We start from the raw sequence: 72,089 nt of genomic DNA on the forward strand, positions 1-72,089 counted from the left end.
TATGCAAATTAAACTTCATGGGCCTGCTTTTTGCCCTGAACACCTGCTTTTCCTTTACACTGAAGCTTTTATCTCAATTTTTTAAATGGTTTTGTTTGCAACACTTAAAAATACTGTAATGTTTGGTATTTAGTCAAAGATTTGAAAAGTTTATAATCTATTCTTAAATTCATATCAGTCAATTTAACTCTTTTTTTTTCATCCTAATTTTTATTCATCACGATCAGTTTTTAGCCTTTCACTTTGACCACAAGGTGTCAGTGTGGACACACAGATGATCGTCAGGATCCTCAGAGATGAACGAGGGGGAAAATCCCATCAAGTCTTTGTGGAAATGTAAATAAAAAAGATTCATACTTATAAGTTTTATTGTTTTAATATCGACAAAGACACACACTGCTTTTAAAAGCTCTTGTACACCTTTATATTTACGTTTATCTCTTTATAATCACTCAGATGGAAAGAATAAACAGTTGAACGGTGAAATAATACAAAGAATAAAGAAAAATGGAAAGTTTTATAGCCTGAAGAATAAGAGATGAAAATGATTGACTTCTTAATATCTCTAATATTTTTCTTCTTTATTTATTTCTTGTTCTTTGGAGCATTCTGTGTTTAAAAGTTTCAGCACTAACTCAAATGATATTTTGTCTATAATAATAATAATAATAATAATAATAATAATAATAATAATAATAATAATAATACTTAAAAATGCAAAGAAGCTGCTGTGTGATGACTAAAAATTGCATAAAAATATAAATAAACTAAATTGATACTTTATGAAACTTATTTACATTAATAATAATAATAATAATTATAATAAAGTTTGTATTTGTGTTACTCCTGTATTTATGAAAAATAAAGGGAAAAAAAGTATTGATGTGAAGGAAAAATATTTCTAATTTAAAAACAATTAGGTAAAAATGACACATTTCTCAATTTCAGCTAAATGTGATGATTTATACCTATTCAACAGTTGACGTTTTTTCAGTCTCCAGCAATGAAAGTAAAAATATTTTTTATACACCGGTCAGATATAACACTCTGACCACTGACTGGTGAAGTGAATAAGACTGAGTATCTCCTCATCATGGCCCCTGTTAGTGGGTGGGATATATTAGGCAGCAGGTGAACATTTTGTCCTCAAAGTTGATGTTAGAAGCAGGAAAAATGGACAAGCGTAAGGATTTGAGTGAGTTTGACCAAAAGGTCCAAATTGTGATGGCTAGACCACTGGATCAGAGCATCTCCAAAACTGCAGCTTTCCCGGTCTGCAGTGGTCAGTATCTATCAAAAGTGGTCCAAGGAAGGAACAGTGGTGAACCGGTGACAGGGTCATGGGCGGTCAAGGCTCATTGATGCACGTGGGGAGAGAAGGCTGGACCGTGTGATCCGATCCAGACAAGCTACTGTTGCTCAAACTGCTGAAGAAGTTAATGCTGGTTCTGATAGAAAGGGGTCAGAATACACAGTGCAGGACGAGTCAGGGTAGCAAAAGGTGGACCAACACAATATTAGGCAGGTGGTCATAATGTCATAATGTTATGCCTGGTCAGTGTGTGTATATTTGTGTTACACTGCATCTGAAATCGCTTCACTACACAGTTCACTGGTGTTTTAGCGTCTGAACTGTGTTTATAAAGGAGAAGAAGAAAGCATGGGAATCATTTCCTCCGAACCGTTTGATCGATCCCGGTGATAGTTTCTAATAAATCAAGGGTTTTTCCATCGGGATAAACAGAACCGATCGTAAATAAAAACTTCTGAGGTAAATGTCTTACACATAATACCTTCTGGTGTGGACTTTCTTTCTTTCTTTCTTTCTGTCTGTCTGTCTGTCTGTCTGTCTGTCTGTCTGTCTGTCTTTCTCCTGAATGGTCATTGGTCACCACTCTGGACGGCTAATCTGGAGGTGGATTGAATCAAATTTGACCTTCTTGAGCTTTTTTTTTCTACATGGAAAAAGAAATTGTTTTGATTTGAAATCTGTCCTCTCTCACACACACACACACACACACCTCAAACAAGCTGTAAAGCAAAACTTAATAGATTTAGAAATAATGAAACATTTTCACATCCAGAATCTTCAGTACTCTCTGTTTTATACTCATTCTGTCTTAAAGTTTTTTTTATTCTTCTTTTTTAATGACTGAAAAAAACCCCAACAAAAAAGTTACATGCCCCAGTCACGTGGAAACGTGTATACGTCACGTGGGAAGTGTGTGTTATTTTAATTCACAGCATTAATTCAGGTTTAGAAAAATTATATAAGACTTTATGCTTCTGAATTTTTTACGATGGAAGCCTCAGGATTGTGAAGCAGAGCAATATCGGTTTACACCTCGGTGTGTGTGTGTGTGTGTGTGTGTGTGTGTGTGTGTGTGTGTGTGTGAAGTATGAAGCGAAGGCCACAGAGAGTTTACACTACAGTCATGAGCTGAGGATTCGGTTCCTGCTCCAGGATCAGGGAGGGAACGGTGTGAGAGAGTTGAAATAATCATGTGTCTGAAATCATTTCTTGGTATTTTCCACTTCTTGAAAACTTCACTGACTCATTTTAAGAAAGTATTTCCACCCAGAGAGAGAGAGAGAGAGAGAGAGAGAGAGAGAGAGTGTTCCTTATTTCCTTATTTACAGAAGCAGGGTGCAAAAGTTTGCGCACTCTCAGAACCTTAACCTTACAACCTCACAGAACTTTTAGAACCTTATAAAGTAAATCATTTACAGCACAAAACTATTTAAACTGTGATAGATTTAACAGATATAAATTATTATTATTTTATTATTATTATTATTATTATTATTTTATAATAGTTTATTATTTTCCTATAAAAGCACCAATCCACGCCTCCTTCACAGAGAATAACAGAAACAGAAGCCACACCTCCTTCACTGAGAATAACAGAAACAGAAGCCACGCCTCCTTCACTGAGAATAACAGACACAGAGGCCACGCCTTCTGCACAAGTCACACCTCTGTCACTGAAAATAACTGACACTGAGGCCACGCCTTCTTCACAAGCCATGGCTCCTTCACTGAGAACAACAGACACAGAGGCCACGCCTTCTGCACAAGTTACACCTCTGTCACTGAAAATAACAGACATTGAGGCCACGCCTTCTTCACAAGCCATGCCTCCTTCAATGAGAATAACAGACACAGGGGCCACACCTTCTTCACAAGCCATGCCTGTTTCACTGAGAATAACAGACATGGAAGCCACGCCTTCTACACTGAAACTAACAGATACAGAGGCCACATCTCCTTCACAAGCCACACCTCCTACACTGAGAATAACAGATTGTGTTTGTTTTTGTGTGTTGGTGTGTTATTGTGGTAGTGTGTTAGTGTGTTATTATGTTTGTGTGTTGGAGTTTTTGTATGTTAGTGTGTATGTGTGTTTTAGTGTGTTTGTGTTATTGTGTGTGTTTGTCTGTTGTTGTGTGTTTGTGTGTTATTGTGTGTGTTTTTGTGTTTGTGTGTTATTGTGTGTGTTTGTCTGTTATTGTGTGTTTGTGTGTTGTGTTAGTGTGTTGGTATGTTTATGTGTTTGTATGGTAGTGTGTGTGTTGGTCTGTTAGTGTGTGTTGGTCTGTTAGTGTTTTATTGTGTTAAAACTGCTTCCTGTTCTGTTCATGCTTGGTGAGGTCATGTGACCGAAGCTCCTTTGGGACTCGGGGGTCATTTGATATAGGGCTCAGTGACTGATTTGGGGGCAGGATGTCAGCGTATTTACCCCTTAGTCCAACTCCAACATAATCAAAAAACAAATCTAAATTCCAATCGTTTCTTTATCATCAAATCTGTCTGATGTCAATAGTAAAGTGATTTATTTGTTTTTTTTTTCCTTTTTGTTGTGCTGTCTCGCAGCTCGCGGTGTAATAATAGCTGCTATTGATTTGCAGGTTTTGTAAAATTCATGACACGTGGTAGCGTAGGAGAAGAGCTCCAAGTCACAAGACACACAGATTCTGTTTTTCCCGTGGACTTCAATTCACTGTTACACTACACTGTGCTACACTACACTACACTGTGCTACACTACACTACACTGTGCTACACTACACTACACTGTGCTACACTACACTGTGCTACACTACACTGTGCTACACTACACTACACTGTGCTACACTACACTACACTGTGCTACACTACACTGTGCTACACTACACTACACTGTGCTACACTACACTACACTGTGCTACACTACACTGTGCTCGCTCGCCACGCTGTAACGCGCCTGCTGCGCAGTGTACGCACGCTGCAGCAGTGTACGCTGCTGCCTGCATTGCTGCACTCGCAGTAGCCTGCTCGCCTGCGCGGTGCTGCGCTCTGCAGTAGCACGCTGCGCTGCTGTGCCTGCTGCGCGCTGCGCTGGTGCTCCTGCGCTGTTAACACGCTGCGCTCACGCTGTTGGCTACCTGCCTGCGTGGCTACGCTACGCTGCATGTTAACTGCACTGCGCTTGTGTGCACCACGCTGCGCTGTGAAAGCTGCACTGCGCTGCATGTTGCTCTGCTGCACTCTATGTGGCTGCGCTACGCAATGCTGCACTCACGCCACATGGTGGCATGCTGCAGCGGTGGCTGCACTGTTCACGCTCACCGCAGTGCTCACGCTGCAGCAGTAATACGCTGCGCATTGGCTGCTGGTGGCACCATGCGCTACATGTGTCTAACCCGCTCTGCGCAGTGGCTCACCTCCACACTTTCTGCCTGGTCTACGCTCGCGCTGTGGCGCACGCTCCACTTCTGCGCGGTGAACCGCGCTGCATACGCTGTTCAACCGCGCTGCAGCTGGTGAACCGCGCTGCGCTGCATGGTAACCACGCTGCATGGTGGCTGCCTGCGCTGCAGCAGTGAACTGCGTTCACCTTTCTGCTGGTGGCTCTGCACTTCTTGCCAGTTAGCGCGCTGCGCTCGCAGCGGTGTACGTTCGCATGCATGTGGCTCACGCTGCGCCAGTGATACGCTCACGCTGCAGCATGGTCAAGCCGCCTCGCATGTCTTATGCGTTGCTCTTGCAGTGGCTGCGGATTGCGCTCACGAAAGCATTAATACGCTGCTTCGCTGCAGCATGCGCTGCACGCTGCAGCGTGAGCCGTTGCGCTGCAGCAGTGCGCTCACCCACTTCTGCGTGCTGCGCTCGCTGCGCGTGCTCTGCAGCTCTGCGTTGTGATGCCGCTCTTGGCGCACCACGCTCACCTCGCAGCGTTGACACTCACGCTCGCGCATTTGTAAACCTGCTTTCACGCCGCTGGTGCGCTGCGCGCTACGCAGCCAGTGAGCCGCCACACGGATAGCTGCGCTGTGCCGCGCTGCTGCATGTGCATACGCTGCGCTGATTGATACGCTCCGCCAGCGATGGCTGCGCTCACGCTGCATGTTAATGCGCTGCGCTGTGACGCTGCAGCTGCTGCGCGCGTGTTCCGCTCACCTTGTGAATACGCTACGCTGCGCATGTGCGCTCACTCTGCGCAGTGTACATTCAGCAAACGGTGTTTGCATGCAGCTGTTAACCGCACTCTGCTCGTTCTGCGCGCCTTGTTGGCAAAGTATACGCTGTGCGCGCCGCTGCAGCGGTGCCGCTGCGCGGTGCGCAGCGTCAATACGCGTCTCATTCAGCTCAGCGAACAACCACGAAATTCGCTCCGCAGCGGTAATACGCTCTGCTCTGCGTGCTGCGCTGCACGCAAGTTGTAGAAATTTCAGCCAGCGGTGAACTACGCCTCACATTCGCTGCGCTGTGTGCAGGTGCGCTGCAGCGGTGGCTGCGCTGCTTGCTCGCTGGTGTCCTGAGTCGCGCTGCGACTGCGAATTCCTGCATGTGGTCTGATTCAGCCAGCGGTGGCGCACTGCCTGCGCTGGTGGCTGCGCTGCGCTGCGGCGTTGAGCCATGCGCTGCGCTGCGCTGCGCTGCATGCGCCTGCGCGTTGAAGCTGCGCTGCGCTGTTGGCCTGCGCTGCGCGTGCCGCGCTGCGCTCCCAGCGTGACTGCGCTGCGCGATGCCGCTGCGCTGCAGCGTCGGCTGCGCTGCGCTGCCCAGCGTTGATGCGCTGCGCGGTGCTGCGCTGCGTAACCACGCTGCGCTGTGGCACCGCGCTGCGCGATGACACGCTGCAGCAGTTGTTTGCGCTCGCTGTCTGCGCTGCTGTGACACGCTCACGCTACACGCGCTGGTTGTACGCTGCGCTGCGCGGTGTACGCTGCATGTGTTTGCGCTCGCTCTGCTGATGGCTGCACTCACGCTGCGTGTGCGCTCGCGATGCGCTGCGCCTTCTGCTGGTCAATACGCCGCTCACTCTGCGCTGTTTCACGATACGCTCTGCGGTGACAACCGCATGCACGCTTATTGTACCTTTCTGCGGGTTAAGTACGCTGCGCCACGTTTGGTAATACGCTGTGCAGCTGATGGCCTGCTCCATGGTGGCATACGCTCACGCTCACGCGTGACCACGCTGCGCAGATAACCGCATACGCTGCAGCGGCATGCACTCGCCGACGGTGCGCTGCAGCAGTATTGCAGCACTGCATGACAACGCATCGACCTGCTGTGAGCCTTCACGCTCCGCGACAAGCCACGCTCGCAGCATTAGCCGCTGCAGCAGTCAGCTCACGCCTGCTCTGAGCAGCCTGCCGCATGTGTGCAGCTGCATCAGTGGTGAGCCACGCTGCTGTGTGCTCGCAGCTGGCAGCGTTGACACCCGCTGCGCTTCACGCTGGTTAATACCTCACGCTCAGCGTGGCTCACGCTCGCTGCTGCTGATGGCCTGCGCCTCACCGCTGTGCGCCGCGAATTCTAGCTGCAGCTGTGAAACCGCGCTCACCCAGCGTGCGCTGCGCTCTGCTGCGCCGTGGCGCCACGCTCATGTGCGCTGCGCTCTGCGCTGCATGTGAAATACGCTGCAGCTGCGTGAGCCGCGCTCTGCTGCGCGTCAATACGCTGCGCTGCGTGCGCTCGCGCCACATGCTGGCTCGCCCTTCCGCTGTGTTTGCGCTACCGCTGAGTGGCTGCGCTCTGCTGCAGCTGTGGCTGCGCTCTGCGCAATGGATTCTGCTCCATGTCAATACGCTCACGCTCTGCAGTGGCTCTGCTTCACCTTGGTCTTCCCCTGCGCGGTTACGCTCGCTGTGGCTCTGCTACCATGCGCTGTGTTTCCACACTCTGCTGGTGCTTTTGCCACTTCGCTACGTCTTCTGCTGCATGGTGGCTGCTGCACCGCTGCTATGAGTGCTGCACTCACTCAGCTGTTAGCTCACCAAACCATGCACTGCATGTAACCGCTACACAGCGTGTTACTGCGTTGCGCGCACGCTCACGCTCACATGTGGCTACGCTCACGCTGTCGTTGCATGCAGCATTAACCTATCGCTACGCTGTGTAACCTGCATACGCTCCAGTGCTGCGCTGCAGCCAGTGCGTTGCGCTACATGGTGCGTACTGCAGCGCCGCTGTGTACGCTGCAGCAGCAGCAGTTAACCATGCACGCTGCGCGTTGGCTGCGCTCATGGTCAACCTTGCTCTGCCGGTGCTAGCCTGCGCTGCGCCGGTGGCTGCCGCTCTGCTCTGTGCTGGCCTGCGCTGCATGGCTGCGCTGCAGCGGTGGCTGCACTCTGCTGCAGCGATGCACTCGCAGTGACCACTCACGCTCACGCGGTGAACCACGCTCGCATTGCTGCGCTCTGCTGCGCTCGTTGCGCTCTGCTCTGCTCAGTGTAACCGCGCTCACGCTGCACTGTTGCTCACTGCGCTGTGGCTGCACTTCCCACAGCAGTGTACGCCTCACGCTGCAGCAGTGCTGCGCTCACCGCTGGTGCTGCGCTGCACTCTGCGGTGGCTGCTCACGCTCTGTGTTCGGCTGCGCTCTGCTGGTGTGCGCTCACGCTACGCTGTGCTGCTGCTGCCAGCCCCATGCGCTCAGTTGGCTGCATTCGCTGCGCTGGTCGCGCTGCACTCTGCACGCGGTGCGCTGCGCTGCCGCTGCGCGGTAACGCGCTGCGCTGTGGCTGCATTCGCTACGCTGTTCTTCCGCTCTGCTGTTCTTTCACGCTACATGGTGCTCACGCCGCTCTACGCTCACATGTGCTGTTCACTTCGCGCGTTAACACGCTGCGCTGCTGGTGCGCTCACTACATGGTGTCTGCGATTGCTGCATGTGCTGCGAAATTCGCAAGCGTGCTGCAAGCTCGCGCTCGCCAGGTATGCGCTCACGCTGCATGGTGCTTTTCACTGCTGCGTGTGCACTCACCTGCATATTATGGCTCTGAAATTCACTCCCATGTGGTCTGCAGTACTCTGCTGATTAACACGCTGCGCTCTGCCATTAATACGCTGCATGGTGCCCTTCCGCTGCAGCAGTAGCTGCACTCACGCACCATGGTGCCGCGCTCCTGCTGTTAACCCATTCCAGCCCATGTCCCTGGTTCGCTGCAGCAATTAACCGCGCTGCATGGCTACGCTGCGCGTGTGCACTCACGCTGCAGCAGTGTACGCTCACGCAGCCTGCGCTCACGCTCGCGGTGCTGCGCTGCGGCTGACGCGCCACTGCGCAGTGCGCTGCGCGTCAGCTGCATGATGCTGCGAGAATTCCGCTGCGCTGGTCAGCCACGCTGCGCAGTGGCGCCGCATGCGCTTATTGGCACGCTGCAGCCACGCTGCGCTGAACCACGCTGCATGGTGGCTGCGCTGCGCTCATGATTAACTGCGCTGCGCTGTGGCTGCGCTGCATGGTGGCCGCTTTCACGCTCACGCTGGTGGCTGCGCGCTGCGCTGCGCTGCGCGTGCGCTGCGCTGCGCTGGCTGCGCTCACGCTGCAGCGGTGCTGCGCTCGCTGCATGGTGTTTCACGCTGCGCTCGACGGTGTGCACTGCGCTGGTGGCTCACGCTGCGCTCTGCGGTTAACCGCTGCGCTGCACGTTGATGGCTGCGCTGCGCGTGCTGCGCTGCGCTGCGCTGGCTGCGCTCACGCTGCAACTGGTCTTTGCGGCTGCGCTGATTCAGCCCATGCGCAACGTGTTACGCTGCCGTTGTGTACTGCTGCATGGCGTATTAACCGCGCTGCATGGTGCTTCATGCGACTGCGTGATGTCGCTCGCGCTGCGGTGGCACGCTGCGCGTTGAGCAAATGCGCGTGATCTGCGCTCTGCTGCGGGCGATACGCTCGCGCTGTGCGCTCACGCTGCATGCTGCGCCTGCTGCAGCTGCTGGCATACCTCAGCTGCGCGTTATTGCAGCTGCGCTCATGTGCCGCTCACGCTGCAGCATTAACCTGCGCTCTGCGTCAGCTGCAGCAGCCCAGCGGTCAAACACGCGCTGCAGTGTGAGCTGCGCCTGCACGCTGTGAGCCGCTCCATGGTGACCTGCTCACGCTCATGTTGTACCATGCAGCTGCGTGTGCGCTCTGCGCTCTGCGCTGCGCTGCGCTGCATGCAGCAAGTTAACCAGCTGCGTATTGCCAGGCTTCACTGCATGTGCTCAAATTCAGCCATGTGCCGCGCACTGCAGCAGTGGCGCCTGCGCAGTGAGCCGCTCCTGCTGCTGCTGTCTTCCACGCTTCGCTTGTTAACCCACTCTGCTCTTGCTGTGCTGCGCTCTGCTGGTGTGCACTCTGCTCCCAGCAGTCTTTCTGCTCACCTGCATGTCTTTCACCATGTGCTGCAGAGCTCACTTTCCCGCTGTGCTGAAATTCAGCTGCGCAGTGTCTTGCTCTGTGTGCTCTGCTCTGCTGTGGTTCTTGCTTTCACTGCAGCTGTTCTGTTACTGCTGCAGCATTAATACATGCGCTCTGCTCAAGTGCTGCGCTGGCCATGTGCGCTGCGCTGCGCTATTATGGCCACGTCATAGCGATGGCTGCGTTCAGCTGCGCTGTGCTACGCCGCGCAGCTGGTGCTGCGCTGCGCTGCAGCGCTGCGTTCAACTGCACTCTGCGCTGTCGGCAGCGGTGCGCTGCGCTGCCTTGCGTTGCGCTACGCTCACGCATGCTATGGTGCTGCGCTGCAGCTGCGGTGTACGCTGCGCTGCGCTTTACGCTGCGCTGCGGTGTTCTGCGCTGCGCCTGGTGCGCGCGCTGCGCAGCGGTGCACGCTGCTCACGCTGCGCACGCTTGTGCTGCTGCGCTGCGCTGCGCTTATTGGCACGCTGCATGATTGGCAAATGCGCTGCAGCAACACGCTGCGCTGCAGCAAGTGAACTGCGCTGCGCTGCACTGCCTGACGTTGCGCACGCTCGCATTAACCTACGCTGCGCTGCGCTGCGCTGCGTTGGCTGCGCTGCGCGCCACGCTGCGTTGCGCTGCGCTGCAGTACGCTGCGCTGCGCTGCGCTCACGCTGCAGCAACCCAGCTGCAGCACGCGGTGGCTGCATGCTGCGGTGCGCTGTTTCCCGCTCCGCTGCGCTGGTGGCTGCGCTGCGCTGCGGTTGTTGACCGCTCGCATAGCGCCAGTGCTGCGCTGCAGCGTGTACATCATTTGCGCTGGTGGCTGCGCTCGCCATGTCTTCACCTTTCGCGTGGCTGCGCTGCGCGCAGTGGCGCCACTGCGCTGCGGCGCAACACGCTGCAGCGTGGCTTGCGCTGCACTGCGCGTTGCCCTGCGCGTGCTGCGCTGCAGCGTTGACACGCTGCGCTGCGCTGTGGCTGCGCTGCGCTGCGCTGTTGCTGCACGCTGCGCTGCGCTGCGATGGCTGCGCTGCGCTGTTTCACCTTCCGCTGCGCTGTGGCTGCGCTGCGCGCCGTTGCGTGCGCTGCGCTGCGCTGGTCTTTGCGCTACGCTGGTGCTGCCTGCGCTGCAGCATGTTACACGCTGCAGCGTGGCTCTGCGCTGCACTGCGTGGCTGCTGCAGCAGTTAACTGCGCTGCAGCAATTGCACGCTGCAGCAGTGGTTAGCTCGCGGTGGCGCTACGCTGCGCTCACGCTGTGGCTGCGCTCGCATGGTGCTCTGCCTTGGTGAAGCCTACGCTGGTGACCACGCCACCTCTGTATTGGCTCTGCTGCATGTGAACCTCCTGCTGCGCTCGGTGCTTCGCGCTCACGCGTTAATACTCGCTCGCTGTGAACCAGCTCTGCTGCAGCGTTAACCGCATACGCTGAACCAGCTCACGCATGTGGCACCGCTGCATGGTGAGCCGCTGCGCTGCGCTGTGCGCTGCGTTCACGCTGCGCTGGTGTACGCTGCGCCAGTGCGCTGCGCTGCGCTCACGCTGCAGCTGGTGAGTGCGCTGCAGCTGCAGCGGTGCGCTGCGCTGCAGCGCTGCGCTGCGCTCTGCGCTCCTGCTGTGGCTCCTCTGCTGGTGAGCTGCTGCGGTGCTCACGCAAGTCTTCTGCTGGTGCTCTAGCCAGTGCTGCACTTTCGCGCTGCAGCGTGCTGCACGCTGCAGCAGTGCTGCGTTCTGCTTCACCTGGTGCTCTGCTGCGCGTGGCCCTCACGCTGCATGGTCAGCCGCTGCGCTTGTTAACCACGCTCAGCGCAGTAACCTGCACTCACGCTGCTGCTGTGGCCTGCTGCACCTCTGCTGTTAACCTGCACTCACGCTGTTAACACGCTGCAAATGCGCTGCGGTGCTGCGCAGTGGCTGCGCTGCACTGCGCCAGTGTCGCTCTGCCAGTGGCTGCTTGCTCACGCTGCGCCATTTCACTGCTCAGCTTGTGACCACCCTGCGCTGTGCTGCTGAAATTCAACACGCAGTGGCACACGCTGCAGCGGTGTACGCTGCGCTGCGCTGTGCGCTCATACATGATTAACAGCCATACGCCGTGCGCTGCACTCACAGCGTTAATACGCTACGCTGCGTACTGCTGCCGCGCTGCATAGTGTGCATTCGCTGCGCTTGGTGCTGCGCTGCGCTGCGCGTGTACGCTGCATGCGTTCAACCGGATCAGCTGCGCGTGCGCTGCGAATTCATGCCGCGGTGCGCTGCCTGAGAATTCGCTGCGCGTTACAGCAAGCCGCAGCGGTGATGCGCTGCATGGTGTAGAATTTCATGCAGCGGTGTGCCTTTCAGAAATTCGCTGCGCGTTAACCAGCATTCGCTGCGCGACACTGCGCTGCGCGGTGGCCCAGTGCATAAGATACTGCGCTTCGCTGCTGCCATCAGTGGTCAGATTCATGCAGCGTGCGCTGCGCTCGCTGCGCTGCGCTGCGCTGCATGCACTGCGCAGCAGTGGCTGCGCTGCGCTGCGCTTGGTGAGCTGCGCTCTGCTGCGCTGCGCTGGCTGCGCTGCAGCTGCAGTGAGCACGCTGCAGCCAGTAATACGCTGCGCTGCAGCGGTGATGCGCTGCAGCGGCGCACGCTGCGCCATGGTGCGCTGCGCTGCACGCTGCGCTGTGACCTGCGCTCGCCATGGTAACCGCTCTGCTGTTAACCGCTCTGCAGCTCGCGCTGGTGCGCTGCGCTACGCGTGCGCTGCACTGCGCTTGGTGTGCGCTGCATGTGCGTTGCGCTGCAGCCAGTGGCTCGCTCACGCTGCATGTGGCTACGCTACACTGCGCAGTAACCACGCTACACTGGTGAACACGCTGCGCTACGCGGTTAACCATACGCACCATGTGCTCTGCACGCTTCACTATGGTTAACCGCGCTACGCCACACTGATCAATACGCTACGCCACGCCATTGGCCTGCGCTCGCCCTATGGTGGCTACACGCTACGCTGTGTACGCTACACGCTACTGCGGTTGAGCACGCTCTGCTACGTTCAGTTAAGCCGCAGCAGCTGTTGTTACGCTGCAGCTGGTCTTCACCTACGCCACGCCAGTGGCGCTCGCATGCGCTGTGCTGCGCTCACGCTACAGCAGTGGCGCACGCTGCGCTGGTTGTGTTTCCGCTGCGCTGCGCGCGCTGGTGTGGCCTGCGCTGCGCTGGTGTGCCATCACGAACCTGCGATGACCGCTGCGCTGCGCCGGTGCCGCGCTGCAGCGCGTGCTCACCCACTCATGGTAGCTACGCTCTGCTGCGCTGCGCAGCGCGCAGCTCGCAGCCAGTGAGCACGCTGCGCCGCATGGTGGCTGCCTCCTGCCGACAAGCCGCGCTTTCACGCTGGTGCCTGCTCACGCTGCGCCAGTGGCTGCGCTCTGCTCAGCATGTTGGCGCTGCACTCTGCTGCGCGCTGCGCTGCTTTCACTGCATGTGCTCTGCCGCTCTGCTGGTGTGCACGCCTGCTGCGCGGTGCGCTGCGCTGCGCTGCATGGCGCTGCGCTGCGCAGTGCTCCCACTGCACCTGCATGTGGCTCTGCTGCATGTGCTGCCTGCGCTCTGCCTGGTCGCTCACGCTGCACGCTGGTGCTCACTGCAGCATTGCGCTGCATACGCCCAGTGTTCTGCTGCAGCAGTGGCTCGCTCTATGCGCTCAGTCAACCACGCTGCGCATGTCTGCGCTCACGCGCAGTGCAACACCACGCTCTTGCTCACCATGTTCTCACATGGTCTTCTGCATGCGCAGTGTTTACTGCTCGGCATTGAACGCGCTGCTGCAAGCAGTGGCAGCTCGCAGCGTTAATGCGCTGCAAATAAGCGGTAAATATGCGCTGGTTAACCTGCTGCTGCAGCGTGAGTGCGCTGCAGCAGCGCTGCGCATGCGCTACGCCGGTGAGCCGCCTGCATGTTGATACGCTACTGGCAGTGTTGCGCTCACGCTGCGCTGAGAGCTGCGCTCACGCTGCAGCCATTGACCGCGCTGCGCATATTTACTATCAGCGTGATACGCTCACGCTGCTGTGGTGCTCGCTCGCAGTTAACCGCGCTGCGCTGGTCTGCGCTGCATGTGCGATGCTCACAGCTCCGCGCTGATAACCACCTCACGCAAGCGGTGGCTGCGCTCTGCTAGCGTGGTGCTGCTGCTGCATGGTGCGCATGCGCTGCATGATGCTCGCAGCTGCGCTCCTGCGGTGCTCGCTGCGCTGCAGCTGTGTGCGCTCGCGATTGGCTGCTGCTGCCAGCTGATGGCTGCGCTCACGCTGCAGCAGTGCGCTGCGCTGCAGCGTTGCGCTGCGCTCACGCTCATGTGGCTGCGCTGCATGGTGAACGCGCCTGCTGCAGTGGTCGCGCTGCGCTGCAGCAGGTGCGCTGCGCTCTGCTGCGCTCACGCTATTAATACGCTGCGCAGCAGTTAACTGCGCTGCGCCGTTAATCGCTGCACTGCAGCGGTGCGCTGCGCTGCGCTGCAGCGGTGGCTGCGCTGCGCGGTGTGCGCTCACGCTCTGCTGGTGCGCTGCGCTGCGCTCCAGCGGTGGCTCACGCTGCGCTGGTGAACCGCGCTCTGCTGCATGTGTACACGCAGCTGGCTGCGTGTGCCATTCGGCTGCATGGTAACCGCATGGCGATTAAACACGCTCAAAGCATACGCGGTAATGCGCTGCAGTATTGGGTAGAACAAATGCGCCAATTAACCGCGCTGCAGCGGTGGCATGCGCTGCGCGTTGGCTGCGCTCGCTGCGGCGGTGCGCTGCGGCTAGCTGCATGTTGTAAGCCGCTGCGTATTAACGCTGCGCTGCGCTGTGGCGCGCGTCAAATGCATGGTCTGCGCGGTAAATGCATGTGCTGCGAGATTCAGCTGCGCCAGTGGCGCAGCTCGCTGCTGCTGTTGATACGCTCGCAGCAACGCGCTCACGCTCCATGGTGTAAAGTTCAGCTGCACCATGTGGTCACAGCTAACCACGCGGTTCCAGCGCTGCGCTGCCTCTGGTGAGCTGCACGCTCGCTTTTCCCGTTCGTTGCTGCGCTGTGGCTGCGCTGCAGTGATGGCTCCGCTCACGCTGCGCTGGTGCGCTGCGCTGCGCTGTGCTGCGCTCTGCTCGCAGCCGTGCGCTGCGCTGCACGCTCGTTGTTGGCCGCTCTGCAGCGCGGTGAGCTCACGCTGCGCTGGTATCGCGTCCGCGACCCTGCAGCAGTGCGCGCTCACTATGCAGCATAATTAATACGCTCGCAGTCTTTGCGCCACGCTGTGAAACCGCTGCTCACGCTCGCGGCGCAACCGCTGCGCTGGTGGCTGCGCTCCTGCTCAAAAGCGTTGGCTGCGCTGCTGTGGCGCTGCGCTGCGCAGTGGCTCCGCTCTGCTCAGCTGTGGCCGCTCTGCGCTGCAGCTGAGTGCTGCGCTGCGCTCTGCTGTGGCTCTGCTTTCTGCTGTGCTGCATTCACTGTAATTAACACGCTGCGCTGTGGCTGCACTCACTGCTGCAAACGCTGTTTTCACGCTGCACCATGGTGGCTCTGCTACGCTCTGCTGTCTTTCACCTTTCGCGTTGTACGCTGCCAGCTGCAGCGGTGTGCGCTGCGCGGTGCCACTGCAGCAGTGCTCACGCGCTGCAGCGTGGATTGCGCTCGCCAGTGACCTGCTCTGCTCATGTTAACCGCCATGTGGAGTGCGCTGCAGCCGTAACCGCCTTTCACAGCTCAGCAGTGCTACGCTCACGCTGCGCAGCTACGCTACGCTGCGCTGCATGTGTTGCACTGTGCGCTGCCTGCCAGTGATGCGCTCTATGCATGGTCTTCGCTGCAGCATTAACCTGCCGCGCTCCATGTCTTCACCTGCAGCAGCGGTGATACGCTGCGCTGCACCTTGGTGTACACTTCACGCTGCATGTGCTGCGCTGCGCTATTGACGCAGCTGCGCTGTCTTTGCTGCGCGTGTTCACCTGCAGCAGTGCGCCTGCTTCACTCGCTGTGAAACCTGCTCCTGCTGTGGGTTCACGCTGCAGCGTTAACCTGCTACCTCTGCTCAGTGTCGCTGCAGCGCACTGCTCACGCTGCTGGATTTACGCTCTTTGCTGTGCGGCTAGCCCTGCTGCTGCAGCGTCTTCACGCTGCAGCTGCGCTCTGTTGGCTGCGCTGCACGCGCGCTGTCTTCACGCCAGCGTGAACCACGCTGCGCCAGTGGCTCACGCTGCGCTACGCTGTGATACGCTGCGCCGCGTGGCACCCGCTCTGCTGGCCTGCGCTGCGCATGTGATACGCTGCACTGCTGGTGTTTCGCCTGCATGTGGTCAGCCTACGCTCACGCTGTGCTCACTGCTCACCCATGTGCTCACACTGCTGCGCTGCAAGTCGTTTGCGCTGCACCGCCAGCATTAACCGCTCTGCGCTCTATGATGCGCTCACGCTGCATGTCTTCTGCCTTCTACATGTGAACCGCTGCGCTGCAGCAACCGCAGCTCGCGCTGCAGCCCATTGATACGCTGCGCTGATTGGCGCATCGCCTGAACCGATTGATGCGCTGCGCCGCGCGTGCTGCGCTCACGCGCTGACGCATGCGCTGCTTGCTGGGTGCTGCACTCTGAGTCAGCTGCAGCTGTGCTGCAGATTCAGCTGCGCTTGGTGTATAAGCAATTATGCGCTGCGCTGCAGCTATTAATACGCTGCATGTAAATTCAGCCTGTGTGCTCGCTGCAGCATTATGCGCTGCATGGTGTGCGCTCACGCTGCAGCGTGCGCATTCCGCTCGCGGTGCCATACGCTGCAGCTGGTGCTGCGCTGCAGCCGTTGGTGAGCTGCTGATCAACCATGTTGCAGCAAAATTCCTGCGCATGCCTTGCTGCGAATTGAGTACGCTCACGCTGCAGCACCGGTGATGCATGCGCTGCGCTGCAGCGGTGTACGCTGCAGCTCAGCGTGCATGCGCTTGCTGGTGTACGCTCCGCAGCTGGTCTTCCGAAATTCGCTCCAGCCTTGTTGGTCGAGTCAGATGCGCCCAGATTAACCGCTGCTCGCTGCAGCAGTGATACGCTGCGCTGGTGGCTGCGCTGCGCTGCGCTGGTGAGTGCGCTCAGCTGCGCGTGCTCAAATTCAGCTGCGGCCAGTGAACTGCGAGTTCCAGCTCCATGGTCGCGGTTCATACGCGGTGGCTGCGCTGCGCTGGTGAGTTCACGCTGCGCTGCGCTGAACGCGCTGCGCTGCGCTTGATGGCTGCATGCGCGGTTAAATGCGCTCTAGCTGCAGCGGTGTATAACGCTGCAGCGTTGAACCGCGCCGCGCTGCGCTGTGATACTGCGATCCAACTGGTGGCTGCGCTGCGCTGAACGCATTTCGCTCACGCGATTGCGCTGCGCTGCAGCGATTGGCTGCGCTCACGCTGCAGCGATTGGCGCTACAGCTCTGCAACAACGTCAACCGCTGCATAGTGCTACGCTCCATACGCTGATTAAATAAAAATGCGCTGTATGCGCTCATGTTAACCGCGCTGCATGCAGCAGTGGCTGCGCTACGCTACGTATTAACACGCACATATTGCGCTGCACATGCAGCATGGTGGCCTGCACTGCGCCATATTGAACCCTGCTCACGCTGCGAGCTGGTGAATAGCGCGCTCTGCTGCGCGGTGGCTGCGCTGCCCTTGGCAATGCTGCCTGCGGTTCATTGACGCGCTGCGCTGCGCGTTTGCTGAGCCACGCAGCAGCACTCACTCTGCTGGTGCTGCGCTGCGAATGTCTTCCGCTGCATACGCGGTTGAGCAAAATTAAGCTGCGCCAGTGTACGCTCGCGCCTGCCTTGCTGCGCTCACATGCGCTGCGTTTGTGCAAGCTGCATGGCGCCGGTTATTGCACCTTGCTGTACCTGAAGCAGTGAGCTGCATCACGACCTAGCGTTAACCTGCTGCGCTGCAGCTGGTGATAAGCTGCAGCTGTGTCGCGCTGCAGCAGTTGTGCAGCTGCGCTGCGAGCAGTTGGCCACGCTGCACGCTTGGTGAGCCGCCACGCTGCAGCGATGAACCGCGCCATTAACTGCGCTGGTGTGCGCTGCAGCTGCCTTGTGCTGCCTTTCACCTCCCAGCGGTGAACACGCTGCGCTCACGCTGCGCTGTGATACGCTGCAGCTGTGCTTGAACCGAGTCGCCAGCAGGTTAACGCCTACGCTGCAGCGTTGGCCGCTGCGCTGCGCTGGATGCAGTTCAGCATGCGCTGGTGGCTGCGCTCACGCAGCTGCAGCGTTAACCGCGCTGCGCGCCCGGTGGCCGCTCGCCAGCGCGGTGGCACCACGCTCGCTGCATGATTGCCACGCCGCTGTTGCGCTCAAATTCAGCTGCACATGTGGCTGCGGTGCTGCACGCTGACAACTGCTTCGCGCATGTGCTCTGCTCACCAGCCAGTCTTCACCGCTCGCGCTCGCGGTCACGCTGCTGCTGCATGGTCTTCCCACTGCGCTGTTAACGCCAGTGTACGCTACGCCTGATTAAACTGCGCTGCGCTGCGCCTTGGTGTGCACACGCTGCGCTGTCGCATTAACTGCGCTGCAGCGTGGCTGCGGCTACGCTGCGCGATGGCTGCAGGCTCCGCCAGCGGTGCCGCATACGCCGTGTTGGCTGCGCGTGCAGCTGCGCTCTGGTGCAGCTTTCAATTAATACGCTGCCGTGTGCGCTCACGCTCCCATGCGGTGGCGCTCACGCTGGTCTTCAGCGGTGAAGCAAGCTGCGCTTGTGGCTCACGCTGCATGTGCGCATGCGCGTCAAGCCTGTGGTACGCTGGGCCTCAGTGGCTCTCGCCCGGTGCCTCACCTTGCGAACTGCGCGTTCAACCGCAGCTGTCAACTGGCGCTGGCGCTGCACGCTCACGCACCATGTTGCTGCGCTGCAGCAGTTGTGCAGCTGCACGCTGCAGCAGTGCTACGCTGCAGCATGGTGAGCACGCTGCAGCAGTAGCACGCTGCGCTGCAGCTTGAGCGGTGACCGCTGTCACTGAGCAGCATTGATCGCTGCGGCGGCTGCAGCTGCACGCTGCAGCAATTAATGGCTGCAGCTGCAGCCACGCTGGTAACCGCCATGCAGCTCGAACATTGACACGCAGTTAACGCGGTGGCATACGCTCACGCTCTGAACGGGTCAACCACGCTCACGCTGCGTTGATGCGCTGCAGCTGCGGTGTTGCACGCTACAGCGTGGCTGCGCTCTGCTCACGCGTGTTCAATGCGCTGCCCGCCTTAACCATGCCTGCCATATTGTAATACGCTCCGCATACGTTGATTGCGCTGCACCGCAGCGCAGTGTTACGCTGCGCTGGTTAACCCTGCGGCTGCGCGTTGATCAGCTGCGCTGCACGCTCAGCAACGCGCTCCGCATGCTGTAACCGCGCTGCAGCAGTGTACGCTGCCTGCGAACAACCGCGCTCTGCTGGTGGCATCTGCTGCAGCGGTGTACGCTGCAGCAGTTGCTGCTGCCCTTCACGCGTTCTTCTGCTCGCGCTGCGCTGTGCTGCCTCTGCCATGGTTAAATACGCCGCTCACATGATTAACATACGCCTTAGCTGCAGTAGCTGCAGCGGTGTACGCTGCAGTGATGACCGCCATTCCTGCAGCTCGCTGAGCCGCCATGTGCTCGCGCTGCGCTGCGCCAATTGAACCGCGCTGCAGTAACGCGTTGAGCCTGCTCACGCTGCAGTGCGTTCTTTGCTGCACACGCTTCAGCACCAGCCATTGAGCTGCGCTGGTAACGCCAGTGCGAAGCTGCGCTGCATGTGTTTATACATGTAGCTCACGCTCACGCTACACGCTGTGTTGCCCACGCACACGCTGCAGCAGTGGTTTTTGCTGCAGCGGTGCAGTACGCTCTGCTGCAGCTGTCTTTCCGCTGCGCTTCCCAGCGGCTCACGCGCTCATGTCTGAGTAACTGCGCCTTGTGATACGCTGCACTGGCGCGCAGTGCTGTCACGCTAAAAGCACGCTCTATGTGAGCCACGCTCGCGCGGTGGCCCTGCGCCATTGGCAGCATGGCGTCACGCTCGCGCATTAATGCGCTCATACGCCATTGCGGCTCATGCGCTCGCTGCGCTTACGGTGCTGCGCTGCAACAGCTGGTGGCTGCGCTGCATGTGCCGCTGACGCGTTGGTTGCGCTGCCCATGATGGCTGCGCTCAGCCATGCATGTGGCTGCGAAGTCTGCTGTTTGCGCTGACTGCTCAGTCGCTCACCGCTGCACGCTCTGCTGGTACGCTTTCATGCTGCATGTTGACGCGTTCTGCGCTGCATGCGTGAGTGACATTGCTAAGCAGTGCGGCCGCTAGCGCTGCAGCTGCGTGATGCGCTGCGGCTCTAGCGCGTGAGCGCTGCATGCGCAGCGTGCGCTGCGCTGCAGCAGTACGCTGCAGCGATTAATACGCTGCACGCGCGTTTGCTCTCTTACTCGCTGCAGCCGCGCTCACGCTCGCATGACATGAAATTCCAGCTGCGCCAAGTGATTGAGCACTGCAAATGGTTGCGCGCTCAGTACGCTGGGCGCCGCTGCGCGTGCGCTCACGCGTGCAGCAGTGAGCCGCGCTCACGCTCCGCAATTGGTGAGCCACGCTGCGCTGTTGGCTGCACCTGCAGCTGCCTTGATTAACTGCGTCATTGCACTCAGCGTGGCGCAAGTTCTTACGCTCGCTCGCGCGTGGCTGCGCTGCAAGCGGGTGGCTGCATACGCTGCACGCCAGTGCGCTGCGTACGCTGCTGCTGCGAGCACGCTGCAGCTGTTGGCTGCGCTGCGCTGCGCTGGTCAGTACACGCTCTGAAGCTGCGCGGTGACGCGCTGCTGGTCGGTGTGCGCCTGCGCTGCAGCAGTGACCACGCTGCGAAGTGTATTCGCTGCCAGCGTTGGCTGCGAGTCATGCGCTGGTGGCGCCTGCTGCCCAGCTGCTGCAGTGTAGCATTTACCTGCTCACGCTGCGCCAGATTAACCGCGCTCAACCGCCTTGTGCGCGAGTTCGCTGCGCAGTGCTGCGCTGCATATGCGGTGCTGCGCTGCGCTGGTGGCTCGCTGCGCTGCGCTGTGGCGGCTGCATGCGCAATTGACTGCGCTGCGCCTGCAACGTGGCTCCGCTGCGCGTTAACCTGGTGTCAGCGCATGCATGGCTGCAGCAGTTAACCCATGCGCTGTGGCATGCATTCGCTGCGCTGTGACTGGCTGCACGCTCACGCAAGCGGTGAACGCGCTGCGCTGCTGCGTTGGCTGCGCTCACGCTGCATGTGCTCAGTGGCTGCGAAATTCAGCTGCATGTGGTCTGAAATTCAACTGCATACGCGTGTTGCGCTGCCTGCGTTCTGCAGCGATGACACGCTGCATGGTGTGCATGCCTTTCCATGGTCTGCGCTCACGCTGCAGCATATGCGCTGCAGCTATTGCGCTGCAGGCTACTGCGCTATTAACCGTTCATGCTGAGCGCAGTGCGCTCACGCTCGCTGACGCCCACCACGCTGGTTTGCTCACGCTGCATGGCATACGCTGCAGCTCAGTGGCTGCGCTCTGCTCTGCAGTGCTGCACTGCAGCTGTGTTAACCGCTGCAGCTGTGCTGCACTCACTCTCTGTCTCTGCATTAGCTCGCAGGCTCCCTTGGCTGCTGTTAACCGCTGCTGCCATTGCGCTCCAGCAGTTAACCACTCTACAGCACTACGCTGTGTTTGCCTTTCACGCTGCTGGTGGCTCTGCCTACTTTCTGCTGTGGCTCGCAGAGCTTCTGCTGTGCTCTGCTGGCTGTATTAACTCTGCTCTGCTGCCTTCAGTCAACGCTGCTCTGCTCTGCCGTGGCTCACTGCTATGCTGTGCTGCCTTTCACATACAGCTGGTGGCTTGCTCTGCTCTGCCAGTCTTCACACTACGCTGATCGACAGTGCTCCGCGCTGCATGTGCTGCACTTTCTGCTGCACTTGTTCAACTGCACTCACCTTTCACGTTGGTGCTGCATGCGCTGTGCTCTACTCATCAGTCAGCTCTGCTCTGCACCTGCATGTTAACTGCACTTTCTACTGATGCTGCCTATTCTACGCTGCACGCTTGGTGGCTGCACTGCTGCTCAGTTGGTGCTCACGCTCACATAGCATGGTGGCTGCACTCAACTGCGCTGGTGACACTGCATTTCTGCTTATTAACTCTTGCGTCTGCTGCGCAGGCTGCGCATACTCAGCGCCATGGTACGCTGCTGCTGTTGTTTCTTACTCACTGCAGCTGCAACTGCACCTTTCATGCGCTGATTGAACGCTTTCTGCTCTGCATGGTGTACGCTGCAGCGGTAACACGCTCACGCTGCATGGTGGCTCTGCTCACGCTGCACAAAGCGTGTGCAGCTGCGCTGCGAACCGCTCACCTCCGCGCGTGTCTGCTGCATGTGGCTCCGCAGCTACAGCGTGCATGGCTGCACTGCAGCCTGGTCAGCTCTGGTGACCACGCTGCGACTGTGTAACCTCGCCATTCGCCTGTGAGTGCTCTGACGATTCCCATGCATGTTTGGCTGCGGTCTCAAAGCTGGTGCTGCTGAAATCCGCCACAGCGGTGCACGCTGCGCTTTCACGCTGTTATTGCACGCTGCGCTTGATGTGGCCAGTTGCAGCTGCAGCGTGAGTCTGCTGCTCTCGCTGCGCTGATTGGGCCTGCGCCTCCGCAGCTGTGAGCACGCTGCAGCGGTGGCTGCCCGTCCAGCTGCATGTGGCTCTGATTCCGCTGCAGCAGTGTTGGCTCACCTCAGCCAGCCCAGCTCGCTGCAGCTGGTCTTTCTGCTGCAGCTGCAGTGTGCACTCACCGCTTTCTGCTGTTAACCACGCTGCATGCAAGTGTTTGCGAGTGCTGCGCCAGCAGTGAGCTGCGCTGCTTTCGCTCACGCTGGTGGCTGCGCTCGCTGCAGGTGTGCGCTGCGCTGCACGCAGTGGCATGCGCCTACGCTCTGCTGTCAGCACCTGCACACTGCGCATTGTGCTGCTCGACAGTGGCGCCGCGCTGCGCGCAGTGGCATACGCTCACACTCTGCGGGTTGGCACGCTGCTGCGCGTTGTTAGCTCTGCGCTGCTGCGCAGTGTGCCTTTCTGCATTCGTGGCTGCTTGCTCCGCCATGATCTTCTGCTGCAGCAATTGGCATGGCATGCGCTCGCTCTGCATGATTATTCACCCCGCTCTGCTGGTTTGTGCAAATGCGCTGCAGCATGCATGTGGCTCACGCTCACGCTGTTCTTACCATCCATTAACTGCTGGTGTTTCCACGGTGCGCTCTGCTGAAACGCGCTCGCTGGTGTACGCTGCCGCTGTTGAGCATAAATAAGCATAACCACGCCGCAGCGGTCTCCATAAAGCAACCCGCATGCAGCGGTATACGCTAAAGCGGTGCTGCGCTGCAGCGGTGATACGCTCTGCTGCGAAGCGGTGTGACCGCTCACGATTTCTGCGCAGTGGCCGCTGGCGCACGCTGCGCACGTGCGCATCTGTGTGCAGCTTCAGCTGGCATGATACGCTCAGCCGCGATTGAGCCAGCCATGCTCTGCAGCTTCGCAGCTGCAGCTGTTGTGCGAAATTCGCTACGCAGCGGTGGCTGCGCTGCATACGCGGTGGCTACGCTGCGCCGTGTAGCACGCTCTGCAGCAGTCTGCGCTCACGCGGTGAGCACCTTTCCTGCGCTGCAGCCAGTGGTGGCTGCCTGCACGCTGCAGCATGGTTATGCGCTCGCACAGCAATGTGACCGCTCTGCTGCCTGGTTAAGCTGCTGGCTTCGCGCCCGCAGCGAGCATGCGCTGCGCTGGCAGCCTGTTGGCTGCGCTCACGCCAGTGCGCTCACGCTCAACCACGCTGCGCGCGTGGCTGCAGCTCAGCGGTGCTGCGCTCTGCTGCGCTGGTGAGCTGCGCTAAGCTGGTGATGCACACGCCCGCTGTGGCGCGCTGCGCTGCATACGCTGTTGTGCGCTGCGCTGTGGCTGCGCTCGCAGCAGCAACCGTCTTCAGCAGTGTTTGCTGCAGCCGGTGTGCTGCTCACGCTCTGCCAGTTAACACGCTCACGCGTCTGCGCTGCCATTGGCAGTGCTGCGCTGTCTGCACTGCTCACAGCGGTGTGTACACACTGCTATCCTTAACGCGGTGCAGCGTGTACGCTGCGCTGGTGTTCTGCCTGCGGTGCTGTGTACTCACGCTGCAGCTGACTGCTGGCTCGCTCCACGCTGCGCTGATTAACCGCACTGCATGCTGTGCACTGCTCTGTGATTAACTGCAACTGCAAACGGTGTACGCTCGCAGCCAGCGGTGCGCATGCGCTGCTGCATTGACCGCTGCATGTTGCGCTGCGCAGTGTACGCTGCAGTAGCATGGTGTACGCTGCCTGCACATGTGTACCGCCTGCTACTGCCGTGTAACCGCGCTCGCATGCGGCGTTGGCGCATGCATGCGTTAACCGTTGGCTGCGCTGCATGGTGTAGCTCTGCGCTCACGCTCGCTGCCAGTGGCGCCGCTACGCTGCAGCGATTAACCGCAGCTGCCGGTTGGATACGCTGCACCGCGGTGAGCCGCTCACGCTCAGCAGCAGGTGTAGCCGCTCACGCTGCAGCGGTGCGCTGCGCTGCAGCGTGGCTGCGCTCGCCGCTGTGGCGCTGCAGCCAAGTGTACGAATTCATGCGCGTGCTGCGGGGCTGCAGGCTGCGCTGACGAGCCGCCTGCGCTGTGTGCGCTGCGCGAGCTGCGCTGGTGATACGCTGCGCTGCAGCTGTGCTGCGAGGGTTCGCTCGCGCGATGTGAGCTGCGCATGCGCTCTGGTGAGCACGCTCAGCATTTGGCATGCGCTGCTGCAGCTGCTGCAATTGGCTGCGAGCTGCAGCTACGTTGCTGCATGCGCGTGGCTGCAGCTCGCTGCACGCATGTGTACTGAGTTCAGCTGCGCTGTGACCAGCAGCTTTCCACGCTACTGCTGGTGGCTGCCGCTGCGCGTTTATGCGCAGATCCGCTGCAGCAGTGAACTGCGATTCGCTGCGCTGTTAACTGCATTCGCGCCAAGCGGTGGCTGCGCTGCGCTCTGCAGCGTTGATACGCTGCAGCATTGATACGCTACGCTTTCTTGTAGTGCTGCGAGGCTAATACTGCTGTGGTCTGATTTCAGCATACGCGCGATGTTGCTCTGCCTGCATGTTAACCGCTCGCGATGCGCATCACTGCTCACCTTCCTTTCTGCACTTGGTGCATACGCTCACGCTGCAGCGATTAACCTGCCAGCGTTCAATGCGAGAATTCAGCTGCATGTTGTACGAAATTCGCATGCCAGCGGTGCTGCGCTCATTGACCGCAGCGTTCAGCGCGCTCTGCAATGGTGCAGCTCGCAGCGCAGTGAACCGCGCTCTGCTGGTGCTGTTAACACGCTACGCTGCATGCGGTGGCTGCGCATGCAGCGTTGCTGGCATACGCTGCAAAGCTGCGGTGGCCACTGCGATCCAGCGCAAGTAATTAACTGCGCTTCAACTGCAGCGGTGTCACGCTCACGCGGTCATACGCTGCAGCCATTGTGCCACGCTCACGCTGCACGCTGGTGAACCAGCCTGCGCTGCATGGTGCTGCGCTCATGGTGGCAGCTGCTACAGCGGTGGCTGCCTTTCACGCTCTGAGCGGTGGCAGAAGCCTGCTCTGCGTAGAGCACGCTGCAGCTACGCGTGCAAATACGCTGCGCGTGTGTTACGCTGCAGCGCCTGGTAAGCACGCTGCGCTCTGCATGTGAACAAATCTGCGCTGTGAACCGCGGTGTTCACGCTGCGCGGATTGGCTGCGCTGCAGTGATTTGAACGTTGGCTGCACGCTCTGATGACGCGCTGCGCTGCAGCCAGTTGCGCTGTGGCTCGCGCTGCTAGCTGGTGGCTCACGCTGCAGCCAGTGACGCGCTCTGCCAGTGGCACGCTACCTTCGATTAACTGCGCCAGTGCAGCTGCGCTCACGCTCACCTTGGCGCCGCGCCAGCGGTGGCTGCGCTGCGCTGCAGCAGTTAACCACGCTGCGCTGGTGGCGTACGCTCACGCTGCAGCGCGTGCGCTGCGCTGCGCCAGTGGCTGCGCTCGCGCGGTGGCTGCCAGTTGCTGCGCTGCGCTCAGTGGCAGCGACGCTGCGCTGCAGCTGCAGCGATTGGCTGCGCTGCACGCTGATTGGCTGCGCTGCGCTGTGGCTGCAGCTGCTTCTATGCTCCACGCAACCGCGCTACGCTCAGCGTGATACGCTGCATGGTGCGCTCGCGCTCTGCTGCTGCGCTGGTGCGCACTGCGCCATTTAACTGCGCTGTCAAGCTCGCGCTTGATTAACCTTCACTGCGACGAAGCCGCGCTGCATGCATGTGCTCTGCATTCGCTCACGCTGGTTAACCGAAATTTCATACGCAATTGCTACGCTGCTGAACATAAAGCTGTGTAACTACTATCGCTGGTGGCTGCGCTGCAGCTCTGCTGCCTTTGGTGCACTCGCTGCATGCAGCAGACCTCAGCTCAGAAATTTCAGCTCTGCTGGTGGCCTGCTCTATGTTAACTGCGCTGTAAGCTGCAGCCATTTGCACGCCACGGCTCTGCAGCAGTCTTTCTGCCCTACGCAGCCAGTGTGGCTAACTGCGCTCACTCGCGTCACCTTGATTAATACGCTGCCTTTCTGGCTGTTAATCTGAACCTTTGCAGCTGTGCTCACGCCTGCGCTGCGTCAAATGCACTGCACCTTCTGCAGTGGCTGCGCTGCAGCAGGGTTTGACCACGCTGCTGCTGTGCCACTGCAGCTCACTATGATGTTTGCAAGCTGCATTGACCAGCTACGCGTGCTTTCAGCCAGCTGCAGCAATTGACCTGCGCTGGTGGCATGCAGCGGTCACGCTGAGAATTTCTTTCTAGCATGTGAGCACGCTCGCGCTCACGCTGTTGGCCAAAATTCGCTGCGCATGGTGAGCAGCAGCTGCGCTGCAGCGTTGTACGCTGCGCTGCGCTCACGCTGTGTGCATTTCAGCTGCGCAGTTGAGCTGCCTTTCTGCTCACGCTTGTTGGCTGCGCTGCATGTGGCGCTGCGCTCTGCGGTGTACGCTGCGCTGCATGTGTGGCTGCCTACGCTACGCCTGGTGTACGCTCTGGCGTGGCTGCGCTGCAGCAGTCTTGCGCTGCGCTGTTGGCTGCGCTGCGCTACCGCTGTGGCTGCGCTCTTTAGCGATTAAACCGCGGTTGCGCTGTTCTGCGCTACCTTTACGCTGTTAGCTGCACCTTCATGTTCTTAAATTGCTGCTGGTGCTGCTACGCTGCGCTGTGGCTACCTGCATATTGTTCTGCTTCAGCTGCCATGTGCATTCGCTGCGCTGGTGACTGCACTTCACGCTGCTGCAATTAATACGCTGCGATGTACGGTGCGCTGCAGCTGGTGACGCGCTCTGCGCTGTTATTGCGCTGCGCGTGTAGCTCAGCTGGTGTTGCGCTGTAGTGGCATTACGCTACCTTGTTAATACGCTGCGCTGCCTTGTTAACGCGTTTCAAGCGATTGAACGCATGCGCTGCATGGTGTGAGCACGCTGCAAAATACGCGTTGAACGCGTAAATGCGCTGGTGTACGCTGCGCCATGTTTAACTGCGCCGCGCGATTGACGCGCTGCGCTGCAGCAGTGCGCTGCGCTGCAGCGTTGTATGCGCTGCGCTGCGCCCCCGGTGCCGCGCCAGCTGTGACCGCGCTGCGCTGTCGCGCTGCAGCATGATTAATACCAGCTGCACTTCTGCTGTTAACCGCCATGATGCTGCGCTGCGCTGCAGCGGTGGCTGCGCTGCGCTGCGCTTGATTAACTGCGCTGCGCTGCGCGGTGATACGCTGCAGCCGTTGACCGCGCTCGCTGTCTGCACTGCAGCGTGCTGCGACCGCGCTACATGTGGCTCAAACCGTAATTAACCACTCGCATGATCGTTGCCTTCCAGCATGTGGCTACTGCGCTTCTGCTACGCATGTGCTGCGCTCACTGCTGCGCAGTTCTGCGCATACACTGTGCTACACTACACTACACTGTGCTACACTACACTGTGCTACACTACACTACACTGTGCTACACTACACTGTGCTACACTACACTGTGCTACACTACACTGTGCTACACTACACTGTGCTACACTACACTGTGCTACACTACACTACACTGTGCTACACTACACTGTGCTACACTACACTGTGTTACACTACACTGTGCTACACTACACTACACTGTGCTACACTACACTGTGCTACACTACACTGTGCTACACTACACTACACTGTGCTACACTACACTACACTGTGCTACACTACACTGTGCTACACTACACTGTGCTACACTACACTGTGCTACACTACACTATTTATTTGTTTGTTTGTTTGTTTGTTTGTTTAAAGTACAGGTTCTGCAATTAGGCTTGTAAAAAGTTAACAGTAAGTGTTTTTAGCTTCGTCTTTAAACTTTCTCATATCCTGGATTTTATACTTCAGAATGCTCTCTATGACTGTTATCTGTTTTTAAGTATTCTCTCTCTCTCTCTCTCTCTCTCTCTCTCTCTCTCTCTATATATATATATATATATATAAAATACTTAAAAACATAAATGTATCACATACTATTTTTTTATGTCATCATTTATGTTTACATTAGTTTTGGTATAATGATCATTTCAAATTTTATTTCATTTTATTTTGTTTCATTTCATTCTTTCACATCATTTTGTAAAAGTTAATGATTATAAATTTAAAACAATTTTATTTATTTTTGTTTTAAAAGGTATTCAATATTTTTATTGAATATTTTTATTTTTATGCAGTAATATGAATAATTTAAAAATACAATTGATTTAATGATCATTTCTAATTTTCTATTTTATTTCTTTATTTATTTCTTTATTTATTCATTCATTATTTTATTTAAATCTTTCACATTATTTTGTAAAATCAAATTATTATATATTTTAAACAATTTTATTTATCTTTTGTTTTATAAGTCATTATATGATAATAAGCATATGAATAATTTAAAAAAAATTATTATATATTGTGTACATATACAAAAAAACAAAATAATGGTAGGACAATGAAAAAAGAATGCGAGGACATTCTTGAAAAAAGAAACAAGATAAACATGTGTAGGATGAATGGGAAATTATTTTAAAGTACATAAATACAATAAATTAAATTAATAAATCTCCATCAAGGACAAATTATAATATTTAAAAAGATGAATTCTTTGACTCTACATCTTCTCGGCTCAAATCGAGGTGCAGATGTAAGAGGATATAAAAAAATCGATATAAAAAAAGGACAAAATAGTGGCTTCATGTGGATAATTCAAATCATTTAAGTTTTTACTCTAAACCTTTAAAGTTTTCTTGTTTTAATATTTTTATATTGGAGAACCTTTACAGCTTCTAAACAAAGTGTTCCCTTCTGTCAAGAAATGTTTCAATGCTAGAACGCTTATTTAATTTAATTCCCCATAAAGGTGTCACTTGCTTTATTTATAACTTTCATCATCAAAGAACAAACAAAAATAATAAAGCTTGAAGTTCAACACAGCGTGTTTTCTCATCAGAGTGCAGAAGGTAGAACCCTTCTAGGTTCTAGACATTAACAAGAAAACAATAAGCATTTGTAGTTTATTCTGCACACCTGCCCTGTTCAGGCAGGTAAATGCATTCTTTAATGGTTCTTTAAGGGTTCATAAGGGTTCTCTGGATGATAATACCAAAAAATGGGTTCTACTTGGAAATGTTTCTGAAGAAAAACACTCTTTTAAGGTTTCTACATAGAACCTTCCTTCAGATAGACAACCACAGAACCTTCAGTAGTGTGAGAATGAACGTAGAACACTTAATTATCCAACAAACCCTTGAAGAACCTTGGGTCAGAGGAAGCACCAGAGAACCCTTAATGGTGGAATGATCAACAAAGAACATTGTTCATGCACACAAATACGTTCTTGAAGGTTCTTTAAGGGTTCATCAGCTGATTACTCCAAAGAATGGCTCCTAGTTTCAGGTTTCTAGCCATAATCTTTAAGGGTTCCACCATATGAAGAAGCAGAGAACCTTCAAGGGTGTAATATGTTTTATTTGTAGCGTAAAAAAATAATGTCGAAAACCAAAAATCTTCAAAACAAAGTGTTTTCTTATCATGTAAAAAGTTCCATCTAAAAGAATGTAGAATAAAAAATTAGAAAAAAAATGTAGAATTTAAAAAAAGAAGCTAAACAGCTTTAATGACCAAGAACGATTGACCAAGAACCCTTTTTTTTCTTTTGTAAAAAATCACACAAGGGACACATAAGTAAAGAAATCATAAAGGTGGAGCTTCTGTTATTAGCAACAAAGAACATAATAATAATAATAATAATAATAATAATAATAATAAATATTATTATTATTATTATTATTATTATTATTATTATTGTTGTTGTTGTTGTTATTTTTATTATTATTATTATTATTATTATTATTATTATTATTATTATTATTATTATAGACATTTTAAAACAAAGTGTTTTCTTTGTTAGAAAGTAGAACCCTTCATTTTAGATGAATGAAAGCCTTTAATTATTAAAGAGAACCCTTAAAGTACCCATGATGAACCTTGTTTCTTCTTTTGTCTAGATATTTTATGGTAAAATTTTTATGGTATGTTTAATTGAACTTTAAAATGTTTTCCTGTCAGAAGGAGTTCTGGGTTTTCTTGGAAGAGCCAAGAAACAAGTCAAGGAACCCGTGAAGAACCCTTGAAGAACCTTTGAGGTACCTCTGGACAGTGGGATGGGACCAGAAAAGAACCCTTAAAGGTGTGGCTTGTTTTTAAGCTTCAATCTTAATAATTAAAGACTTCAATTACTTCACTAATTACTAAAGAAACACTTATAAAAACACAAATAAAGTGTTGGTCAGAATAATAATTTTAATAACTAAAATGATAATATTATAATTATAATAAATAAAAATATAGAAAAAAAGGTATAAAAGTAAAATAAATGATTAGATGATTGTTGTTGTGTTTGCGTTTTTAGGAATTGTTTACATTTTGTTTTAGATTCAGAAACACACACCATATTCTCACACATGTTCACTAATCCCCCAGATGTGAAATATTGGGTATTGGGAATACGGGAAACGTCCTCCAAGGTGTGAGTTTTGTAATGTTTGGGACGGAGCACGCTTCATCACTCATCTTCTCGCCGGTGTTCACTCCATCAGCGATTCATGTGCATTATGTTAAAAGAGAAACTAATTCATCACACGGCTCGACGAGCAGCATGCTGAAGAGAGACCAGGCGCTGATGCTGTGGAGGAAGAGGGAGGAATTTTTACCTGTTTGTGTGTGTGTGTGTGTGTGTGTGTGTAGGGATGTAATCAGTCGCTGAACCTCCCAGGCTCTGTGAGCACGGTGACAAATTGAAAGTGTCTCAGTCTAGTTTATTGCCCTGATCGGGTCAAACGAAAAAATATTGGCGGTCCGGGCGGGTAGACGGCGCCGTCGGCCGCAGACAAATGGACTGATCATTTCTTATTGAGAAACAATTCCTAAAAAGTGGTTTATAGCGTGAGCGAGGGAAGCAGCCCGGTGCTCCTACCCTGACCTCTTCCTCCGGAGCGGGAATGAAATGAATAGAGAGAGGGCGAGTTTCTGATGGCAAAACTCCACCGGAGAGACACGCCATTTATTACCAACAAGGAGCTTCTGATGAAGTGTACGGAGAGAGCTTCTCTCTCTCTCTCTCTCTTGCATTTTATTATTTATTTATTTCTTCTTCTTCTTCTCCCCCCCCTCTCTCTGTCTGTCTGTCTGTCTCTCTGTCTCTCTCTCTCTCTCTCATTTTATTATTTATTTCTTTTTCCTCTCTCTCTCTCTCTCTCTCTCTCTCTCTCCAAGGCCAACCTTCAGGCTGCTGCTCCTCGAATGGATGGAGGGAGCAGATTGAATTTTACACTCTCATGCCTGTGATTAATTCCCTCACACACTCGGGTGACATCCTGCGTCCTGTTGATCTCTAACACCAGGTGGCGCTCAGGATCCACAAATCTCTCCAGTTGGACGACGGTACGAGTCGGAGCAGAGCATTAAAAGAAAATCATTCTCTCTCTCTCTCTTTCTCTCTCTCTCTCTCTGTGTGTGTGTGTGTGTTGGAGTGCAGCGGGCAGTAAATGTCACTTTATCACTTAACCCATTGTAAAAGGGTTGAAAGGTCTAATAAAAGGCGCAGTGAGGTGGCATTACCCGACTGGAGAAGCCGTCTTTACTGCTTTTCGCTTTAGTCACTTGTTAAAAGCTAAAAGGCGGATGTGAATTCTATTTTTCTATAATTTTTTTCTCTCCTGTTTTATATGTTCACATCTCAGGTTACGTTCATTAGGAAAAGTGCTTCTGGACAACGGCACGCGCGCGCCCGTGTGTGTGTGTGTGTGTGTGTGTGTGTGAGAGAGAGAGCTTGTTCTGTTGAAATCTACCTGATCATATTTCCATTGTGTACGCTTCTGATATTAAACACACTGTACACACGTGTACTGTAGGTCACTGCAACAAACAAACAAACAAACAAATAAATAACTTGGTGTGCACTCGGGTGCTGATCAGAGTCAGAGTTTCAAGCTGATCGCTTATCATTTGGCTCAAAACGAGCAAAACTCTTCCTTTTGTTTTGTTAGATTTGGTTTCTGTAGGATTAGGAAATAAAGACGTGTTGTTTGTAGTGATGTAAGGAATAACACACTAGAGGGTGTGCAGTTTCAGGAAAACTAATCCAGGCCAGAGGAGGAGTGTGATGCGGCATCTTACAGTCGAGTGGATCGAACAGATTGATCAGATTGATCAGATTTATCAATGAATGACGTGTTGCACTTTTTTACAGTTAGGTTGAAAAGTCTGAGAGATGCGTCACTTCCTCGTCACTCTCTCTCTCTGTTTGTCTCTCTCTCTCTGTCTCCCCCTTTCTCTCTCTCTCTCTCTCTCTCTCTCTCTCTCTCCCCCTTTATCTCTCTCTCTCTCTCTCTCTCTCTCTCTGTCTCCCCCTTTATCTCTCTCTCACTCCCTTTTTCTCTCTCTCTGTTCTGTCTGTCTGTCTGTCTGTATGTCTCTCTCTCTCTCTCTCTCTCTCTGTTCTGTCTGTCTGTCTGTCTGTCTGTATGTCTCTCTCTCTCTCTCTCTCTCTCCCTTTATCTCTCTCTGTTTTGTCTGTCTGTCTGTATGTCTCTCTCTCTCTCTCCCTTTATCTCTCTCTGTTTTGTCTGTCTGTCTGTCTGTCTGTCTGTCTCTCTCTCTTTATCTCTCTTTATCTCTCTCTCTGTTCTGTCTGTCTGTCTGTCTGTCTGTCTGTCTGTCTCTCTCTCTCTCTCTCTCTCTCTCTCTCTGTTTTGTCTGTCTGTCTGACTCTCTCTCTCTCTCTCTCTCTCTCTCTCTCCCTCCATGTTACACATTACATCACCACATCAACAATTATTTTAAAGTTTTTTTGTTAAACTGTTAAATTATTATTATTATTATTATTATTATTATTATTATTATTATTATTATTAAAAATCTGTCTCGGTTTGTGTTGAGTGGCTGCAATAAGCACACGTGAACAAACTGTTGCTATAGAACAGGTTCTATTATTATTATTATTATTATTATTATTATTATTATTATTAATTTCTCTAGACTCGGAGTGTGAAAGAAATTATGTTAATAATAATAATAATGGTATTTTAAATAAAAATACACTATATTATAATTGTATGTAAGAAATATATCTTAAATTCGGCTTGTTTATAACCACTAAAAAAAACATATTTTAATATATATTGATATAATAAGCTCATACCAAAAGAAAAAATGTAGACGACTTTTTAAAGCATCATTATTATTTATCTTTACACACTTTTCATTAAAAAAACACATGCAAGAGAATTATATTCTGTTCCTTTTTTCTGATGGTGCAAAAAGTCTAAGTTGCAGTCGGACCGCTGCGGTGTAATCAGACTCGGCACTCATCCGTGTCTATTTAATCTGTTCATCTGCCAGCATCCACACACACACACACACACACACGGATCAAAGCGCTCATGTCCTCGGATCCTCTGGAAAAGATTTCCACTCAGCACAGTAACGTTAAGAAGAAGAGCGGAAATTTCTGGAAGTGCTTTAAGGAATGAGAGGATCGATCCGGGGCTCAGAGCGTCAGACAGGAGACACTGGCTGGTTTAATTTTGCATAAATAATGCAAGAAAGGCAGAGTGGTGTGTGTGTGTGTGTGTGTGTTGAGGGACTAGCCGGTCACCACGATGAACAGAAATCAAATTTGTGACACGCTCCTTCATCTCACTAATCAAAATATTTGACAGAAAAAAACCAAGAGATTTTGTTTATTAATTGTTTTAATGCTAAAATGCTAATATTGTTAGCTAAATGTTGAAGTAAATGATGAGCTAGCGAGCATAACTAACAGGTACAATGCTAAAATCATAAACTTAAATCAGCGTCAAGGTTATAAACCTAAAACACGTAAAGATTTTGGTCCCTACAGGTCATCAGAAATCTGGTGGGAGGAGCTATATACTTTCCCTCCTGTCAATCACAGTGTTACTAGCCAATTGTTAGTGTCTATGGAGTCAGGTATGTGGAAGAGGGCAGAGAGCGCTTTCCTCAGTAAGTTTTACGGTGTTCTGTGACGCAGCAGCGAGATCAGATCCGGTCAGCTCACGTGTGATGCTACGTTCACATGTCACACAGCGACGTTACTTTTCTACACATCTACATCTTCCGGTGACATCAGCGACAGTGAGCATCAGTGGGCGTGTCCTTTATGCAAATAGGTAGCGACTCTGCTTCTCCTTCATCTCCTCATGATATAATAAACACTGCTGAATTTTTATACATCAATCTCCATCAAGAACGTTTCATTTTAGCCGCAAGATTGTCACGTCTGAGAATGTTGCTATGGCAACCGGAACGCCTCCCGGCGACTTCGTAGTACATTACGTAGTAAAATTAATTTTTTTGGAATGTTTTGAGTCAAAACATTCTTTTTTTCAAATTAATACTATAGTTTCAGCCTTTCTCATCTTCACATTGTAAAATTTCACAAATAATATCATCTTCCTCAGATATTCATCGATCTAGCTAGCCAATCAGCCATCAGTCTCAATAATGTCCAAAAAGAGCAAAAATCTTCTAGACTAAACCTTTAAATCTTCTCTTTTTCCCTCTTTTAACACTGAACCTGCTCTGTGCTCTTTCTTGTTCCCATATAAAAACCGGGATTATTTCTGTTCTTGTTTTTTAGCCTGGGAAATCCTCTGACGATCTCTCAGCTCTCCCTCCGGGACGTTTTCGCAGCGCAATAGCGAACACGTGTTTGCGAAAGCGGTCTAACTCTAAACACGCTTGCGCCTCACGCTCTGACAGGCCGCTGCATGGGGAACGGCTTCGTATTTATATTCCCTGTTTTATATTTATCAAAGGACAACTCTGACATTTTGGCACGCAGCCTCATATTTCACTTGTTTGACATGCAATAAACACCGTAAGACAGCTCGGGATGAATTCATTTAGCAAAGCAAAAATTATTTCTTACCTTTTTTTTTACCTTCTGCCTAAAGGGAAGGGAAGTAAAGGGAAGGTTGGGTTCTGAAGAAAGAGCAGAAAGAGAAAAGTGTTGATTCTGTTGCTTTATCTGAGTTTATAGCCGCTGGTCTTTTCTTAAATGCTGTGTGGACAATAACTACGAGACATAAAAATACCAGCAGAAAAAGAAAAAAAATGAGTTGGCTGTTTGACTCAGATGATAATGAGTTCTTACAATAAATAATAATATAATTAGCTTTTATTACCGTTTACATTTTTGTAAAAATGCTTGAATTTTACAAACAGTGATGGTGTGATGAACGGAAATGTACAGACTGATGGGAGACTTTTAATCAGTGTAAAGAACGGATGATGTTCTGTCCAGTCATGAGTCTGGTCTTAAACCAGTCTGTCTGTTTCGGTGTGTTTTAGATGTGTGTTTTTCCCTCTGTTGGAGAACCTTACAGAGAATTTTCCAGGTTTTGAGCTGCTTTTTAGATGAACAAGCACTTGGAACATCTCAGAGAGCAGAAATGGGTTTGAGATCAACATTTACTTTGAAGATACAAACATTTGTCTGGAAACAATATGTGACATCACTTTCTTAATTAAGCATTATATGTCTTTTTGACCAGGCATAACATTATAACCACCTGGGCACCCTGACTGGCCTGCAGCTATGGAGCCCAATACGCAACAAACTGTCCTGCACTGTGTATTCTGACCCCTTTCTATCAGAACCAGCATTAACTTCTTCAGCAGTTTGATCAACAGTAGCTCGTCTGTTGGATCGGATCACACGGGTCAGCCTTCACTCCCCACGTGCATCAATGAGCCTTGATCGCCCATGACCCTGTCGCCGGTTCACCACTGTTCCTTCCTTGGACCACTTTTGATAGATACTGACCACTGCAGACCGGGAACACCCCACAAGAGCTGCAGTTTTGGAGATGCTCTGATTCAGTGGTCTAGCCATCACAATTTGGTCCTTTTGGTCAAACTCACTCAAATCCTTACTCTTGTCCATTTTTCCTGCTTCTAACATCAACTTTGAGGACAAAATGTTCACCTGCTGCCTGATATATCCCACCCACTAACAGGGGCCATGATGAGGAGATACTCAGTCTTATTCACTTCACCTGGCACTGGTCATAATATTATGTCTGATCGCTGTAATAGTGTAAATATAATGGCTTACATATATTAAAATCAGTTCTAAGAAAATAATAAAAAAAATTCCAGAAATAACATTTTATTTATTGATTTTCTTTAACCAAAATCCAATCCCAAAATTCCCTGGTTAAGAATAAGAATCCATTATGGACATCAGATGAGAATCTATAATATATAATTAAGTGCAAAACACTAAATTAACAAGAATAAGAATAAATACAAAAGAAATGAAATCATATAAAAGTGTAATTTTACAAAATTCAGTTGAGAACCAATAAAGTGTTTTGCTGTGTGAACTAACAATTAAAATTCTTTCAGTTTATTAATATTCTAGCCAGATTTTGTTAATACATGTTAAATTTTTATAAACAGAGCTCACATGTATTCAGTACATACTGGACTTTATATTTATAGAGTGCAGTAAAATACTTCAAATTAAATTTGTTGATTAAATTAATTAGTTAATCGCACACAGTAGACGTAAAGTGGGAAAATTTTAACATGTATTTTATTGCAGCACCTCATGTAGGTGTTTCTTCAAAACATGGCAACCTTTATTTAAATATAAACATGTTTATATAAAGTGTTTTTTTTTTCACTTATGCGGTTTAAGAAGCGTCCTGTCTGCTGTTAAATGTGCCAAATATTTCATCATGAGCAGATGACCAGATACACATAATAAGATCTAAATATATTAAGCAGAAAAAAAACCACACTTCCTGTTTTGAATCTTAACCCGAGTCTCTTTTCTTCTTCTTCTTTTTCTGGTTAGTCATGTAGAGACACTTCACTTCTGAGGAAGGACAGAAAAAAGCAACATGGCGGCGGACGGAAAGAGAAAGGGCGGCCGTGTCCGGGTGAAGCAGGACGGATAAGCGGAGATGAAAACGGCGTTGGAGCGAGGGCCGGGGTGAAGGAGGGCCTGAGGGAGAAATCGATAGGAAATCAGCGTTTCGGGAGGAGCCCTCGTTTATCAGGTGACACGGTTAAATAGCGTTAAGGTACTAAAAGTGAGAAAAATACGGTGCGTCCGGCGTGTCGTATTGATCACGCGTGAATGGGGCCGTGGAAGGCCAAAGCCACTAATAAAATAAGACGTATCTGAGAGCGAAATCAGCCGCCGATCAATCCGCACAGTGATCAAGGCCAAAAACATCTTCACTGGGATTTAAACCTTGCTCCTCTGACCCCAAACACACACACACACACACACCAGTCCATCATTCCAATAGTTTGAACTGAAACCCTTTGCACTCCCACAGCAATACTCAAATTCATCAAAATCTCTTATTAAAATATATAATATGTAAGATATATATAAATACATTGGGACACAAATAACCTTTTCTATTAAAGTGGCAGTTTGTAATTTTTCAGCACCCCTTGCTGCTCATATGGTGAACTGCCCATTAAATTTAATTGAAAACACCCAGAATCCACTCATCCCTTCTTGTTGAAAATTCTGTACGGACGCCTAATGAGCCATCGTCTAAAGAAAGAGGTTCGAAGAATAGAAAAAGAGTGACACTTGTGTCCTAATTTAAAGTCTTGAGTCAGGATTCTTACTGATGACCCATGACTCATTGCAGGAAAAAATCTGTTAATGTCGAGTTCTGTGTTTTACAGAAATTGTGTCAAAGTGCTATTCTTGAAGATGCTCCATCAGGACAGCCGTGTCTGTTGGTGGTTATAGATTGAAATGAAGGTGAAGTGGAAATACCAAATACCAGCTCAAAATGTAGCTTCCTCTCAACTGCTTACAACAACAGACTCTAAATTTGACCAAAACATTTAACTTTGACCGTGCAGTTATGAACTCTTGGACTTGATGCTGACACTCCAGCTAAAGATGCTGCAAAAGACTAAAAGGACTACGAACTTGACGAGATTTGATTTGGAAGTCTCTGGAGTCTTACAGGACCTCAAGTCAGACTCTGGAAGTTTTTTAGACTCAAGTTGTAATCTAAAGAATCAGATAAAACTCTGCAGTTTGTGGTCTGAACTTGACCTGGACAAAACAAATGGGAAGATCGGGTTCACCCGGAATGCTGTATCTTGTGAGTCTGAACTTGCCACATGCCGTTTGGTTTGGGATTCAAATTAATCACCACTCAAATCTGAAGGAGTCCACAGCTGTCTGTGGCTGTGAGTCCAATAGACCATGCTTTTTGGGTGGAAGGGGCACACTCTCTCTTGCTGGTCAATCACATTGACCAATGCCAATAATGTCCTTTCTTCAACAGTTTATAGTCACAAGGTATTTTGCAACCAAGAGCTCTTGAGAAAAAATAGGTCATGATAGTTTCTGAGTTCATCATAGACTTAACACTAATTCCTTCTTGCTGAAAGTGGACTGATGCAACAGCAGGTCAAAGACGGTGTGATAGTCTCTGAGTGGTTCTATCCACAGCAGTCCACTGGGTCATGGGCTGTCCATGCAGATCTATCCCCAGCAGCAGTGACCATCACCAAGCGACGAGACTCCAACCAGGGGTAGAGCACCTGGATGAAACTTGGACTCTGCTTCCTGGGATAATAGACTCAACATAAAGTCTCAAAACAACTCAGGACTCTGGACTTGATTTGGACTCTCAACACTTTAACTTCTCTTTGTGGACAACATATAACCTGACTCATTATAACCTACAGCTTTCTTCATAAGTCTGATAAAAACACTACCTGCACCACTCAGAGTCATTGAGTATTCCAAATTCACACCACCAGAGCATTCCTATCTTCCTCAGATGATAATAAGACCCTTTTTAGGACAGAAAACCACAATCTTCACAGCTGTTAGACTGCAGCAAGAGCTTCATGCCCACTCCTTCATTACGTAAGTGCTCCTGTGCTGTGATTTACCAGGTTCATTTAACTGCTTTTCCTCCTCACAAGTTTTAAAAATGCTTTATGGCTTTTCAATGTAGATTTAAAAACAGGAAATGAGTCAGGTAGAGAGAGAGAGAGAGAGAGAGTCATGATCATGTAATACAGTCCAGCTGGATGATAGAACACATCGGTTTGGTGGTGAGGGATGATGGAGGTCAAGAATGATTAGCTTTATTTATTTATTAATTAATTAAATTATTTATTTATGTATGCTCTAACCAGCTGGTCAGTCGCTTGGTGTTCAAAGCATCTATGTCAGATTGCTGTTGTGGTTTGAGACACTCTATAACTCGATTCAGACTGGATTACTTCCACATGTGGAGGTGTGTATCGTAATTATTAGCTGAGTATCTCTAGGAAATTCCATCATGTAGGGATTTTTATTTATTAAATTGTTTTGCAGGGTGTCCTCGTGTACTCGTCTGGAAAGATTTCAACATATTTAATTAAAATTTCACAGTAGAAAAACACCAAGTAGAATCCATTTATGACTTACAATTTATATCATTTTAATTATTATTTTTTTTATTGATTTTTTTTTTTATACAAAAAAAAAGGGTTAAGGGCCTTACTCAGAGGGTTCAGCAGTGTCACCTTGGTGGACCTGGGGGCCAGAGTCACAACTTTCCAATCAAGAGTCCAACACCTTAAACACTAAACTACCACATCCCATGACCCCGACGACCCCCATGACCCCCATCCCAAGACCAAAAGTCTAAAACACAGAATGATAGAATGTAATCTGAAAACAGATTTGAGGCGAGCTATTAACAGTCCTAGCCTATAAACCTTATGGTGACGTGACTAAAGATCACATGGCCCCACCCACTCAAAACAATCAGTGTGTATATAAACAGCACAACATGGGGTTTGTTTGTGTGATGTCTCTGTGATCGATCGATGTGACAGATCGATCAGACATCTTCCAAGAAACATACTGAATGCACATAATGTTATGTAATGAAATGAAAACTGAATCCCGGGAAATAACACATCCGGGCCACATCCGGGCCTTTGGACGTCCCTGACCGGCCCGCGTCTATTCATAAACTATTACGCTTTGTCTGAATTGTCCTTGTGTTTTCTGATTTGTTATTGTGTTTAGCGTTTCTCGGCCACCGTAAAAATAGCATGGAGGTGTGAATAAAACAAGCTTAACGTTTGAACCGAGCTGGAGTTCATCCGAACCGAGCTGGAGTTCATCCGAACCGAGCTGGAGTTCATCCAGACGCTCTGTGCTTTTATTACTCGTTAGCTACATTAAAGATGCAAACAGATCACGTGGAATATTTCACCTGACTGACCGTAACTTTTCCCTTTAAAACCACGACTTAAGACTAAATATCTTTTATTAGCTGCTCGTGCCAGTGTCTGATTCTTGTGCATTGACCTTTTATACATTTATATCCTGGCGTTTATTGTGTTTGGTTGTACTCCACATCCTTTCACAGCGCTTTTACTTTCCCTTTGACCGCTCTTCCCTTTTTCTATGTATTTATTTTCTTTTTTTCTTTCTACACATTTCATTTCTTTTTTTACATCCTGCTGTTTTTTGTTATATAAAACATGATTTAATCTCCTATACATTTCATCACCACGCAGCCAGTGTTCAATTTTTCTCTCACATTATCTGGAAATCCATCTGTGTGTCCTGTCATCTTTTTTGCTCAAAGCCGTCGGTGTCAGAAACGTCACTGATGTATGAATGATTCTCAGAAAGAAAGCGGCGATGGGGAAATGGTTAGCGTCAGGAAAGCGGTGCTGGGAAAAAGAGCCAGAGTGCTGCACTCAGTGTAATTACACACACACGCACACAAACACACACACACGCACACAAACACACACACGCGCACACACACACACACAAAAGTTTCATGTACGTTTCTGTATCCAGGCCAAAACCCACCACTTCAGATAAACACACCACTCTTCAACATCTGTATAAAACCCCTATTTTTTTGAAAAGCAAACTCTAAATATTTAAGAAATATTTAAATTATTTAACAATTGAAACTGTGTAACTCTCACCTGATTGGTCAGTAGATTTTGATTTATTTTCTGTAAAGCAGCAGCTCGGAAAGTAGTTCCGGCTACAAAGCCAAAATCACAGGGTTATACGAACACGCACGCTTTAACACACTGTCGTTTCCATAGCAACGGCTGTAATAGTTTGGGGAAAACATGGAATTTTTATTTAACATTTTGGAAGGAGTCTCCAGTATCATGAATCTATCAGTTAGAGATAAAACTACTAAAATTAATTCATTTTAAAAGCCCTTTTTTTTAAGGATAAGGTTATGAGAAAAAAGAAAAAACAAACAAACAAGCAAACAAATGAACAAACAAACAAACAAACAAACAAACAAATAAATAAATAAATAAAAGACTTAATAATGAACAAATGTAAAAGACAAAAAATACAAATAATTATAATATAACTTGGAATTATATTATATTATATTATATTATATTATATTATATTATATTATATTATATTATATTATATTATATTTATACAATCATTATAATATTAATAAGTTTGTAGAAATTAATAGTTATTAATCAGTATTAAATATACAATTATTATATACAAATATTTATATACTTTTTACACAATTATTGTTTGAAATTATTTGAATATAAAATCATTTTTAAAAATTATTATTATGAAATTATTGTTATATCATATTATGCTTTTAAAATTATTTAAATATTATTTACATTTTTTTATTTAGACAAATGTAAGAATTTCCCAGAATTTGAATTTATTTTATAAAATAAACTGTTTACAAAAATGGAATGAAGGATTTGATATTTTTCTTCACACATAAAGAGGAAAAAAAAACTTTGTGTGCATTTTGTAAAAATCATAAATATGACCTATTTATCTATAATATTTTTTATTATCTGATTACAATAAATTGATTTTTAATGATGAAAAATTATTATAATAAAAAGGAAATGTTTCAGATTTTTTTATCGCCTTAAACTGGATTTCTAGCGGAGGATAATTCAGCTCCTTATCTGGATTATTGTAGTCTTAGGCTTTCATAAAGGTTTTGAATAAAAATAGTCTTAGATTATTGAACACTTTAAATAAATAAATAAATAAATAAATAAATAAATAGAGAAAGTTCAATTTTTTTCTTATTTGTTCTTTAAAAAAATCAACTACATGTCTCTCAGTTTTTAGATTTGTACGCCTGATCTCTCATCATTCGATCCTACAGAATTCCCAGAATTCCCATTCTCAAAAAGTGTTAAATTCCCAATTGTTTTTTTGGGAAACGCTGCTGTTTTCAGGTCGTCAGGGTCGGACAGTGAACCGAGGATCTTTCTTCAGTTTTGCTCAATTAACTCAACATCATCTGACACACACACACACACACACACTCACACACACACACACACTCACACACGCACACACACTCACACACGCTATCCACATGGTTTTTCTTGGAAATGGTAACGGTGGGTGACCCGATCTGTCAGAGACGCTCTCATGTGCTTTTGTTTTACAAAGAAGCAGAGGAACTCTGTTAGCGCTTCCTGTGTTAGTGCGCTAAGAGGAAGCGGCTCGCGTTCTTGGAATTCTGTAAAAAAAAAAAAAAAACGTGCCTGCTGACTAAACTTCACTGGCTGTGGCGCAACGCCGGGTCACACCTCCGATTTCCCCACAGTTTCGTCTTTTCCTTAGAATGTGATCACAGCAGTCGCTTTTCTCCACGTCCGGCGTCTCTAAATCCTCTCGAGTTCACAGTTAGCGTAAAAAATAACCCGTCGCGGAGGCAGAGACAGATCAGGCAGAAAATGTGCCATGCTAAACATTTGCATTAGCGATTCACAGTCAGCATGAGATATTTATTTATTTAATATTTATTTTTTTAACGCATTTGCGTTTCCTGAAGCACAATAATGCTTTCGAAGGAGTTCTGCACATTAAAAAAATAGTAAAAAATATTTTAAAAAGAGAGAGAGAGAGAGAGAGAGAGAGAGAGAGAGAGAGAGAAGGTCGGGCCTAGCAGCTGTGCTCGTGAGCGAAAGTGAATATCCAGCTTCATTTCACTGCTTTTATTTATTTATTTCTTTTCCAGAAATGTTTACTGTTGCAAAAAAAAAACATGAGAGAGAAAGAGAGAGAGAAATACTGCTTGGGTTTTGAGTTTCTCTTAATGTGTCTTGATGACGATTCCAAAATCTGAAATCCAATCGGAAAATAATTAGGGAATTAGCGGGGAATCGATATTGCTCGCTGCAGCGTGACATGTTCTTGCTGTGCACATCGGCCCTAGTCGGTTCCCCCGGTTCCCTCCACAGTCCCCCTGGTTCCCTCCGGTCCCCAAGCCTCAGGGCTCCAACTTCACGTTCATAACCCCACAACGATCTGGTCCCTTGCCATCTCTGGGGATTCCTTCTTGACCGTTTTCACAGCGTAGCTCTTTCCGCTTCGTCCGGGTGTAATTTGATTCCACGTTCCCAGCGTTCCCTGCTAATTCCCTCCTCCTCAGGTTTCAGCTAATGTACTCTGAAACCTTTTATTGCTCTGAACTGCTGCTTTCATTGACTTATCTATCTATCTATCTATCTATCTATCTATCTATCTATCTATCTATCTATCTATCTATCTGTCTGTCTGTCTGTCTGTCTGTCTGTCTGTCTGTCTGTTTGACTGTTTGTCTGCCTGCCTGCCTATCTATCTGTATCTGTATCTTAAATGTAAAATTGAAATAAAATTTAAAAGTATAAATACAGATATAAAAAAAATAATTTTTTATACCTTTTTAAAATATAAATAAATTTGTTGGTATTTATTTTTGGTTTGGTTAAATATTAAAATAGTTAATAATTATAAAACTAATTTGAATTAATTGATTTAGTATTTATTTATTTATTAAAAAATTCAAAATAATTAAATATAAACACAGATTATTTATTCTACTATTAATTATTATGTAATGAATTCATAATTTATTATTTAAAAATAAAATGATTTTTTGAGGAAAAAAAAACAGCACCTGATCTTAGGAACATTTTTTGTGTGAATGTTTTTAAAGGATTTTAATTTTTTCTGGATGCAGCGTTTGTGCTGAAATGTGATGTTCATCATGTTAAATTCCTGGAACGTTCTTTTTCCTGAGAACCTCAGCGTTTCCTTCTGGAACCATATTTCACTCGGAGCGAGTTCCTTTTTTTACAGCTGCAGAGGGCTGAGGGGTCATGCCGGGGTCACACCAAGGTCACACCAGGGTCATACTGCAGCACTACTCTCCTGTTCTCTTTCTGTTCTCCTCAAATTCCATCTTCAGAAGGGATTTCCACTTAGAACCCTGCTGTACGGTTCTACACAGATCAACATCAAGCACTGTTCCTCTGTACACTCCTAGAAATAAAGAGCTTTCATGGCTTTACTGGAAAGTTAAGGGTTCTTCGACTCCTCAGGGTGTTCTACTGTAGGTAGAACCCACTCTATTAAAATCAAAGAACGCTCAACAACTCTGGATGAAACCTTTTTATTTCTAAAACACTACTGTTTGTAATTTAACTCATGCTTCAGTGAAAACCGATGAACGCTAGAATCGTTAAGTGTTATTTGATTTGATTCTTATTGATTTTTTTTTGGAGAACCCTACAACAGAGGGTGTGTCTTTCTGGAGGACCTGCTAAAGGTTCTAGGCAGAACCCTAAAGCAGAGGGTTTTCCACTTAAAGAAAAGTCCAGAAACCAAGTTTCACTGAAACTTCCTCCTCCTCCTCCTCCTCCTCATCATCATCATCATCATCAGCCAGATCCACTCATCTCATCTATTCCACTATGAACATCTTCTTTTAGAACCATTGCTCTAGAACCTAACAGTGTCCACCTTTAGTTATATTTCCATCAATATTGTTTATGAAGATCATGTTTGATATGTTCTCAAACATTAATGGTTCTCTAGTAAGAACCACATCACTCTAGACAGATATGCCTTGAGCACCGGCATGGCATCTGAGAACTAAGATCTGGAACCTAAGCCAAAATAAGAATAAACAAGGTTGCTCTCTGTTTGAAACCTGCAGCGCCATCACTGTAAAGCTGATCTGTTTCACTACTGGCAAATTGTTCAGCTTCTCAGAACCCAAGCTCTAGAACCTGACGAATAAGGATAATGATGCAGCACATGTACATTAGCATCTTTATTACCAAAATCTAATCTTTATATAAATCTAGAACTAAGGATAGGAACCTGTAGCTCTGGACACCTATAGCTCCAAAACCAGAACCTTTGCTACCTTTGAGAACACTGAGAACCTTGAAGTGTCAGAAATGTGTAGAAACCACACAGATCGCTCATAAACTACCTCCTTTAATTGCTAACTGTCACAAAACAGTGATGACCTGGGCTCGCTTATCACTGGAGCAGCGTCTGAGAACCAGAGAACCGAAAACCGAGATCTAGAACTGGAGCAAAAATGGTGATGAGAAATGCTGCAAATCACAATGATACCATTAATAAACTTTATCCTTCAGTCGACTGCATTGACTGAAACCTCGTCACCGTCATGAAGCAGATCCATTAGACTGATGAACTTCTGAGAGAACCAGAGATCTAGAGCCAACCTAATACTCATCATCATTATCATCATCATCATCATCATCATCATGACTGATTATCACTAATCAGACCTCAACAAAATGCTACTGAGAGCAGGATAACGAAATGAGGTCTGGAAGATCCCTTGCCCCCTCGCCCCCTCGTCCCCTCCGCCCTTAGGTCCGGATTGTAACTGAGCCCTTATTTAGCGTCCGGAGCCATCGGTATCGGCGGCCGGCGATTTGTCCTTGTCTAATTACAGCGGCGGGCGGCTGCTCCCTTCTCCCCGCGTGCTCATGACTAATGGAGGGCGCCGGCGATGGATGAGGACTGGACCGAGCGGCGCAGGGTGATTTGTGGGCCAGCCAGTCTTTCATTGGCTCTCGCCCATTTGTCTTCCTGAGGTTAGCCGTGTGTGTGTGTGTGTGTGTGTGTGTGTGTGTGTGTAGCTTCTGGCCAGAAAATGGTTTAGAATTACTTCCCGTTTCTCGTGCACTTTCATCCCAGGCCAAGACTTTTTCTTTCTTTCTTTCTCTTTCTTTTTTTTTTGGTCATCTTTTTTTGGTTCCCATGACAACCGGATGATGTAAGATATGACAGGAACTTTGATGGCTGTGTTCTTTACCACAACGTTTTCATCTCTGTCGGTTTGAGGCGAGGCAAGGCGAGGCCCTACCTTACGTGCTGATGATTTGTCGATTTGGCGAACGCCGGGGAAAGGTTGCGGCGCTCTATGGATTTGTTCTTTCGTCGCTGTCTGTCAAAAGAAGAGAACAATCGATACAGGTTACACGTCCAGCTGAAACGTCCGGCTCACCGGTCACGTGACTCTGTATGCATGCAGACATGTCTATGACCTATTTTTTTTATTCATTTAACTTGCTTTCTCCTCTCACTTTTCTGTTTAGTTGTTAGAAAAAACATATTATTTGTGTTCTTTACATTTTAATATATTTTTAAAATAATAATATAATTAATAATAAAAAACGTATAGCACTTTGCATGAAATTAATAAAAAAAATCAACCAATACTTAAATCACAATAATAAACAAACTAAAATCATCACTAAGTGATTCATCATAAAATTGTCAAAAAAAAATAAAATTGTGTTTTATTGTTTAAGACAAAACATTTTCCCATTTTCATTCTCAGTTATTTTTTTAAACAAGTAAACAAAGAATGAATAATATTATATATTTTAAAATAAAAACAATTAGGAAACATTCGGATCCCAAAAGCTTGTGGAAAAACTCCAGTTGCAGGACACGCCCCCAGAACTCCCGTATCGATTTTCCAGACTTTTTCCCTCTCCGCCCTGCTGCTCTTTTTTTAACTCTTCCCTGTTTTTCAGTAAATAAACACCAGATTTGTCTCTCTGCAGTCGTCTGCGGAGGCTCGGAGTCCTCGGGTCAGGATCGGATCAGGATCGGGATCATGATTCATTCAGCCATCTTACGGCCGGAGAGTTTAAGGCCCAGTGCTCCTGACCTCAAACCCCGTAAGCCTCGCCGGTGCTACATCACTTCCTGTCAGCCACCTGGCAGAACAATACACGGCCCTGAATTAAAAAAAAAATCCCTCTTCACATCTCAGCTTCCAACTGCGGCGTTCTTCACTTCTACTGAACAAACTCTACATTTACAGCAGGAACAGGTTCAACCATTTACACTTCATTTACACCACTTTTATTTCTATTTATTTATTTACTTATTATTAAAAAAACACATTTCTGAATATTAGGTTTCTTCAGGTCTGTATTGTTGTATTTTGTACACACACAAATATAACAAACAAACAAACTTTACAACCAAAACTGGAATAAAATAAAAACAAAAAAATAATAATAAATAATAATAAAAATGAAAATAAAGCCTTACAATATTTTTTATTTTATTTTATTTCATTTTATTTTAACAATTATGTTTTAAAAGTCATTAACATGTAAAGCAGGAACAATTTAAAAAATTTATACCTAATTTCCACCACTTTCATTTAAATTTATTAATTAATAAATTTATTATTTTTAAAAAATCATTTCTGAATATTAGGTTTCTTCAGGTCTGTATAAATATTAGGTCTGTCTACATATTTGTTATTTTATTTTATTTTTTACAATTATTTTTTTTAAATGACATTCATATACATTTACAGCAGGAACATTTTCAAAAAATGTATACCTAATTTCCACCACTTTAATTTTATTTATTTATTTATTTATTTATTTATTTATTTATTTATTTATTTATTAATTATTTTACAAAACAATATAAGGTTGCTTCAGGTCTGCATTGTATTTGTAAACACACAAATATAAATATTAAATATTAAAGTTTTTAATACTCAAACTTCTCATAAGTGAAGTGTTTGGACTTTCTGAGTCAAAAAACTGAATTAAAAAATCCGCAATAAACTTTTCTATCAAAAATAAAAAATAACAATAATAAAAGTAAAAATAGAGCCTTACAATATTTTATTTTAACAATTATTTTTTTTTAAAAAGGACAGAGTACCACAGATGCTGTTGAGTTCTCGATTCTGATTGGTCAGATGGTATAAAATTGTTTTCTAAATCACAGGCTTGCGTTAATGCGCTTCTTCACTCTAACCCGTTATCGTTTCTATAGTAACGGCTCATTCGCGAGGACGTGTAAAGTCACATAACGTCTTTTAAAAAAAAGTACTTTTCCCACTCTTCTGAAAAGTCTGTAAAAAATAAAAAAAATCTTTTGAGAAAATCTGAATTTATGGACTTGAATCATGTTAAAGCTGTCCTGCTGTGTTTTGCAACATTTCACAAAAATAAATAAATAAATAAATAAATAAATAAGTTAAGTAAATAAAAAAGTAATAATTAAGAAAATAAATAAAGAAATCTTTATTAAATAAAATTTCAAATGCAAAAAAAGCCATAAAATATAAAAACATTAAATTGAATTACATTTTATTTATTAAAGTACATTTTATTCATAAAATTAGCCTTTTTATCATCATCATCATCATCTGTATACTGTATACGGTCACACCAAATGACTTTAAGATTTTGAGACCCAAAAATGATTTTTCTGATTAAACAGATTAAAAAAAAAAAAGGTTTTCCTGAAGTAAGGGGATGTTTATGTCCATCTCATTTATGGAAGGAGTCTCCGGTGTCAGCACTTTGCTGTGAATCTCAACATGACCTTCTTTTCCTTTTATTAGCTGTTTATAGCTGCTGTAATGGAAGTGAGAAACAGGAGCTAACTTGTTTTGCTAACATTAAACCTAACAGTTCTGTAATAAGGAGATCATCGTGATTGTCGGTATGTCGCTGTGGTGTTAGAGGAATTAAACACTTTAGGAAAATACTCAGCTTTAGAGTGATAACACTGATTCCGCCTCATTTTTTTTTTAAATAAGTAAAATGCTCTGGAGATAGAAGGCGAATTGTGTGGTTATGAGTCACGGCGTAAATCCGTCACGTCCTGGTTAAGACACACGTACAATAGGTGTTAAAGCTCCGAGGACTCATCGCACCTCGACTCGACACCGCTTCCTCGATCTGACGAGTGAAACCCCGGCGTGGGAATGTGAAAGGACGCAGAACTTTGTCCGTCACGTCCTGTGATGAAAAGCTATTAACGCGGCCGTGGCGTAAACAGGACGGTTGACCTTCGACCCTCCTCGCCGCCTCGTCCGGGCCGCTCTGCTGCTTCTCCCGCGTTTTCTCCCCCTGCTCTGTATTTCTTTGCCATTGGATTAGCGAGGCCAATCTATCACGTCTCTCGGGTGAAGGCAGGAGGATCGATATGTCAGAGCCCAAACACCACCAACATGCAGTTATGATGATGTTGGCGGGGATCGCGTTACACTGCAGCGAGCACGGGATCGAACCTGGCCTGCCAGGGGAGCTGACGGAAAGCATGAATCACCATTAGGAGAGCTGTTTTCAACACACACACACACACACACATACACACACACACACACACTTCAAAACCTTCATGCTTTCTTTCACCAAAACGTTCACTAAATATCACTACAGGTGGAAAAGACCTGAAAAGAAACATATTTCTTGTACAATGAATTATTTCACCTTTGTCTGATCACGGCTATCACATGACCTTATTAACATTGGAATTAAGCCCCACCCATAAATCAGTCAATCAATCAGTGTTAGTTAATAAGTAAGTAACCAACCTTTGTTTGTCATGTCAACATTACTGCACAGTATATATATATCCCATCCTTGAGGGTTGAGGTCAGAGTGCAGGGTCAGCCACAATACAGCGGCCCTGGAGTGGGGGGGTTAGGGGTCTTGCTCAAGGGCCCAACGGTGGCAGTTTGGTGGTACTGGGGCTTGAACCTCGATCTTCCAGTCAAGGACCCAGAGCCTTAACCACTTGAGCTACCACCGCCCCTAACCAGTGTGGTTTAACAAAACACAACAAAAATAAATCACTGACGAAAAAAATTAAAAAACAGGCAAAAATTTCACCAGAGACAAAAAGGTCATTTGGTGCAACTGTGCATTTTAATATATTTTTCACTGCAGGTTATTGACCGTTATAGTAAATGAATAAAAAGTGACTCTTTGTATTGTCTGTACTGCATTGTACATCCCTTTTATTTTTTATTTTTTTTTAGATCTAAGACTGTTTTAAATGTTACACATGAGCATGTTTCGAACCTCCATTTTTACCCGTTAAATTAAGATATTAACATAAATAAATAACTAACTAACTAACTAACTGCATGACAGAGCCTGAGTTCTCACCTTAGCACACATTTCAGATAGAATTCCCGAATAAATTCCACATGGAATATTCAGATAAATCCACATCTGTCTCTCTCTCTTCATCTCTCTGTATCTCTCTCTTTCTCTCTCTCTCTCTCTTCATCTTTTCCTCTCTCTCTTTCTCTTTCTCTCTCTCTCTTCATCTCTCTCTCTGTTCTCTCTTTCTCTCTCTCTCTTCATCTCTCTCTCTGTTCTCTCTTTCTCTCTCCCTTCATCTCTCTCTCTCTCTCTCTCTCTCTTTAATAATCTTTCTACATGGCACCTTTAATGCTTCCTTTAATGCTAAAACGATTGAACTCTGAACTGACGGGCAACATGATTGACAGGTAAGTGGACCACGCCTCCTTTTTCTAATTGGTTAGAAGTCTTTATCTTCCTGTTGTGAAACTACACGTATATTTAAATGCACGTTTATAAATGTAATGCTTTTAACTTTTGCCACAAACTAGCTTTAATAAAATTTAAAGTGAAGCGATTTCTCCATAACGAGCAAAAAACTGGGATACGTGTTAGCATCAAGTTTTTACAAGAAATAAACTATTTGTATCCTTTTACTCTTAAAAGTGACCTTTAGTGTGGTATTGTATATATCCGTGACATATTCTAACGCCTACTGAGCTAATAACGTAAAAAAATAAGCTAGACGCCATGCTAGCTAGCCTGGAAAACTTCCTACTTTCCCATCTCTCTCTCTCTCTCTCTCTCTCTCTCTCTCTCTCTCTCTCTCTCTCTCTCTCTCTCTCTCTCTCTCTCTCTCTCTTGCACATCAAAAGCTGTTTAAAGTCGTTGTCTGGAACCTGATCTGTTCCACAGCGCTAGCTCTGCTAGCTCTTTAGCCTGGAATAAGTTGAGTTCAGTAACGCCATGAGTGTCTCAGGTTACCCCGCTAATGCTGTTGCGGATGCTAGCGTGTTGGACAAATAGCTCCAGCCTTAATAGCAGCCCCGTGTGTGTGTGTGTGTGTGTGTGTGTGTGTGTGTAATGTAATCTTTTGTATGCGTATGTGTGTGGGTGTAGCGGGGGGCGGGGGGTGGAGGCACGGATAATATTTGCGTTTACAGGATGCAATTTTCTTTAATATAAATGTCGTAATGCAATTTAGCGCGGCGCGAGCGCCCGGGCCCGGCTGCGCGATTCTGCTGACGCTCTGCTTTCGGCTTTCTATGGATGAGCGGCTCTCGGGGAGTGCATTATGCATCATTTTCACCCGTTTAAAGATTAGGCGCACGGCGGAAAAAAGGCATTACACAAACAAGGAAATATGTCTTTGATTAAAATATCTTTTATCTCTTTATTGATTAAAAGGCAGAGTTTGGTAATAGAGTGCGTCTGCGCCTCCTCCTGCCTCTAATGGCTTTGTTAGACTGTTTTCTTTTGCTCTCGTCTGCTGGACCGCCTACAGTAATGGGTCAATTTACTCCGCCGCCGTGTTATCGGACTTTCTGAGGCATTAGGGATCAGGGATGAGAAATGAAAATTTTCCTCTTTTTGTTTTTTGATGTAAATCGGTCATGATTTTAAAGCTGGAAGTGTTTAACAGGAGAAGAGGTGAAGTTTAACAGTGTGTATGATATAAAGAACACAGAGAGCAGAGACGGAGTGGGAGGGGAACGCTCCGAAACATCATGTTTCATTCAGAATTAGGGGAAAGGTTTGGAATTCTGCCCCGCATGTGACGATCCTGCGTGTCCTTCCACATCTCTACGATCATGTGACGTCTCAAAAACATCAGATTTTAATTAGATTGAAACGGATCCAAAATGGGGTCAAGGTCACAGCAAGGTCAAATACCTGAAATAGTTTTTTTTTTAAATGTAAGCAAAGGTTCTTGAGAAAGCTCGAGTCTTAATCAAGAGTTAATGAGGGACAGAAAACTAATCTGTTCAGAAATGATCACAATAAAAAAGTGTGTTCAAAACTGTTATTATTTTCCAGACAAATGTTTGTATCTTCAAAGTAAATGTTGATCTCAAACCCATTTCTGCTCTCTGAGATGTTCTCCAAGGGCTTGTTCATCTGAAAAGCAGCTCAGATTTCATCTTCAACCAGTACAATTCTACAACCAGTACAATTCTACAACCAGTACAATTCTACAGCCAGTACAGGTTCTCCAACAGAGGGAGAAACACACGTCTAAAACACACTGAAACAGACAGACTCGTTTTAGATCAGACTCACAGCCTGAACATCATTCTGTTCTTTACACTGAGTGAAAATGCTAATGTTCTTTGCTAATCATGCTAATCAATTTATTCCTACGATTTCTGTTCCTGAGCTTTAGGTTTTCAGATCGCCATCAAAACAGAGACACGACATGAAAAAGAATCATTTAAACGTGTTAAATAACAAGAAACTGATCTGATAGAAACTGAAGTCAGAGAAGATTTCTCCCTGGAGGTTAACATGAACAGATGAGTACAGTGGAACCTCCGCATTTAATTGGTTCTGGAGGCGAGTTCTTAAGGCAAAAATTTTAATTGTGAAATGAATTTTCCCATCAGAAATAATGTAAATGCAGATAATCCGTTCCAGCCGCACAAAAATATGAGCAATATTCCCGATATGAAGCGTATGGAAACTGTATGGCTGCTTACAAAGAACTGACCCAAGACAAGCATTCCATGTCAAGGCTCCTCACAGGAAGTCGTGCCACCAAGCCTGGGCTAAAAATAGAACAGACCGCCCACGCCACCAATCTGTCAACAAAAAAACACCCCAAAAATCACCTAGCTTTTGAACGCATGCTGGTGATGTTGGTATCGTGGGTTGAGTCTTTCACACAGCTTTCACTGACTGAAAAATAATTTATAGAATTTGTACATTGGCTTCACTTCCCTTTCCACTGACGCTAACAAGTTTTGAACAGCTCCCGGACGTACATGCGATTTAGCCGGCGTTCGGTCCGGTTCAAAAGTGCTTCATATGCAAAACATTTCAATTCTTAAGTTAAAATTCGTAAGCGAGGGCAGTCGTATGTCGAGGTTCCGCTGTATTTATTGAAATGAACTTGATTCCTGTTTCTTCTATTTTACTTTCTGGGACTTTTTTAAACTGATTGAGCTAAATGCACATTTAGGAAATTAGCGTAGTGATTACAATAAATAAGTAAACAAACAAACAAACAAATAAATAAATACCCTGATTTCCGAGAAGGTTACAAACATGTAACTTACTTAAGAGTAAAAATGAATAAAAGAAGATGAACACTCGGCTCTGACACTCGTTCGAGTGAAAGACAAATGAAAAAAAATGCAAGAAAAAAAGAAAATCCCTTCTTGTGGTTGAACCGTCTCTCAGGTGGCCTCCTTTACCTCCTTGTTTCCACGACTTCCATTCTGTCCAGGGATTGGTTTGTTACCTGATTGTGGTCACCTGTATCGTGTTTAACTACATATCTCTCTATTTACACTTAACATTTCTGATTAACGTTCTGAACAATCTTCCTTCCTTTTTTCCTTTCCTTTCCTTTCCTTTCCTTCCTTCCTTCCTTCCTTCCTTCCTTCCTTCCCTCCCTCCCTCATGTTCTGAAGGCCATCTGTGTTAGCGGTTCCTTTCGTAACTTCAAGATGAAATGCTTTTTTTCTGTTAGACCGTGAGTGAGAACAAACTAATGCACATAATTACACAAAAAAAACAACAATTTCTACAGTAACAATCCCTGTGAAAGTGTATGAGCACACTCACAACAGGTTATAATGCATTCATAAGGAGTTATAAACATTGTTATACTTGTTCGTTGGATATTCCGCAACAATGAACAGTGCAGTAGAGGGATAAAAAGTATGTTGTTCTTAAGTAAATAAAATTGTTTACAGAATAAATGATTTCGGGGGAGTTCTCTTACACTCCAGGTTTTCTTTCCGTCTGAACATCAATCATTTTGGCGTCGGATGGAATTCAGCGTCCTGCTCACGAAGCGCTCTGGAACTCTGAGGAGAGGAAACGACTCGCTCCAGTCTGAAGAAGTGAGCTGATGAAGAACAGATGGAGATCCGCTCTTTAATTAACCCGGGCGAACGGGACGACTGGAAGCGGGTCCTCGGCCCGTGAAGTTCACCCGATGTTCCCGCGCTCGGCTGAGGGGAGCGAGTCGACTCGGCCGCCATGGAGCGGCGTTTTATTTCTCATTAGCAGGAGACGAAACTGCTGGGGGATGAAATTCGCTAACAGGAATTAAAAGTGCATTAACACATCGGAGAGACTCGTCTCTGCTAACAGTTTTATTAGCGCTTTGACCTTTCTGTTCATTAGAGGAGTTGATAGGAGAGAGAGTGTGTGTGTGTGTGTGTGTGTGCATGTATGTGTGTGTGTGTGTGTGTGTGAGAGAGAGACACTAGCATGAACTAATCTCTTCAGTGACTTCAGTGTTAAGTTCCTGCATGTTTTTCCCCCATTAACTCCTCACTACACTTCACACACACACACACACACACACACACACACACACACACACACACAGTTTATTTAGAATGAATTTACTAAAAGCATCTAGATCTCCAACCACATCATAATACCTTCTGACCATCGTGTGGTGAAGCTCCATCATAATCCATGCTTTCATTCAAAGCTGTCTTTCTTTCTTTCTTTCTTTCTTTTTCTTTCTTTCTTTCTTTCTTTCTTTCTTTCTTTCTTTCTTCCTTCCTCCTTGCTTTCTTTCTTTCTTTCTTTCTTTCTCTTCCTTCCTTCCTTCCTTCCTTCCTTCCTCACTCTTTCTTTCTTTCTTTCTTTCTTTTTTTTTCTTTCTTTCTTCTTCCTCATATCATTTCTCTGAGATTTTCCTGCAACCCCATCAAGCTGATTTTTGCAACATTGTCCGTTGCTACACCAAAAAAAGCGCAATTTCATCACTAATTCAAATGAAAAAAAAGAGAGAAGAAAACAGGAAAAATATCAAGAAAAATATATTTAAAAAAAACCCTAAATTCCTCGTATCAGTGTTCAGTTCTTTGGTCTTCACTACATTCAGCATTCATCCGAACCGGTGTTTGGTGGCGACCTGCGACGAGCGCAGCATCAGGACCGAGTCATACAACTGTGGGTACCTGTGAAGTTAAAATAGAAAATTAGACAATTATCAGTAAATCTTCTTACTAATCTCTCAATTTTACGGAGATTTGAGTGGAACACAAAACGTGAAAGATTCACGACACTTTACGTAATTAATTACATTTTAAATGAATTAAAATTACGTCCGGAAACGACTTAGTCAGTTAAGGATCTAAAACTCAGCATTTTATTTTGTTGTTTTACAAATAAACACGATGTAAAATTCACTTTCTAATAAAAAACAAACCTTTATTTAAAAATGTATTAATATTAAAGCAAATTAAAATTCAATTTCTATTAAAAAACAGACATTTATTTCAAAGTTAAAAAAGATTTATTTGAAAGAAAAAAAACAACAAAAACCTCTTAATAATATACAAAAAAAAAGCAACTACAGGCATTTATTTATTTATTTATTTATTTATTTGTGAGGCCATATTTTGCAAAGAAAATAAAACACTAAAATACATAAAGCACTTATTATTTTATGATTAAATTATTTTATTATTTATTATTATAGTTTATTATTTTCAAATTATTTCATAAATTAAGTTTGTAATAAAAGTGAAAGGTCTTTAGCGCCTTTTCTCAGGCTGGGTTTCCTGTATCACACACATTGTGAACATTTGCTCCTCAGAAGAACTCGGGCGTGGTGTAAAGTGTAGTTTGTGTTCTTGCGGTTCTCCGTGCTCTGGTGCCGCGCTTATTGGGGATATTGGGGAAAGCGTGAGTTACACAGCAATTTCCTCTCGCCTCGCTCTCTGTGTAATTAGGACCTGTAAGAAATGAAATAACATTGATGTGGGGATCAATACGGCTGATCTATCGTGAAAACCAACGTGGCTATCGATGTGGTGAGGAAACGCTACGATTAAGAGAAGTGGAGAGAAAGAGAGAGAGAGAGAGAGAGAGAGAGAGTACAGTAGGAGGAGGAGGAGGAGTGAGGAACGGGATGCTCTTTATCTCCCTGCTTCAGTCTGGAGAAATCCTATGAAAGCCTTTAATTAATTCATACATTGTTAATGAACACGGATCAGGATTATGCCAGAGGAGAGAAAAACACAATCAGAGATATCAGGCTAATGATTTTTTTTACACATCGGACATTGGTGGCTAGGTATTTATTGGCACTTTAAATTGTACTAAAAAGTGTGTGTGTGTGTCTAAAAATGCAGTCAGTGTTAAAGAAGATATCATGCAGATTTTCATAAATGTGACAAAATTCCTTAAATATTCCCATTGATCGGTCGTTGCTATAGCAACAGCTCGTACGGTGGACAGCGGTTTCTGCAAAAAACATACAAAGTCGTTGATACTTTTCTGGTTTTCCTCTTCCCTGGCTCCACCCCCCACCAGACCAACCGGCCAATCCCGGCCTTCGACCACAGGCACGTAATCGCATACGTAATGTGCGAATATGTTACATCAGCGTTTTTTCTTGTATTATCTACTTTGGCTAGACTTGTCCGATACGCAAGATGAGAAGGCGGGTCTGTTGTCCGTCATTCTGAAAGCTCCGCCCGTACACTTCGATTCAGTCTGTCTGATGCATCAAGTTGAGTCGAGTTTGTTTTGGGGGCGTGGCTTTAGAGAGAATGTTCAGTTAGGTTGAAACACAGCTTCAGCAAACCAGAAGCGATCCCGATCTGATCTTGAGTTGCTAACGGTTACCATGGTTTCTATTGTAGAGACCGGCTTGTGGAAAAGTGTAGCTGCATCCCAAACGATGTACTGTGCACCACACACTCCCACTATACACTGTTTCACAGTTGATGGCAATTGCTGGCGTTAAACGCACGTAACGAGACACGGCTACTGTAGCTTTGGCAAAAATACGTGGGTTTTTAACAGTTTGAATTTATTATTACACAACATGAGATGATTTAAAAGACGTCTCATTCACCAGAGAGTCGTCAAACATCTTGCATTTATTTATCTAGCGTCATTGTCTGGTAGCCCCGCCCCTCTTACGCTATGCAAGCAAACCTGTGAGAGTTAAGAGCATGAACAACATTCAGACTTGTGTTTTTGGGTGAATAAGTGCAGCATCCCGGGTCCTGAAGTGCACTTCTTTATGTGTGATTTGGGACACAAACTTTATGTTTGCAAAAACAATGAGATGCTCTCTGTACCTTTAACTGCTCAGCAATCCAAATAAGTTTGGATGTAAATAATATAAGAGGGTGTGGCCTAAACTGAACTTTTTATTTTTATTTAATATAGAAAGCTTTAGGAATAATTTGCACTTTTGTTTGGAGCTTCTCACGGTATTCCTAGTTAGTTCCCAAAATGTCTCAACACGGAAGTAGAAATACAGCTAGGAGTGGAAGTTCAGCTATTTTATTTCCATCTGTTTTTATTTATTTCAAACATTTCTTTTGACCAGAAACAAAATTAAAAAAAACAAACAAACAAACAAACAAATAAACAAACAACCCCCCCCCCCAAAAAAAAATAGCTCTTGTTTATTTTCAACACAATTAATTTTTATTAAATTGAAAAAAAGGTGGAGGAATTTTTGTATAAATTGCCTCTGGGTGCCCCTTGAGGGACAACTGAAAATGTTTATCAGAAACATTAAAAAAATTGGTTAAAAAAATACGTCTTTACATTTTTTGTACTTTACAGTATGTAAAATAAATAAATAAATAAATTCTTCTGGCCTGAGAGATGTGTCCAGGAGAAGAGCAGAAGAGGAGAGGAAGTAGAAAAAAAAAGAAAAAAGGAAAAAGAAGGATTGCCTTTCAGGAGTTATGAGCCATTAAATCACAACCAGGAAATCTCAAGGTTCCTCAAGAGTGCTGCACAAGGGATCTTCGGCCTCCGAGAAATATTGTTTACGGCTTAAAAGGCCCGGCGCGGGATTTATAAAAGAAACATTCATCACAGCAGGAAAACAGAACAAAACATTCCTGAAATAAATACTCACTCTATAGGTATACTTGTCACCCGGACAGCGCAATAACAAGTGAATCGGAGCGGGAGATCCTTCATGCTCTGACAGCTGGCCTCCGGATCGCAGCACTGGCCCGAGAGCACTGAGTCCGAGAGAGAGAGAGAGAGAGAGAGAGAGAGAGAGAGGGGTTGTAAAACTATAAAAAACATCACTGAACGCACCATAAGCTGCTCCTTAATGGGTTTCCCCCTCGTTCCTTTCGTCTCTCCACAACCCCCTCAAAACTCCTGTAGTGTGATTTAACGGAGTTCTCTTCCACCTGCTGTTCTTTATTTCATCCAGCTGGAAAGATTTTCTGATATCGTTCTGAGTTACAATCAAGCATCAGCCTGAATGGTGTCGAACTCTGGATTCTGATTGGTCAGAGACACATCGGTTCGTTCTCCAGGACTATCAAAGCGCATCTGTGAATCATTCGATCATTATCGTTTCCATAGTAACAAGAATGACATGTACAGCAAAAAAAATAAAATAAAATCGTTGATACTGTGATGCTTTCTATAAAGAGAAATGTGTTTATGGAAGGAGTCTCCAGTATCAGAGCTTTCCCACAGTCAGGTGGGGCTTTTTACACCTGAAATATTTCCCTGTGTGGTTCTAAACTGAAGAGAATCCTGGGTTACAGTTAGAGCTTTCACACTGCTCACACTTCACCCCGGGGTTAAGACTGAATCCTGAGGATCTTCATGATCTGATTCTTCACACTCTACATTCCTGAACCCTGCTGCAGTCTTCTGCTTCCTTACATATTCACAGCATCAGCAGTCCTGATTGGAGAAATCCAGCTTTAAAGAACGACTCGTCTCACGCTTTCACATCAGTGAGGGAATAAATACTTCAGGTCTGTGGTTCTGCAGGTTCTCTTATTGTTCATCATCTCTTTTTACCTCTTTTTAAGTTTGTTGTGAGGTTGGCCAGACCTTCGTCGGTTGATATCTGACTAATTTTCCGCACTCCCATGTTGTTCCCGGTGCGTTTCACCGTCCGACTGGATCCACCCAGCTGTTTCTGTTCAGTGTCCTTCAGCTATCTCCTGCTTTTCACCTGATATGAGGCTGAAGCTCTGTTCACTTCCTGATTGGTTGTCTGTTACTAAGCAACCAGCTGTAACATTCTAACAGCTCATCGTTTCACGTTGTACCCGTTTGTCACCGTGATGTGAAGTTAACGCTTCAGTTTTATAAAATTCCGTGCTGATCCAAAACACTTCTGAGTTCCATGAGGGGAACCTTCCTCTATCCAGGGTTCAAAGCGGGGTTTAGAACGACAGGAAACAGGAATATCTCACTCTCTAGCTACTTCCTGGATCAGCGCTAAAGATGCTAAAGAAATGGAAACGTATCAGTGCTCTCACCACACAGAAGAATCAGACTCGGAGAAGGAGATGTCCCAAAAATGTTCCAAAAATTAGAATAAGACTGAAGAGGATTTGGAATTTTTGGGGGCCTGAGTTTTATTATTTTTTTTTAAATAAATATATAAATATATAAAATCTGCTGAGTTACACATGTGAAACCTTCCTCTATCTGGAGTTCAGAAGAATAAATGTTTGTTTATAGCTGCTATAATGTAAGTGAAAAGTTTTATCGATATAAATGTAATTATTGTAATGATTATTTTTCTCTACACTCACCGATATCTCATGATTAACGACCGTCTTCCATTTCACCATCTTCTTCTTATTTCTGCACTCTTCTCCCTCATAACTATCTTCTCCTCCTCTTCTTCCTCCTCCTCTTCTTCTTCTTCCTCTCAGCCTGAACGTCGCTGTGTGTGTGAAGCCGCTCACTGAAAACACAATTAACGCCATCGATCGTTCCTTCACGTCTCTGCATACAGCACGCCAGAGGAAAACGTCTCATGGCTTTACAGGAAGACGTGCGGCGGGTCAATGAGCTCGAAAGCCCAGCTAAATTTAATTGTGTGGGCAGAAACGAGTCTTAAAGAGGTTTCATCAAACCCTGAGGAAGTGTTCAATACGCTGCAAAGCCAGATCGATGATCATTTCAGCCATCATTGGGTTAAAGATGTGGAACCATGTTTGCTCGGATTTCTTTAACAGCCACAGAATAACCTTCGTCTTTCCGTTTCATCTGATCCGTAACCGAGAGGAACCGAGAGGAACCGAGAGGTCTGAAGACGGTTAGAGCTTTTAACTTTAAAACTGTTTAGGAAAAACAAAATCAAGTGACTCCCTCCCTCCCTTCCTTCCTCCCTCCCTCCCTCCCTCCCTCCCTCCCTCCCTCCCTTCCTTCCTTCCTTCCTTCCTTCCTTCCTTCCTTCCTTCCTTCAACTCCCTCCCATTAAAGCAGGCTAATAATCACGCAACTTCCTTCCTTCCTTCCTCTAAACCAGGCTAATAAATACTCAACAATTACCTTCCTTCCTTCCTTCCTTCCTTCAAGAAATGAGAATTCTTTTGCAGACATTCCATGAAAATAAATGTAACAATAAACGGATAATAGTTCTTTAGTGCACTGTTGGTGAAGAGCAGTGGAGTGAGAGATGTGCGGTTAAAGGAAAATCCTCCACATCACAGTGGGAACACTTTCTCCTCTCCACACTGACTCCGGCGCTGATTATTGATTATTTATCTGAAACAGCACAACACACACAGGTTGTTTTTTTTTCTTTCAGGCTGTAGATGATTGTAAAAGTCTCAGAGGTTTTGTCCATTCAATCATTCGTTAAATGACCGGTGAGGTCAGCGATTAGAAGTCGTGAGCATTGATAGCTGCAGAAATTGATTAATGGCGGTTTGGATAAGAGTCTATTTTTCATGTTGGCAGTGTGTGTGTGTGTGTGTGTCACACCACAACAACAAATTCTTCCCTATTTAACATGTGTCCCTATTTTATGTATAAAAAAAGAACAGAATCATTAGTCTATATTGGTGTATAATGGTCTATATTAGTGTATAATGGTCTATATTGGTGTATAATGGTCTATACTGGTATATAATGGTCTATATTAGTGTATAATGGTCTATATTGGTGTATAATGGTCTATATTGGTGTATAATGGTCTATATTGGTGTATAATGGTCTATATTAGTGTATAATGGTCTATACTGGTGTATAATGGTCTATACTAGTGTATAATGGTCTATACTGGTGTATAATGGTCTATATTAGTGTATAATGGTCTATATTAGTGTATAATGGTCTATATTGGTGTATAATGGTCTATATTAGTGTATAATGGTCTATATTGGTGTATAATGGTCTATACTGGTGTATAATGGTCTATATTGGTGTATAATGGTCTATATTAGTGTATAATGGTCTATATTGGTGTATAATGGTCTATACTGGTATATAATGGTCTATATTAGTGTATAATGGTCTATATTGGTGTATAATGGTCTATATTGGTGTATAATGGTCTATATTGGTGTATAATGGTCTATATTAGTGTATAATGGTCTATACTGGTGTATAATGGTCTATACTAGTGTATAATGGTCTATACTGGTGTATAATGGTCTATATTAGTGTATAATGGTCTATATTAGTGTATAATGGTCTATATTGGTGTATAATGGTCTATATTAGTGTATAATGGTCTATATTGGTGTATAATGGTCTATACTGGTGTATAATGGTCTATATTGGTGTATAATGGTCTATATTGGTGTATAATGGTCTATACTGGTGTATAATGGTCTATATTAGTGTATAATGGTCTATACTGGTGTATAATGGTCTATATTAGTGTATAATGGTCTATATTAGTGTATAATGGTCTATATTAGTGTATAATGGTCTATATTGGTGTATAATGGTCTATATTGGTGTATAATGGTCTATATTGGTGTATAATGGTCTATACTGGTGTATAATGGTCTATATTAGTGTATAATGGTCTATACTGGTGTATAATGGTCTATATTAGTGTATAATGGTCTATACTGGTGTATAATGGTCTATATTAGTGTATAATGGTCTATATTAGTGTATAATGGTCTATATTAGTGTATAATGGTCTATATTGGTGTATAATGGTCTATATTGGTGTATAATGGTCTATATTAGTGTATAATGGTCTATATTGGTGTATAATGGTCTATATTAGTGTATAATGGTCTATATTAGTGTATAATGGTCTATACTGGTATATAATGGTCTATATTAGTGTATAATGGTCTATATTGGTGTATAAAGGTCTATATTAGTGTATAATGGTCTATATTGGTGTATAATGGTCTATATTAGTGTATAATGGTCTATACTGGTATATAATGGTCTATATTAGTGTATAATGGTCTATATTGGTGTATAATGGTCTATATTGGTGTATAATGGTCTATATTAGTGTATAATGGTCTATACTGGTGTATAATGGTCTATACTAGTGTATAATGGTCTATACTGGTGTATAATGGTCTATATTAGTGTATAATGGTCTATATTAGTGTATAATGGTCTATATTGGTGTATAATGGTCTATATTAGTGTATAATGGTCTATATTAGTGTATAATGGTCTATACTGGTGTATAATGGTCTATATTAGTGTATAATGGTCTATATTAGTGTATAATGGTCTATATTAGTGTATAATGGTCTATACTGGTGTATAATGGTCTATACTGGTGTATAATGGTCTATATTAGTGTATAATGGTCTATATTAGTGTATAATGGTCTATACTGGTGTATAATGGTCTATACTGGTGTATAATGGTCTATACTAGTGTATAATGGTCTATATTAGTGTATAATGGTCTATACTGGTGTATAATGGTCTATATTAGTGTATAATGGTCTATATTAGTATATAATGGTCTATATTAGTGTATAATGGTCTATATTAGTGTATAATGGTCTATACTGGTGTATAATGGTCTATACTGGTGTATAATGGTCTATACTAGTGTATAATGGTCTATATTAGTGTATAATGGTCTATACTGGTGTATAATGGTCTATACTGGTGTATAATGGTCTATACTAGTGTATAATGGTCTATATTAGTGTATAATGGTCTATACTGGTGTATAATGGTCTATACTGGTGTATAATGGTCTGTACTGGTCGTGTACTGGGTGATGATAGTGTGGTGAACTGGACGATGATGGTATGTACTGGGTGATGATGGTGTGTACTGGGTGATGATGGTGTGTATTGGGTGATGATGGTGTGGTGAACTGGGTTATGATGGTGAGTACTGGGTGATGATTGTGTGGTTAACTGGGCGATGATGGTGTGGTGAACTGGGTGATGATGGTGAGTACTGGGTGATGATTGTGTGGTGAACTGGGTGATGATGGTGTGGTGAACTGGGTGATGATGGTGTGGTGAACTGGGTGATGATGGTGTGGTGATGATGGTATAAAGGTGTGTACTGGGTAATGATGTTGTGTACTGGGTGATGATGGTGTGTATTGGGTGATGATGGTGTGGTGAACTGGGTGATGATGGTGTGTACTGGGTGATGATTGTGTGGTGAACTGGGTGATGATGGTGTGGTGAACTGGGTAATGATGGTGTGGTGATGATGGTATAAAGGTGTGTACTGGGTAATGATGTTGTGTACTGGGTGATGATGGTGTGTACTGGGTGATGATGGTGTGAACTGGGTGATGATGGTGTGTACTGGGTGATGATGGTGTGTACTGGGTGATGATGGTGTGTACTGGGTGATGATGGTGTGAACTGGGTGATGATGGTGTGTACTGGGTGATGATGGTGTGGTGAACTGGGTGATGATGGTGTGTACTGGGTGAGGATGGTGTGCAGTGGGTGATGATGGTGTGTCCTGGGTGATGATGGTGAGTACTGGGTGATGGTGGTGTGGTGTACTGGGTGATGATGGTGTGGTGAACTGGGTGATGATGGTGTGTACTGGGTGATGATGGTGTGTAGTGGGTGATGATGGTGTGGTGAACTGGATGATGATGATGAGTACTGGGTGATGGTGGTGTGGTGTACTGGGTGATGATGGTGTGTACTGGGTGATGAGTGCACACTTTAAGTACACTAAATGTGCAAATTTAATTTCTTGTTATTCATTATATAACTTAAATAATTCATCTATTCCTTTTGTGGCCAGTTGAATAAAATCCAACCATTTCACATTCACTTAGCATTTAAATTTTCAGTGAAATAAATTAAACCTTCTTTTGTTTTAAAGAGAGTAATCATACATTATATATACATACTCTGGTTGAAGTCTATCATGGATGGAAGTTTAGATTTATTCCTTTTTAAAATAAATAAATAAATAAATAAATAAATAAATAAATAAATACTGTAGAAAGCTGTGGGTTGATTTTACAAGAAGGAGAGACGTGAGCTGTGATGAGGGAGAGAAACGAGAGAGATGGAAAGTGTAAAGAGATGAGAGAGGCATTGGAGGGAGGGATGAGCAGTGGGCAGATGTGTGTGTGTGTGTGTGTGTGATGGATTGCTTGGCCAGGCAAGGCCGTGGATAAGAGTGCAAACAAACTGGGTAATAAATGAAGGGGCCCGAGCGGGCCGTGATGCATGCTGCTGCGAGCCGCCGGCAATTTGTAACTCAGAAACGAGTGAGCTGACAGACGAATGAAGAGACAACGTACAAGGAGAAGGAGGTGTGTGTGTGTGTGTGTATGTGTGTGTGTGTCCACTCACCAGGGGGCTAATCAGGCCTGCGTGGGCCGCTAATTCAGCCAATAATGAGCAGCGTCGAGACTCACTGTCCCACCACAAAGCACAGGTACGAGTGAGAGAGTCAGCATGGAAAAGTGTGTGTGTGTGTGTGTGTGTGAGTGACACAGCCAGAACACACAGCTCTTATCACTAGGTTGAAAGTTGCTTAGATTAAAAAGTCTTGGGATTTTAACTGATGCTGTCTTTTCCAAAAAAGTGTTGAACATTAGCATAAACACAGCACCAGGGAGTGCTAAAAATGGCGCTTAGCCGTTGCTAACTTGGCTAAAGGGACTGAGTGATGTTCATGTCGCATGTCTGACGCTTATGCAAGGACAGCCACGGCGCTAATTTATTACCCTGATGACCCAGGTGATCAGGAGAAGCGCTCCTTTTTTAGCGAGTACTTTTAGACACATTAGCGAGTCTGTTCACGCGCTGCTGTCACTGCAGACGTTTGCACTCGCTCCGCGTGACGATGACGCGAAAGCTGACACTTGCAGACTTTGAGTGAAAGATAGATTTATGCTAATACTCATGTCCTGTGCTAGCTGACTAAATGATGCCAGTAGGCTTTGAGTGAAAGATTAGCGCTAACAGCTATAAGAGGAAGCTAATACTGATACTGTATGTTAGCTGACAGAACGACTACCTGATTTCAACATGAATATCTTATGCTAGTTGAAAGATTAGCTAACACTGACATTGTGTGCTAGCTGCCTGAACTCCTGCATATTGCTAACTTTGACATCTTACGCTAACAGAATTTTGATTGAGAGATAAAATAATGCTAATGAAACAAACACTGATTTCTTCTGCTAGCTATCTGAGTGACTGGCTAATGCCAACAGGCTGTGATTGGCGAGGACGCTAACACTGATATTTCATGCTAGCTGAGTATACTAGCTAACTTAATGATCACCAATATTGACACTTATTCTAGCAGCTGTTGGATGAGCGATAAAATCTGATACTGTAGACTGACTGAAAAAATACACGACACAAACACAGAAAATATCTTATGCTAGCTGCCTGAATGACTCCATGATGCTAACTCTGACGTCTTACGCTAGCAGCCTTTAAGTGAAATATGAAAAAGAGGAAGAGGAATACTGATACTGTATGCTAGCTTGAAGATTAGCTCATGCTAACAGTGATATTGTATGCTAGCTAAGCAGGGCTGCTGACTGAATGAGCAGAAGTCATTAATATTAGCCCTTCCACTAGCTTCCTGAGTTACTAGATCACGCTAATGCATCTTCTTAGCGCCGTGACAGAAGCGTGCAGTTCCTCTCCCGGCTTCTGGTGGCAGAAGAACAGATGATTCATGGAGGGAAGAGTCGGAGTCACACACACTGTTAGCTCATTCACGTCAGCGTAAATCCAAACCCTCGTCTCGGTCAAGGCCGCGTTATAACGAGCTTCTCTTTCAATCTCGTGCTGCTGGCGCTTAGCGCTGTCAGGAAGCCGTGAAGAAGAGCAGCCGCTTCTCTCTTCCATCGTCTATCAAATCAAATTCTCCAAACTGCTGGAGTGTGTTTTAAAGAGTGCACTGTCACTGTCGCTGTCTCTTACACACGGTTTATTCAGTTAAATATTGGGTTCTAGTGGAATGTTAGGTTAAACATGGGGTTCTAGCAGAATGTTAGGTTAAACATGGGGTTCTAGCGGAATGTTAGGTTAAACATGGGGTTCTAGTGGAATGTTAGGTTAAACATGGGGTTCTAGCAGAATGTTAGGTTAAACATGGGGTTCTAGCGGAATGTTAGGTTAAACATGGGGTTCTAGCGGAATGTTAGGTTAAACATGGGGTTCTAGCAGAATGTTAGGTTAAACATGGGGTTCTAGTGGAATGTTAGGTTAAACATGGGGTTCTAGCAGAATGTTAGGTTAAACATGGGGTTCTAGTGGAATGTTAGGTTAAACATGGGGTTCTAGCGGAATGTTAGGTTAAACATGGGGTTCTAGCGGAATGTTAGGTTAAACATGGGGTTCTAGCGGAATGTTAGGTTAAACATGGGGTTCTAGCGGAATGTTAGGTTAAACATGGGGTTCTAGCGGAATGTTAGGTTAAACATGGGGTTCTAGTGGAATGTTAGGTTAAATATGGGGTTCTAGCAGAATGTTAGGTTAAACATGGGGTTCTAGTGGAATGTTAGGTTAAATATGGGGTTCTAGCAGAATGTTAGGTTAAACATGGGGTTCTAGTGGAATGTTAGGTTAAACATGGGGTTCTAGTGGAATGTTAGGTTAAACATGGGGTTCTAGCAGAATGTTAGGTTAAACATGGGGTTCTAGTGGAATGTTAGGTTAAACATGGGGTTCTAGTGGAATGTTAGGTTAAACATGGGGTTCTAGCAGAATGTTAGGTTAAACATGGGGTTCTAGTGGAATGTTAGGTTAAATATGGGGTTCTAGCAGAATGTTAGGTTAAACATGGGGTTCTAGTGGAATGTTAGGTTAAACATGGGGTTCTAGTGGAATGTCAGGTTAAACATGGGGTTCTAGTGGAATGTTAGGTTAAATATGGGGTTCTAGTGGAATGTCAGGTTAAACATGGGGTTCTAGTGGAATGTTAGGTTAAATATGGGGTTCTAGTGGAATGTCAGGTTAAACATGGGGTTCTAGCGGAATGTTAGGTTAAACATGGGGTTCTAGTGGAATGTTAGGTTAAACATGGGGTTCTAGTGGAATGTTAGGTTAAATATGGGGTTCTAGTGGAATGTCAGGTTAAACATGGGGTTCTAGTGGAATGTTAGGTTAAACATGGGGTTCTAGTGGAATGTTAGGTTAAATATGGGGTTCTAGTGGAATGTCAGGTTAAACATGGGGTTCTAGTGGAACAAAGCGTTCTGATGTATAGCGTGAGATCTGATTATTTTTTCTGGGTGTTTGGGTTCTCGACGTCACACTGCTGGAAATAACACAAAGTCCTGCTGCTTAAGTGGATAATTACATTAATGAGGTTCTGCGTTAAACCTTCTGCACTTACGCTTCATTAAACACACACCTTCAGAGTACCTAATAATTAGTGACTCAGTCTGTATTTATTTATTTATTTATTTACATGAATCGCTGAGATCAGGTCCAGTGAAGTTTATGACTACAAAAGCAGGTAAAATATCCTATAGCATCCTGTAACATGTCTATCTGCCTACCAATCTGTCTGTCTGTCTGTTTACTAATTTGTCTATCTATCTATCTATCTATCTATCTATCTATCTATCTATCTATCTATCTATCTATCTATCTATCTATCTATCTATCTATCTATCTATCAGCTGTATGTTTGCCTATATTCTGTCCATCTGTCTGTCTGCCTGCCTGTTTCTCTGTCTGCCTGTCTGTCTGTGAGTCTCTCTGTCTGCCTGTCTGTCTTTCTGTCTGTCTATCTGTCTGCCAGTACACCAGACACTCCCTCAATCCTTTAATCTAAACAGCAGTCTGCATATCTTCTGTCTTTCAGTCTGTCCATCCATCCATCCATCCATCACTCTTTCTCTCTATCTATCTGTACATCTTTTAGCTGTTTGTTCTGCCTGTCAGTACATCCTTCCATCTCTCCAATCATCTGTCCGTCCGTCTATCTATCTATCTATCTATCTATCTATCTATCTATCTATCTATCTATCTATCTATCTATCTATCTATCTATCTATCTATCTATCTATCTGCATGTGTTTAGAAAAACAGGCTCCTTCAGGCTTCATTCAGTATTCACCAGATAATTCTACACACAGAAGGTTCTACACACAGGTTCTCTTTAGAGTCACTAGAACCCACATCATGGACCTGATCACCGTGACGGAACCTGCAGCAGTTTTTTTTCTTTCTCGGGTTAATTACGGAGGTGTAGCTCTTCACCTGTGGAGACTCGGAGACACACTTGGCGCTCGAGCCACCCAGACAACATGCCCCCGGCTTCGGCTGGGCGTGATGTCACTTCCTGCAGCCCCAAGGCGACGGGAGGAAAGACAAATTAGGTCCTGCACCTGCAGCGGCGTAATTAATGCCGTCGCCGGCATCCGAAAATAAATCAGAACCTCAACAAGACTTTTCTGTTTAGGGTCAAAATCTGCGGCTTTCGTCTCCGAATTAATCACGCTACTGTTACTGAGGAACGTCTAGGAGGAAGGTGGGGGAGAAACGGCTGCTCGTGTTTCTGCGTCTGCCCGTGGAAATAAACAACAAACAGCAGCGTCAGAATGTGGAGCAGGATATAATTAGCTATTCCACCCCCGCGCGCTCGCGCTAAAAAACAACAACAAAACGCAATAACAAAAAAATTGATTAATAGGCAAACCTTTAGAGTTCATTTGTCACACCAGTGTGTGTGTGTGTGTGTGTGTGTGTGTGTGAGAAAGGTTAGAGGTCACCCTCGGGATGGGATCGTAGGTGTGTGTGTGTGTGTGTGTGAAAGGTTAGAGGTCACCCTCGGGATGGGATCGTAGGTGTGTGTGTGTGTGTATGTGTGTGTGTGTGAAAGGTTAGAGGTCACCCTCGGGATGGGCTCTTGTATGTGTGTGTGTGTGTGAGTGTGTGTAAAACATTTTACTTTTTACAATTTCTTTCTTTCTTTCTTTCTTTCTTTCTTTCTTTCTTTCTTTCTTTCTTTCTTTCTTTCTTTCTTTCTTTCTTTCTTTTTTACTTTCTTTCTTTCTTTCTTTCTTTCTTTCTTTCTTTCTTTCTTTACTTCTTTCTACATGTTTCTAATTTTCTGTCTAATTTTTTCTTTCTTCTGATGAAATGATGATAAAACGGTGTTTATTTAGCTTTCGAAAACCTCAATGCCCTTTCTTTCTTTTTTATATAAACTCCGAACCTCTCCAACGCAAGACGCAAGAAAAACTAATCCATCAAAGACAGTGGTGAAAAATAACCGAGCTAACCGACTTCGTATCTTCAAATGTCACTGTTTTCGAAGATATGTGTGTGTACATGTATGTATGTATGTGTGTGTGTTTGTGTGTGTGTGTGTGTGTGTGTGTGTCTATTTTGGTCCTGCACCACACTGAAGAAATTATCATACACTGATTCTATTGCTGCATATTGAAATCGCGATATTGCCATGGTCAGAAATCGTCCCCGCGTTGTTGATTTGAGTTTATTGGGTTGTTTGAATGACGTGATTCATCACTGACAAGCACACACACACACACACACACACACACACACAGTCCACTCATTTGGCATTACAGGACACAATAATACACTCAGGCTTTTTTGCATGGAAGGCAGTAAGGCCAATATCACGGTAATGATCAGGACATGATGTATTGTGCGGCTCGACTGGACACGACTTCCAAATCTAAATGTTGCATTGAATAAATCTGTTTTTATTTATTTATTTATTTATTTATTTATTTTTTCCAAAAAGAAAACAAATTATTAGCAGACCGTGAAACTGAAGTTAAAATGGCAGGAATAATATGATCTAACACACACACACACACACACACACTTATATTTACCAAAACATGTTACACTGAAAAAAATATAAATAAAAAAAGTTAAAAAATACTTTTTTACAAAAAAAAAATAAATATTTATTTATTTTAATTAATTAATTTATTTAAAAATTTATTTAAAGAAGCTTAAATAAATCAAATGTATATTGTGATTTTATTTAACTAAGTTTTGTAATGACATTGTATTGTTGCAATGTAGAATTAAAAAATACTTTACATAATAATTTATGTAGTTTAAAAATTATTTATTTATTTTTCTTTCTTTCTTTCTTTCTTTCTTTCTTTCTTTCTTTCTTTCTTTCTTTCTTTCTTTCTTTCTTTCTTTCTTGTGTTTATTTATTTATTGTTTATTTGTTTTAATTTTTTTAAACATTGAAAAAAGTCAGAAAATGACAATAAACATAAGTGTAACAAACAAACAAACAAATAAATAAACATACAGAGTAACACATTATTCAGTTGATATGTTTTCAAAAAAAGCCTTTGTTGAAATTAAAGAATAAAATTAAATAATAAACAATAAACAGAAAACATTTATAATCCAAACTACAGACATGTTTATTATTTACTGCCATGTTGTGACTTGGATCTTTAGCATTCTACAAAAATGTTTAAAAAACTAAACAAAGAAACAAACAAATAAATAAATAAATAAGAATAATAAAAAATAATGTGATAAATAATATTAAATTAAATTATAAGATTAAATGTAAATAAATGAGAAGAAAAATTCAGTCAGTTTATGTTTATTAATGGAAAAAAAACATTAAATATTAAATATTTCTAAAATATTTGAATTGATTTTGTGACATTTATTGTTTATTTTCTTTACAAAGGAGTCAGAAGCGGAGCATCATCTGGTACCCGGCTCTGTGCAGCTCAGAGCATCAGCATCATCTTCACTCCTCTCAGCCAATCAGAACACTCTTGAGGAAAAATTGCTGAATGACTTCAGACAGAAGTGAAAAAAAGAAAAAAAAACTGCAATTAAATGTCTGGTTCTGTTAAATACCGGTTCTTCTGATCTGACGGCTCTTAAACGCTAAAACGTATTTATTTTTGTTTTGTTTTTTGACGCGAGAAGGCGGACGTGACCACGTCTGTGCGCGAGCCGCTGCCCGGGTTTGATGCTCGATTAGTCCGTCTCTGTTTTCCAGGCCAGACAATTAGGGAGTCATTTATTTCTACATTGCGACGTGATGAGCCTCACACACACACACACACAGGCGTCTCTTCAGAGCCTCACACACACGTCGCTCTTCTTCACATGTGTATTTGCATAATGGGATCGAATGGGTTTGGAAATGTGGCCCCGTGGGGCTAAAGGCAGATTGAGGCAGGAGGCGAGTCTGTTT

The sequence above is a fragment of the Hemibagrus wyckioides genome, linkage group LG15 (assembly GCF_019097595.1).
Source record: "Hemibagrus wyckioides isolate EC202008001 linkage group LG15, SWU_Hwy_1.0, whole genome shotgun sequence".
Taxonomy (NCBI): Eukaryota; Metazoa; Chordata; class Actinopteri; order Siluriformes; family Bagridae; genus Hemibagrus; species Hemibagrus wyckioides.